The sequence below is a fragment of the Trachemys scripta genome, chromosome 12 (genome assembly GCF_013100865.1).
Source record: "Trachemys scripta elegans isolate TJP31775 chromosome 12, CAS_Tse_1.0, whole genome shotgun sequence".
NCBI classification, from domain to species: Eukaryota; Metazoa; Chordata; order Testudines; family Emydidae; genus Trachemys; species Trachemys scripta.
In genome coordinates, this window is record NC_048309.1 from 14684063 (window position 1) to 14756151 (window position 72089).

Genomic DNA, 72089 nt, shown 5'->3' on the forward strand with positions numbered 1-72089 from the left:
AAGTGACATACAATGGATCATGCTATTATCATGATTTATATCAGATGAACTGGCATAAATTCAACATTATAAATTGAGCCTATAAATGAAACTATTATTTTACAGGAATTACTGTAGTAGAAAGGCTAAGGACCCTCAAGTCAACCTTAGTCAAACCCACTCTTTAGAGTTTTATATTTTATGTCTGCAATAAATGCTTTTGTGAAAGCCCATAACCCACACAAAAAAAAAGTCATTCGAAGTCTATTAATTATAATAATACTATCCAAAAAGCTGTGAGGGCTTATTTTTGTGACATCACTCTGATTTCTTACTGCCTTAAATTATCCCTTTGTTGGCTTGCTGAGATTAACAGTCATACTTTTGTCATTAAATATAAGGAGTTTTAAAGCCTGATCCACCTTAGCTCTAATTGATATTGCTTTCATTTGGCAGATAGTGACCTGATTTATAATTTAAATATGCATCATTATATGCATCTCTTCTATATAATGAAAAAGCAAAGTTACTCTCATCTTTTTCTGCAATGTTAACATCAAGGAAAAGTATCTTTCTTTTTTCCCTTTTATACTCTGAGCCTAATTGAAAACTGTTCATTGAATTTCAACATGATAGAAAAGTCTTTTTATCTCTCAATTTGTCCATTAGCTATTATAATTGAAGTATCTGCTACACAGCTGAATTGATATTGTTCTTGTTTAAATTCTGGATTTCTCTAAATCTTCCATGAGGCATCAACTAAAAAAAAAATATATGGGTTAGGAGACATTAGCTAGCAATATTGCCTAAATGGGACATTAGACTAGCACTCCACATGTATAAAGCTTCAGAAAGTAGGAAGTCATCTAATTTTGCTGGAGAACGTGTTGCATAATAATCTTAACAGCATGACCATAAGGATTGCTAATTGCCACATCTGTTTAACATCTGTCAGATGTTTGCCATATGTTGCCATCAATATTCCAACGGAGTACATTACAGGGAGTTTGATTGTGTTCAACTGTTATTTATTTGCCACAGACATTACTACAGCCAGTGAGTCTATTTATGTTAGATCACGAATTATATTTTAAAAGCTTAATGCAATGTCCAGTTTTTCAGCTTCTCTAGACCCCACTTTTGGGGCTGTAACAATTAAGTTTGCTTTTCTGCAGCTTTCTGAACTGATTATGAAACTTTCAACTTTATGATAGTAAATATTTTTTTCTGCAAAATAGCTTATTCACGTTATTTTATACTTTAATAGTAAAGTTTTTAAGATTTGTTAAATATACCACTAATTTACAGAACCTTCTTAATAAAAAAAAAAATAATTAATAATACTACCTAGATCTTATGTAGTGCTGTTTAGCAGTAGATGTAAAAGGGCTTTACAAAAGAGGTCAGTATTACTATACTTTGCTGATTTATTACGTCCATAGCTCAGGGATGGAGATAGTTTCATTGTCAAAAAAGAGAATTTGGTGGTTGGACTCCTGAGTTCTATTCCCAGCCCTGAAACTGACTTGTTCTTCTGGAAAGTCTCACAATGACCTTGGATAAATCATGTAACCTCAATGTACCTATCTTTAGGCAAAGTTAATACCTACCAACTCCACAGATGTGACATCGGGACTAATTCATTAATGCTTGAACAGATCCTTGAGTAAAGGGTAAATCCATGTTTTTTACTGGACTGTGCTAAGCATCACAGTACTTTTTTGTTAAATGTAACTATTAACTAGAAAGCCGAGATTGACAAACTGCAGACGAGGCAAAATATGTATGATCTGATTTAATATGAGTTGATAGATGTCACTGATCTTCATTATAACTGGAGTGTGTAAATTCCATATGATGTATTATTTATCCATAGTAGCTGCCTTTTTGTTTCATTAATAAACCTGGAAATCAGAGGTATACAGTTCTGATGATGAGATTTTGAAAATATGAGACATTCTGGTATTTGTCTGCAATTGCTCAATTATTTGCTGATTTTTTTCTTTCTATATAAATTATTTAAAAATGGGATATTTGTTCAAGACTCTTCTGATTTTAGCTCATTTGTCCAGCAGAATTCTTTTTTCTTCTTTAATGAAAAAAGGTAGTGGAGTGTAAGGATTTCCACTTTGACCTAAACCATAGCTCTTTTCAAAATTTACATTATATTATACAACATGGGCTATGTTAAACTTGTTTGCATTAGGCTATGAAAGGTCTGATAACCTTAACCAAAGCTCACAGTAACAATGAGTCATCAGCTGAAAATAAATCCGCTTTAGATCAAAAGCACCCAGATGCTACTATACTATCCATAATTAGAAATAGGTAGTAGGATTCCACGAAGGCAGTGTTTACTGATAGGCACATTTTGTCCTTTCTGAGGATATTAAAAAAAGATACAGGTGTCAAACTCTAGATGGCACCAACAGTAGCAATTGGACATAGTGCACTATCTTAAATCTCATTTTGAAAACTAATCCTTAAACCTAATCTCTGAGCTTCACATTTTTAACCCAAATTAATCTGAGAGGAAAGTATGTCTAATATGTTAAAACTTTAAGGGAAATCTTAATTAAGTTGACATAATTGGAGTAACAAAAGCTTTTGATAAAGTCCCTGATTAGATAGATCACTTGATGATTACCTGTTCTGTTCATTCCCTCTGGGGCTCCTGACATTGTCCACTGTCGAAAGACAGGATACTGGGATAAACGGATCGTCGGTCTGGCCCGGTATGGCCATTCTTATGTACTAATCCTAGGGAACTTGCCACTTTCCAGGTGGATATTACCTGGGAGACAGTATATTTCTAAGCTTTTTAATGGGCATTGTGCTGGACTCTGGAAATCTGACAGCCATGCATTATTGGAATTTCCTTCCCTTGAAGGAAAACAATATTGTGGGGGGGTGGTTTACGATAAATAGCTCAGTAAAGTTGTCTGTCCAGTCACAATGTCTGTCAGCAAACCAGTAGTTGAAAAAGTTAATAGGATGCTTGCATGCATTAAAAAAAGGATAGGGTAAAATAACATTTTTAAAATGAATGCAGTGGCATTATATTGAAAAGAGGAGGCCTTCTTTTTGAGTTCTCTATCCATTTTGTGGCTGCCCCACTTAAGGAAGAAACAGTAGACACTGACCCAGAGAATGGCATTGAAGATGGTTAAAGATATATAGGGGTTTTCTTATAACAAGATATTTAAAATACTAGGGCCAAGATTTTCGTATTTAGCCTCCCAGTTCCCAAGTCAATGGGAGCTGTGGGTGCTCAACACCTCTGAAAATCCTGCCACTTTTAATGAGCTGTTGAAGAACCTGATTTTTAGAAGCAGTGACTACCAGCAGCTGCTGTTGAAGTTAATGGCAGTCGTGGGTCCTGAATACCTCTCAAAATCAGGCCTTACGTATGCTTAACTTTTGGCATCCAGGTGAGAAAATGTTGGCCTAAGTTTATTCATTTGACTGAGGTTTTCAAACTAAAAAGTGATCAGTACCTTCCATTTAGCCCTTCCCATAAAAGGTAAGCAAAGGAACACTTGAAGAAATTAAAGAGCAAAACATTTAGAAAAGGCAGGGATGCGGCTAGTCAAGGAGCCAGCTAGTCAGGCTATGTAATCCAGTGACCTGGGTGAGGTGGTCAAGACTTTGCTTATACCAGTGAATTCAGGCAGACCTTTAAAGGGAAAATTTCAAAGACTAAGGCTAGGTCTACACTGGGGGGGGGGGGGGGCGGGTCGATTTAAGATACGCAAATTCAGCTACGAAAATAGCGTAGCTGAATTCGACGTATCCGAGCCGACTTACCCCGCTGTGAGGACGGCGGCAAATTGACCGCCGCAGCTCCCCCATCGATGGCACTTACTCCTACCTGGGCTGGTGGAGTACGCGCGTCGATTTGAGGATCGATTGTCGTGTCCCAACGAGACGCAATAATTCGATCCCCGAGAGATCGATTTCTACCCACCGATCCAGGCAGGTAGTGAAGACAAGCCCACAGAGAAAAGTTAGGTGCCTACCTGCCACTGAAATCTTATGGGAACTGGGTACCAAGCTCTCCTGTGTGCCTTTGAAAATCTCCAATCTTAATAATCTAAAATGTATCCAGGTTCTCCAGTCAATCTCCTTATTTTCTTCTTACGTGCATTTCTAATGCTGTTTCTAGACAATTCGATTGTGATTTTTTTAATCTGTATACCACTGAGAATACCATACAAGACTTTATAAATAGCTAGTAAGTTTATCTGCCTGTCGCTTGGTTTTCATTATGCCAGATGACAAACTTTCTCAGATATTATGAAAAGATATCATGTGATTGTTTCAAAACAGGGAAAAAAAATACTTGTCGGCGTTGTACTTAGCCTTATAGTGTGTGTAACCTCAATAATGTCAGCACAATCTCCATCATTTTTCCTCACTGAGGTCCAGGAAGAATTATCTCTATAGTTTTTGTGTGCTTCTTGCTATCCATTCCATTGTAGACAGTAAAAAGAAGAACAGGAGTACTTGTGGCACCTTAGAGACTAACAAATTTATTAGAGCATAAGCTTTCGGAAGTGGGCTGTAGTCCACGAAAGCTTATGCTCTAATAAATTTGTTAGTCTCTAAGGTGCCACAAGTACTCTTGTTCTTCTTTTTGCGGATACAGACTAACACGGCTGCTACTCTGAAACCTGTCAATGTAGACAGTGTTGAGCTCTTTGTCTGGATTATGATTATGTGGCCATAGCTTTGCCTCATCTTCAGTTTGATCATTCCTAACCATTCCATGGAGCTCATACACTGAAAAGAGGGATGAGAGGCAATTGTCAACAGTTTGCTCTTTTAAATATGGATAGATATTACTCATGTAATTTGACAGTTCTTGACTCTCAGCTGTATAATGTCAGGGAAATGGTAGGAATTTCAGCAGCCTAACTTCTGTCTTACTTCAAGATAAGTTTATCAACTGTAGCCCGAATCCATGCAACGCGTGAGCAGATCAAAACTCATGTCATGTTGAACTGCTGTACTGATGCCTGCTTCTTACTGTTGCTTGACATGTCCGTATGGTCTTAGTTGTGTGGCGGTTTGTAAGTTCATAATTACATTGTGAAGCTTTTGTGGGCAGGGATTGGCTCTGATTATGCGTTTATACAATGCATTGTACAGTGAAGCCTGGATCCTGACTAGGGTCTCTGAGTGCTAATGTAATACAAATAGTGTGTAATAAACATGATGACAGGTGATGGTCAATCTTCATAGTCCTTCTACTTTCATCAGTTATGCACTTTGTCTACAATGTGGAGTCTCTTTCTAGCATTAAAAGGCTTGTCAAATAACATGAAAATGATAAGTGACATTTATATTATGCTTTTCATCCCAGAGATTCTCAAAGAGATATACAAGAATCACTTCACCTTGCACACATAGGCAACCACCTCTGGAGAGTGTTGTGGCAGCTGTTTTCAAGTGTATAGGAACACTACAAAACTGTTTAATGCAAGTTACCTGTAATTGACCACATTTTCATACATGTTAGTTGCTTGACTGCATGTCTAATTTGTGCATCTGATGTGATGATTGCTACTGCACATCCAATTTGAGGAATTTTATGCAAAAATTACTGATTAGGAAGTTTTCTGTCTAATCTTAAAAAATAACATTCTGAGGAAGAAAACACTTAATATTCTAAGCTAACACTCTTCTTGGAGTCTCCATATTCATTTTATCTGTCTCTATCTTGTATACTGTAAACTCCTCAAAGAGTTTTGTGTCTCTCCAGTGATAAGCACATTGTTGGCACTTAGCAAATAATAATAAATTATAGTTAATAAAATGTGTGTACATAAATCAGGTGTGCAATTGTGTCTTAATATGAAAATCTGGACCTATATTACTTTTCATCATGTATCATTTTCAATATAAATACAAATAATTGCAGAGTTCAAGAATATAAAATGTGCACATAAGCTTATATTATTACCCTGTGTAAATAATTTTTTTTTATGTAGGTATTTATCGAATTAAATAAATATAATTAGGGCCATATTCTCTTACTTGGCAGAGCTGTGCTTGGTACAGGACCAAGTGTGTGGGAGGCAACAGTAGCTTTCAACTACCCTTTTGCCACAAGCTTGGGGACAATCTGGGCCTTGCCTGGCTTCCAACATAAGTTTAACCTTGCACTAGGCTGCCCAAGACTCCAGGGGTTTGTTCTGAGAGCTGGGAATTGCTGGGGCTTAGGCAAGGAGTGTTGCACAATAAGGCTGAGAAGCAGCTTCTTATTTTTTAAAGTGCAATAACTATATATCCGAGAGCAGAGTTTGATCGAAAATGTATAATGTGTACTAGCAAAATCTTTTTTTGATTGTTTTGCCATCTTTACAGTTGGTCGGAAAATGGGCTTTTTCAATGGAAAACTTCAATGTTTCATCAAAAAAAAGAACACTTTTCAGTTTTCAACAACCACAAACAGTAAACATTCACAAGAAACCTGAAAGTGTTTGGCTGAAACCTGCCAAAAACTGAAAAAAAAATCTGCTGAAAACTAAACCTTTTTCAGTTTTTGGCCAAAAAAAAATGTAATGTGTGGATTTTCAGTTTTCCAACGAGAAAACAGACACTTTTCATGAACATTTTTCTTTTGTTGAAAATGCAGTTTTACAACAAAAACAAATTTCAGTGGAAAATTTTCAACCAGCCCTTACCACCATCGAATGCCAGGATTCAAATAGCAGTCTCTTACATTTGGCCTCCAAACTGCTAATGATACTTTTCAACAAGACAGTCACTGGCATCACAGAAATGGCAATTTTAATTCAAACTTTCTCATTCATATACAGTACTGCATTTCAGCAACATACCTGAGGAAACTAATACTTCTCAGCATATACAAAGAATTTCCTGGTGCATTCCAAGAGCTAGTCAGACATGATTTTCAAAGTGTGTCAGGTGGGAAAAAATCAAATTCATTTTTCCCCACAAGTAAAAGACCTCCAACTACTACCTTAAGTAGCCCAGGTACATGTGTTGCTGGGCTATGTTATTTCTCATATATCAGTGGTATGTACAATTAAATAAATAATCCACAGAGGTTACTGAAACTAATTCAGTAATAGCTAATTATAAACACAGGTCTGGAGACCGGGCTTTCCAATAATACTCATAAGGTGGGCAAGAGCCCACTCTTCCTAATCCTGCTCTAGATTTGGAGCTAAAATTTTTAAAGATGATGAAGGAATTTAAATGCCTAGCTCTTACGGAATTTTAATGGGATTTGAGCCTCTAACTCCCATAGGTTCTAGCCTAAATTATTTAGGAGATGTTTTTAAATTTAATTATAATTTTTTTGTTAAAAATTATTGTTTTCTTATTTTTAAAGCTGTCGTTACTACCTTTCTAATGCTATAAAAATAACTTGTATTTCAATAGCACCTTCCATCCAATGATCTTCAAGTTCCTTGCATATTAGTAACTAAGACTTGTGTGAAAAGATACATTATTATCCGCATTTTACAAATAGGGAAACTGAGGCACAAAAAGCTGAATATAAAATCTATACCTCTTAACTCCCACTCCTATCCCTAAGCCACAAGACCATCCCATCTGCCACTGATTATGGCCATCTACTGATTTCCCAACTGCTCTTTTTCTACTTCACCTCTCTATTGGATACTTAACCCTACATTTCCAAAGTGGTGCCTGTAGTCTTTCAACTCTCATTTATATCAATGGGTGTTAAGATGCTAACTTAGGGTACACTTCACCCTTGGACAGAGAGGGGCCAGCACAAGAAGTGGTGCTCTGTGTTGGCCTGCTACATGGGATGAAATTTCACCCTCAGTTCATGCCAATTTGAAAATGTAAGACATGGGCTGAGTCTGTCTGGATCTGTATGATCTGACTGGTTCAGAAGGGAACAAATGATGTACTGGCATCTTCCGCAGCAAAGAAATGCATGTGTCATGTTGAAAATGTGTTTCTTGTGGCAAATCTTTGGAAGACCCTAATCTGCTGTAGTCTTTGAGTCTCAAGACACTTCTTAGAATTATCTTTGAGTAATTATGAGAGAAGGCATGGCATTAGTGGCATGAGCAGAGAACTGGGAACCTGTTATTTATTTTGGAGGGGGTGCAGTCACAGAAACAGCCTCATGAGATGTACATCTCATTTTCATGAGAGCCCCCAGGGATAGCAGTTATATTACCCAAAAGTTACCATTATGTTGTAAAATACAGGTAGCAACCAGTCAAAAGACACAACGCGTCTCTGGAATTTAAGCTTGAGTGTTTTGCTTAATACAGCTGAGCAGGAATTTATGCTGTCAGTGAAGTTTTCAGAGTCAGGCTATGCTATTTAAAATGAAATTTCACACTAATGAGCCTAAAATAAAATAATGTCTGGAAGGGGATTTCAAAGTACACTCAATTGTATCAGTCATTGCATATAAACAGAGAAAATTGCATCCGTAACCAAACAGCGTCCTCTGCTGGACAATAACATTTATTCAAACGGATTTTACCGAAATGTTGAAATTGTGTTTTGAAGACAACGTTTGGAGTCATACTAGTCCTGAAGGAAAAGGAGAGAAAGTACGGTGCTATAGATTATACATTTGGCACAAAGAACTACTCTAAACATCAGTCTTTAAAATGGTGTTTCATGTTAAATCTCTAAATCTGGATAGAAAGTCAGACTCCATTTACTTCAAGAGTAGATCTGAGAATCACAGACTGGAAGGGACCTCGAGAAGTCTTCTAGTCCAGTCCACTGCACTCAAGGCAGGACTAAGTAGTGTCGATTCCATCCCTGACAGGTATTTGTCTAATCTGCTCTTAAAAAACTCTAATGACAGAGAATCCACAGCTGCCCTAGACAATTTATTCCAGGGCTTAACTACCCTGACAGTTAAGAAGTTTTTCCAATGTCCATCCTAAACCGCCCTTGCTGCAATTTAAGCCCATTGCTTCTTGTCCTATTCATTTTTAGCACATTTTGACTTTATCCTTTCATATTTTAACATTAATATAATTCCTTTGTGTGTGTGGGGGGGTGGTATTTATCAAACATGGGTTAATAATTTGTAACAAATAACATTCAATAAATGTGCTCTCTCTCTCTCTCTCTCTCTCTCGCTGAATAGACTGTAAACAATTTTCTCCACTGTATTTTTTTTATATAAAAATTTGGGGGAAGGAATTTCTGTAGCTAATTTTTAGTCCATGGCTCTTTTATGAGCAGTTTGTTGCCAGTATTCGATACTCAGTCTGTTCTGAGTAGATGCACTTGGTATGTTTCTGTTCCTTGGATAATCCTAATTCTCATGATCAGGTTTCCAGTGCAAATCTGAAATTAGCTTTCAATGACTATTCTACCATATTCCCTTAAAATTCACAGTTCTTGCCAATAAACTCATTTCCTATAAGGTTCACAGAAAGCAAACACCGAGGGGAGTGTGACCACAGTCAAAAAGAATTAGTTTTAAAATTCAAATGAATATTAGCTGCATTTTTGCATAGTATTTGCCTAGCTCTAATATTTAACCACAGAAATTGCTCTAAAGGAACATAAGACGTTACCCTGCCATATTTGCTATCCTTTAACAATTTCATGCTCCTTTCAACACCTGGACAAATAGACTACTTACAATTTCTTGTGACACGATGTAAACTGCGATAAACCTTTAGGAAGGATTATTAACTTCAGAGTGCTTGGGTGATGCAGAGTTCAAGAACATCCCTGGTGCAGTGCAAAAGCAAAGGAGACCTTAGGTCAGGACTGAATAAACCAGATGCCCCAGTAATTTAGAGGTTTGTGGTTGAAATTGGTCAGCATGAATGTCAGCTGGTGTTTTGTAAAACAATTACTATAAACAATGAAAAATATATTAGCAATAGGGCTCTTTGCAAACCAAACCTGGCAAAGAAAGATTTGTACATTGTAAGGCCAAAAGGGAGCATCACATCATCTGGTTTGAGCTCCTGTGTAACAGGCCCATGCAAAGGAGCCTTAGCCTAAGTGGTCAGTATGGGATCAAACCTTTGACCTCAGTGTTAGTAGCACTACAGTTCAGGGCCGATGGGGCGGGAGGGGGGAGTAAAGCCGGTACAAATTACTGGGGCCCGGTGGTCCGGAAAGGGGCGCAGGGCCTGGCTTCCCCGGCTTCGCTGGCCCTGTTTAGCCGGTCCGCCCTTGCTGCGGGGCCCAAACCACTCTTGGCGGCCCTGCTACAGTTTAGCCAAATAAGCTAGCCAGCCCACAACAAAAGGCTTTCTCAAAACCAGAGAAGAGATGAGAGGCCTTTATATAGTCAGTCTAATGCGCTCCCAGCTGACCTTTTTTTTTATCAGGTGAGGAGGGTCAGTCTATATTGGGAATTATTCCTTAAGGGTTATATTGAGTTTTTAAATTCAGTCCTGGAGGCTGGGGCAGTGCATAGCTGCACTGTTCCTTCCAACTCTGAGACACAATTCCTTCGCTGCTCCCCACTTGCTCCAAGGATGAAGTGTGCTACTGCCACCTTTAAAAGGGTCCTGCTTCCTTCACCCCTTGCAGTCAGTCAGCACCACTGGCTATCACACTGGGGAAATGGGAAGAACCATCATTGCACCATTTTTCCTGTGGGGGCAGATATTAGCTAGAATGCTGGTGCCAAAGGGAAACTAGAGCTGCGATTTAGGTAGCCCTAATTCAGGGGAATGAAAGAGCTTTATTCCCCACTATTCCCCTGTGTGATTTTGTTAGGCTGGCTAAAGCCTGCCCTAAAAATGAAGCATTATTCCACATAAATGTTCATTCTTGTCCGTCATATTAAACATCATAGGTACTAATAACATATAAAGGAGCCTTTACACACATGAATCATCCTATTGAACTCAGTGGGAGCATTCGTGTGATTAAGGAATATGGGCATGTGGTAAGGATTTGCAGGTCCAGGCGCTAAGAATGTAGTATACTCCCCACTAGTTTCATAAATGCTTCAAAATTATACAACACAAAATGCATTTTCCCCCAGTCTTATCCATCATCACGATGTCAAGTTGAAGACATCTTTTAATTAAAAAGGTGGGAAGGCTTGATCTCCTATGGCTAATATAGAAGCAGTGATCATTTTTACAGTCATCTGACAGTGAAACACTCTTCTTTCCTTTTATAGCCATTTGCACACATTGTGGTTGGAAGAGGGGCGGAGGAGCCAGAGAGAATTTTTATTTTATTTTATTTATTTTGTGGAGAGATCAGTAGGCATTACTAGTACTGAAATTATGTTGCCTTATCTATATGCTTGGACTTTATGAAAGATGATAAGATTTGTAGAGAAAAAACTCAAAGAAGAATATTATTCTTGGTAAGGTTTGGTGTGTATGAGTTAATAAATTATAGTTGTCCTGGCCCTTAGGAATTCTATTCTGTCTAAATTTCAGTTTTGTTTTCCACTTTCCCTCCCTGGTGGAGTTGAACCTGGGAATAGCATCACTCAATGGCTCGTTAGTTTGATAAACTGGCATAAGTGACTATAGCTACAATAGGTACCTCTAGAACAGAAGCATTTATAGGGCTCAGGGGAATTCTGAAAAACACCAGAAAGTCTTTAGGTACTGAATCACAGCCAAGTATTCTGAATCTTTAATTTTTTTATTTTTTTTCTGCAAGAATGTCAGCACTAAAATATGGAATATGCTTTTCCCACTTGGTTTCTATTACTTGTAAAGCATTCAAAAGCTTCTAGAATAGAATTATCTCTGTACCATGCTAGTGAGCAAGCAAAACTCCTCCGAGTATTAAAGGAGTCCCTCTGCTGGGGTTGCTTTCCATTTTCGACCCAATAATATCATAAAAATGACTAAATATTAGACTTGAGCTGTGCAATTTTGAATCCATCATATATCTGTTAGTTATCATGTTTATCCCAGCAGTGTTTCACCATGCTGCTTTATTTATACAACACATGGCTAAATAAATTTCACAAGATAACTAGTTTATTTTCAGAAATGACATATCCATCATCAAAATAACCTGTTAATTATGACAGCCAACCTTCAGTATAAATTGTTTGTTTTAAAGGTTGTTCAGGTTATGGTAGCAGCCAGCCAGTATCTAGGAAAAAAAGAGAATTTTAAAAAGAAGCACGAAGCAGTAAGAAGAGAAAGAAGGAGTGACAAGCACAACAGAGACGGGCTTGCGAAGATGAAAAGTAAGATGCAGGTGCCTTTTTTAAAAAATCCAGCCACTTTAGAATTCTTTGTTGTGGCTCTGATTCAGCAAAATGCTGAAGCACATACTTAGCTTAAGCATGAATGGGAGTTAGGTATGTATTTAAAGTTAAGCATGCAAGTATGTGTTTTGCTGAAGAGAGATATATTTAAGCACATGCTTAAAACTAAACATGTGCTTAAATGGTTGCTGAATCAGGACCTGACTGTCCCAAATAGCAAGAGGGAAATTAGCATTCAGTGCATCACTAGTGGGACTCTGGGGTTTCCCAAAGCTACAGGCAGTAAATCTAGGCTGCAGAACCTGTTGAAGAAAATATTGTGAGGATCAATTAATTTGAGGTTTTAGGACCCAGTTTAACTCCCTGAAGTCATTGACCACAAGATGCTGGGTACTCAGCACTTTGGAAAACAGGCCACTCATGGAGGTACCTAAATATGAATTTCAGCATTCCATTTTACAAAACTTGGCCTGTATCCTGTAAATGCAAAATATTTTTCCAAGTTAAGTGAAGGTATAAATGGTTTGATATTAGGCCTAGATCTCCAGAATTGTATGTTTGTGCACTTAAAACCTTAATCAGGTTGTGCATTTACCACAGCTCTGCATACAATTGGTGCATACACAAACAGAAAGCATATGTGCATGCAAATGATGCAGCTGGTCATTTGTTTGTTCAGGTTCACACACACTGTAATTTAACATGTAAATTCCAAAAAGCAAGGCTGACGAACATTAGTAATAAATCATGGATGTGTGGAAATGAATAAGTATAATCAGAAGCTTACTGGGAAACTGAGTTTAATCCAGGACACTTACCCCTAAAATTTCCTAATCACGGCCCTGCATTTTTTATTTTGTGACTGACAACAAAGCTTGGTTGCTGCACTAAACAGCACAAAACCCTGAAAATTTACCCAGCATAGTTTTTAAACCAACTTTCTGACAATGAATAATTAGATATATTACAAAGAAACAAATTATTTTGTTATATTATTCATTTGCAGTATATTCTCTGTTGTCAATGTGTTGTGTTAGCATGGTGAATAATATTCACACAGAATTATTTTAGGGTTCGTAGAGCAATAAGAGATATCTTCATTTAATCCGATCATTTAATCTGAGAAGCACACTTATATTGAAAATATTGTATAAATAGAGAATGTATTAAATGTCAAACTACCTACCTTGCATTATGAATTGAAATGACATTATTTTAAAACATTTGAAAAAGAATTATCGTAATTATACGTTATCATCATGGAGACAGATTACCTATTCTTTTAACATAATTAATTTGACGCACAATGAATTTATGTTGCTGCATATGTCATTATCCATCAATATAATGATGAATTACTAAGAATTATTTTCTAGAATCTGTTATTTTAATTGCCCTGTTTATATTTCTATAAATCCATCCTTCATTTGTCTTTCTCCTACCTCTGAAAATTTTAATTACGAATTACACTTCTTTTCGTCTTTCCACACCCACTGGGCCTGATTCTCATCTCACCTGAACTGGTTTTACCCCACTGTAAATACACTGGGAACAGGGGAATAAATCCTGATTTACATCAGTACCTGCAAGCCTAGAATCAGGCCTTATGCCTTTTTTAATTCCAATAATTTTTATCTTTGTACTTTTTCGTAATATTTCTCTTCTCCTACACCCATTCCTTTAACATTCCTTTAATCTGATTTTTTTTCTCATCCCTGTTAAACCTTTCCCACTCTATCTGGTTTGCAAGACAAATACAACAATAAAAGGTAAAATATTTTAGGGGTTTGTCTCACTTTTAGTGCTTTATCTATAGTTCATATAAATCAAAAGGTATCTTTCGTTTATTTCAGTGGGTTTTGGATCAGCTCCCTGGTTTTTCTAAGATGGAAAGCTAGGATAACACTGCCCCAGTGTGATCTCAAATGACGTAAGGATGTCTGGAATTTTTATATAAAGGTAATTGTCTATGCAGTTCTCGTTGTACATAAATCTCTTTCTTTGGGAAACCAGCTAGGCCAGAGGTGGGCAAACTACGACCGTGGGCCACCCGTGGTACCCTCCTGCCCGGCCCCTGAGCTCCTGCCCCGGAAGGCTAACCCCCGGCCCCTCCCCTGCTGATCCCCCCTCTCCCACAGCCTCAGCTCGCTCTGCTGCTGGCACAATGCTCTGGGCGGCGGATGGCGATCTCCTGGGGCAGCGCAGCCGCCGAGCCTGGCCTCACCCCGTGCTCTGTGCTGTGCGGTGTGTGGCTGGTTGCAGCCGGGCAGCGCCGCTGCCCGTCCTGGTGCAGCTGTGCTGCCAGCCACCGGTGCTCCAGGCAGTGCGGTAAGGGGGCAGGGAGTGGGGGGGTTGGATAGAGGGCAGGGGAGTTCGCGATTGTGGTGAGGGGGTGGGGGGATGGATGGGGTTGGGGCGGTCAGAGGGCAGGGAACAGGGGGGTTGGATGGGGCAGAGGTCCCGGGGGGTGGGGGGGCAGTCAGGAAGGAGAGGGGAGGTTGGATAGGGTGGCCAGAGGCAGTCAGGGCGGGGGTTTCAGGGGCGGTCAGGGGACAGGGAGCAGGGGGGGGTGTATGGGGCAGGGGTCCCGGGGAGGCTGTTAGGAATGAGAGGAGGGGTTGGATGGGGGGCCAAGGGGAAGCTGGGGTGGAGGTTCCGGGGGCGGTCAGGGGACAGGGAGAAGGGGTAGTTGGATGTGGCAGGGGCCTCGGGGGGCAGTCAGGAAGGAGGGGGGGTTGGATGGGGTGGCAGGGGGCAGTTAGGCGCGGGGAGTCTGGGAGCAGTCAGGGCACAGAGAGCGGGGGGTGGGTAGATGGGGCAGGGGTTCCGGGGGGGAATCAGGGAACAGGGGGGTTGGATGGGGCAGGAGTCCCGGGCGGGGGAGCGCAGATAAGGGGTAGCGGCCAGGCCACGTGTGGCTGTTTGGGGAGGCACAGCCTCCCCTAACCGACCCTCCATACAATTTTGGAAACCCGATGCAGCCCTCAGGCCCCTGAGCTAGGCCATGGTTGTCCAATGCAGTGCTCTGAAATGGCTGTTTAGAATTCCCTGGTTAGGGAACTCTTTACACCCATATGTTTTTTAAATTCGTCTTTCATGATTGACATTTGTCTTTTCTGAGCCTAGTTCACTTGCACAGCACTTGGAGAGGGCCTGCAGCAGTGTGGTATTTTCATTTCAGTCAGGTTAAGGGTGAAAAAGATTACACATGCATACTGATTTATGCCTTTTAGGCTGGAAATAGCATCAAGTGTGAGCTCCACAGAGTCTGCTCGGTGGTTCAAGCTCTCAGTATAGTATTATACTGTCAAAAGTCAATCCTCATACCGCAAGGTGTTTTATTTATTATTTATGTAGCATCAAATGTTTGCTAAGGCCTATAAAGACAGATATGAAAACCAGGTCTCTGTCCAAAACAGCTTTCAATTTAAATAAAGCCCTGACCCTACAAACATTATGCACTTGACAAAAGGTACTTCTGTGAGTCAAGTTATGCATATGCATTAGTGTTTATAGGAATATTTCCATGCAAACCTTTCATGCAACTGGGTGATTCTTTTGAAAGTTAAATGTTGTTTAGTGTAGTTAAATACGGAAGTTTGCTGAATCGATCTTCAGCGATGCTGTGACTCAGAACTGCTTTGTAACATTCTGTGTGAAGTTCCATAGATTAGTAAAAGAGTGCAGCTGCCCCCCTTTTTCATTTCAGGAGGTGCTGGCCAATGCCTTTCCTCAGATTACCCTCAGTCCTTTCCTTGCAAGCATAGGGAGCTAAGCAGCTCAGGCTGCTGTTGAGATGCTGGACTGGCCCCCAAATGCTTGTTAGTAGAGAAATGGCAGGAATAAGGGGAAATATATTCCTTTATGAGCTGCCAGCTGTAGGAGTGATGTTAGCCTGCATCTAACACTATGTCTGTATGTGTGTATATATATCTCCTCAATATATGTTCCATTCTATATGCATCCGAAGAAGTGGGCTGTAGTCCACGAAAGCTTATGCTCTAATAAATTTGTTAGTCTCTAAGGTGCCACAAGTACTCCTGTTCTTCTTTTTGCGGATACAGACTAACACGGCTGCTACTCTGACATATGTCTACACTATGAGCTAGGGCTGTAGCTCGCATACACAGAGTTGCACTAGTTCGATGAGAGCTAGTACGAGTATAAATATAGTAGCGTAGCCACAGTAGCACAAGCCGTGGCAGCACAGCTTAGTGGTGACAAGTATAAACCCGCCTAAACCCCATAAATAGATACTCGGCATGGCTTAGCTGTGCCGCTGCTGTGATAGCAGCACTATTGTATAATGTACTTCCTATGAGTGAATGTAAGTCTTCTTTTTAATCGTATTCAGCTGACTAAGTAATAGTGATTGTTGGGGAACTGGATGGTCCCAAAGATTGTTAATGGACTGGCTACTGTGCCTTTCACCTCTGTCCAGTGGCGTTGGAACAATTTTTATACTGGGGGTGCTGAAAGTCATTGAACAAAACTGTAAACCCCGTATATGATGGAAACCACTTCAAACCAGGGGGTGCTGCTGCATCCCCAGCACCCCTAGTTCCAGCGCCTCTGTCTCATTGGTTCAACTCCAGTCTTCACTGGTATCAATTAAAAGTTGTTACCCAAGTGTCTCCAGACACCCAGTTCAAAAGAGAAGGCACATTAGTGAGTACATTTTCAATTCTGTTGCCTATGCTGTAGCTGTTGTGTGGAAAAAGAAAGGACTTCAGTCTTCCTGGGTGTCATTCTAGCCCCTTCCATAGGTAATAAATTCAGTGAAAACAAACAAAAACCCAAAACAAATAATGTCTGAGATCTATACTATCTTTTTCTAATTGCGACAGGCTGATGTTTTGATGGAAGGCAATAACAGAGTGAAAACTGATTAAAACAAATTATTCTACACTCCAACATGGTGACAGGTTTCAGAGTGATAGCCATGTTAGTCTGTATCAGCAAAAAGAATGAGGAGTACTTGGAGCCTAACACATTTATTTTGGGCATAAGCTTTCATGGGCTAAAACCCACTTCATCAGATGCAATGAAGTGGGTTTTAGCCCACGAAAGCTTATGCCCAAATTAAATTTGTTAGTCTCTAAGGTGCCACAAGTACTCCTCGTTCTTTCTACACTCCAAGGTACAACTGCAGCTGAAATGAAGTATACTACTATTGCAGAAAAAAATAATTTGGTTATATCTACCTTGGATAAAAGTAAATATTAATTTACTATTGCAAAAAATAGTAAAAAGGATGAGAGGTGATGTTTCAACGATTAAGCCTTCTCTAAACTGTGGAAAAATAGATTAAGGCTGATTGTTGTAAATATCTTAACCATGATATATTTTGGACACACTCCAAAGAAAGCATCATTAGCACTTATCATATTTTCTACTTCTAGGTTATGTTTTCATAAACTCATTTTATAGGCAATAACTATATATTTATGCTGACACAATAGAAGGTGTGTTTCCAGAGTTTTAATGGAAATCCTGTAAGTCTAGTCTAGTGTGATTTAAGGATCCCAAATGCATTTCTAAAACCATATTGATGTTCAGGTTATCAAAGCCACTGTGGCTTAATTCAAATTTGGGGATTATTTTAAATAATTTTATGGTATTATTTAGATGTCATATGTAGAACTGGGATTAAAATTTACCTGTAAACTCAAAGAGGGATATATGTAGTGTTTTCAATCATCTTCTTCCTAAACCTACCATGTGTTATTCAACACATTTATTCAGCGGGCTCTGCTCTGGAGACCAGAACTAGGATTTTCCCCTCCTGCATCCTAGTCGGTCCTATGTCTGCAGCATATTGTTTTGACAAAATAAATCAAGAGAGAGATCATGTGGATGCCACTTTCCCAGGGTAGTAGCACTCCAATTGTAACATGAACTGTAATCTGGAACTATGTGCATGTGTTTAGAGTATACACGAAACTGCCAGCATTTATAATTGACTACACACAAAGGACTAGGCGAAAAGAATATTCCGGGTGCAAAGTCAAGCACTCAAAAGTGAGGCAATGTCAGAATTCAATTTGCCTGTTCAACCTTAATTCACCCCGTTTGTGGAGCTGCATTGGGATCTAGTCTTTAATTACATAATCACATAATACTTTTCCAATCTGCTCCCTCGGTGGCCTTCTCCCACTCCGACCCTGGTCCAGCTCTTTGTCCCCTCTGCATTTGAGGGAAGCTGCTTCTATTCCACCTCAGAACTAGCAGAGGAATCATTGAGAGCACAGCAGATAGACTATTCCACCTCTTACCGTTGATACCTAGTACATAGTAGCCTGGGAGTAGTGATTGTAGGGAAAGTCCTGCTCAGCTAGGTCTGTGTCCAGGAATCTACCTGTGGGGTGGCTACACAGGAATGCAAATGGAGAAGGAGTCCGGTGGCTCTTTAAAGACTAACAGATTCATTTGGGCATAAGCTTTCGTGGGTAAAAAACTCCATGCGTTTGAGGAAGTAGGTTTTTTACGCACGAAAGCTTATGCCACTAGACTCCTCGTTGTTTTTGTGGATACAGACTTACGGGGCTACCCCTCTGTCACTTGGAGGCACTTAATTTGCCTTGTTGGGCTTGTAGCTACCCACGCTGTACGAGCCGTGCGGGGTGCGCCCTGTGTGGGATGGGTAAACATGAGCACCCTCTTGTGCAGAGCTGGGGAGAGACAGGCTACAGCACCAGCCCAGCATGCTGCGTGGAGCTGCATGGAGAATAACCAGCAAGCCGCAGCCTGCAGAGACACACACAGCAGCAGGCAGCGCACTAGGTATAGATTATAAACGGCACTAGCAGCAGCCTGCACCGAGTGTCTATAGGCTCACCAGCCGGGCCGGGCTGCCTGGCGCTGTACAGAGACCTGGCGGCGGCCGGCCCAGTGGAGAGAGACTCTAAACAGGCACCTGCCTAGAGCTGCACAGGGAGGCGAGGCGAGGCGAGGCGCAGCAGCCGCCCCGTCCCCCCTGTGTCCCCACGTGCCGTCCCAGAACGAGCAGGTGGGTTCCGGGGCCCGGGAGGGCAGCGGCCTCCGCTGCTGTCACTGAGCATGCTCACAGCGCGCGGGCACGCTCGGCTTGGGCTTCTCCACGTCCGTCCCTGCCCGGGGCGGGGGGTCCCCGCCGCCAGTGAGCCCCTTGCCGCTGGCCGAGCTCCCGGGCCAGGCCGTGCAGCGCGCCATGAACCCGGGCGGCGGGAGGGCGCCGGGCTTCCCGGGCCCCGTGCCGTGTAAGTGCCGAGCGGGCTAGGCGCGCTCCGGGGCCCGGGCAGGCCCCGAAACCTGAGTAGCGCAAGAAGCGGGCGGGAGCCAAGCCCGGGAACGTGGCTCGGGGGAACCCGAGTGCGAGCAGCCAGGGGGCTGGGCGGCCTGCCCCGCGCCGGCGCGCAGCGAGGCTCCCCGGGCGGCCCCGCTTCGGAGTTCCCCAGGGGGCCCGGGGCCTGGGCGAGCAGCAGGTGCCGGGGCGCAGCGAGGGGTCGCTCCGCGGAGAGCGGCGGAGGCGGCCGGAGCCATCAGCCGCCCCGGTCCCGTCGCTCACCGGGGAGGGCGGACCGCAGCGGGTCCCGGGCTCCGACACCCCGCCTAGGAGAAGCCCCTTCATCCCGGCCGCAGGCGATAGGCGCTGCCCGGCGGAGATCGACTCTGGCCTGCCGCCTCCCCTCCCCAGCCCTCCTCCGGCGACGAGATCGGGGGTCAGGGAGAAAGAGGGATCCGGGGGTGAAGGGCGGGAACTGTTCTAGCCCCCCACTGAGGGGCATTGGGTGGGAGCAGGGGCGGCAGAAGTAGGGCAGAGGGATAGGTTAGAGGTGTGGGGGCAGTCAGGGCTGCCTGTTGAGGAGTAGTAACTGTAAGAAGGGGAGCTAGGAGGAGTTTGGGAGAAGGCAGATGGGACATGTCCGGGAGTTAGGGATAGGGGAGGCACTGAGGCAGGGGAAGAAGTTGAATGTTAAGCAGTCAGTGCAGGGGAGGAGGCAGGGCAGAAGGCCGTGGGAGGGAAGGACAGAGGGGAAAAGGCAGTCTTGCTGCTTGGGCTCCGCTGGGCAGCACAGGGGATGGGGAGCCAGGCAAGAGATACCCTGACACTTCACTCCATGCTGCCTCCAGGACTATCCATGTTCATTAAGAACCCGCTCCCCCCCCCCCACACACACACACTTCCCCCCGCCCCATACTTGGAGCACATTTTCTGGGAAAGCTCCCCGGGTGCATAGGGCAAGCTCCCTGGGCCTAATGCAAGGAGCAACGGTGTAGGTCCTTCGGTCCAGTGCACAATGGCATTGTGCAAGCCGCCTGGCTGTGAGAGTGTCACTGCGCAGCATGCAAAGATGCAAGTTACCAGACTGCAACTGTCGTGCAAGCCCCTGTGGCCTAGTGTGTAACATGGAAAAAGAATGTAGCCTTATCAGCAACCTACGGTTCAGCATTGCAGGCATGCAGGCTTCACGAATCACGTTTCCCAGGAACCTTAGTGTAACTTTTTTTTTAGGTTGGTGATGATCGAATGGCTTTGCACTTCAGGCTGCTCAGCACAATCAACTCCTGCTGAAGTCAGTGCCCAGAAGCTTCATATACCACTAAATATGTTTAGTTCTTCAGTGGTTGTAACACCCATGTGCTGTCATCTGTTGAATGCTATGCTAAGAAGAGGGACAGTATTTATAGAGTTCAGCATTTTGGTTTCACAGGTCCTATTATAGCTCTTCCAGTAGTAGTTGAAACGGATATGTTGCAGTTATTCAATGAGAAACTGAATGCATGATATACTAATCGAGGCCCTGATCCATATGACAATTGATAATCTTATTGGAGTCTCTCTTCGCTTTTGTGTAGGAATGTTTTGATTTCATCAGTGTAAATTATTTGATCTCCTTCCATTTTTGTAGTTCCAGGAGGCACCACTGTCCTAGTGGAGCTCACCCCAGATATTCACATTTGTGGCATTTGCAAGCAGCAGTTCAATAACCTAGATGCCTTCGTTGCTCACAAGCAAAGCGGCTGTCAGCTGATCAGTGCAAATGGAACCACTAGTACAGTCCAGTTTGTCTCAGAAGAAACTGTGCCATCAACACAGACTCAAACCACAACCAGAACAATCACTTCAGAGACTCAGACCATCACAGGTATTGCTTAGGAATTTGAAAGCAGACATCCTATAAGAAAATAGAAATGTAAATCCATGTACCCCATCACAGTAAGTTAAAATACCAGTTTGCACACAAGTATTCACATATGATTTGGTGAAGGAAGAAGAAGCAAACTGACTATTTGGTTAGCTTTGGTATAACGCTATGCACTTAATTTGACAATTAAAACTATTAATCCATTTATAATATCTTAAGCCTGATGTGACGTGCAGCCAGCACTTAATGAAAGGGAAACTAATCAGTGGCAGCATTTATGAAAAATATTCAAATGACAGGGCATTTTTAGTGGTGCCCTTGGGTAACAAACACAGGCTTAGAGTTTTTGTTGATCCTCAGTCCAGGTCCTCCTCATAAGAGAACACTGCATCTGGAACAACTGCTTCCACAATTAATTAGCTAGAAATATCGTGATACTCAGTATTCCTACCTCTGCAAAGGTTTAAATCGGGCTGAAGCATATGCAGACCTTTACTTGCATAAAGTTACATGCGTGCATGTTTTCAGGCTCAGGGCCTCATTTACTTTGAACTAATTTGAACAGACACATAAATTTTCAGAGAGATTTGCAGAAATGTTTTGGGATAAAGAATCTGATATACAAAAGCCTTAAAACGAGTGAAAAATTGGATAGTCAAGTGGACTGATTTCAGGGCTGGCTGCCAGGAATTTTTGAGTTCAAATCCCTGCCCATGATTCACTGGATTTTGGATGAATTGCTTAAATTATCTGCCTCTTATTTACTCACCTGTAAAATGAGGGCAATAATACCAACCTATTTGATATTAGGACATGGGTGAGATTTAATCAACTTAAAAGCCATTAATTAGTCCGCATTAAAATGTTTTTCTTACTATGTTTATAGTTGATAACTTAAAATTCCTGTAACTGAAAGAGATTAGATATTTAAAAAAAAAACAACTATTTTTTTCAGTTTGTTTACTTCATACTTTTGACAGCATTTTGTATAAAGCCAGTTTTGCTGTTTCCCCTGAATACTGATTTAGGGCTCTGATCCTGCTAACATTTAACAACATACATAACTGTACTCATATAAGTAACCCCCCTGCACAAACAGCAGAAGAAACTGACTTAGCCCTGAGTCCTGCAATTGGATCCACACCATCACATTCTTGTGCTTGTACAAAATCCCACGGGCTTCAGTGCAACTTTGTACTGGTGCAAAGGACTAGCCATGCATATCCAGTTTCAGGATAGGGGCCTTTGTCTTTTTTTTTTGCTTACTTGGGGCTTTCACTTGTAATAGATAGAGAAAAACATTTTATAAAAGAATAGGCAAATGTGATTGTAAAACTAGAACTAGATACGGGTGATGCTTAATGGAATTTGATACAGATTGAAGATGTTTATACTAAGAAAGTGGGCCATTTTATGTTTTTAGTTTCTGCTCCAGAGTTTGTTTTTGAGCATGGCTACCAAACATATCTGCCCAATGAGAGCCGTGAACCTCAGACTGCCACTGTTGTCGCCCCATCATCAAAAACGCGTTCCAGAAAATCCACTACTGCAGTTGTCCAAAAGAAATTGAACTGCTGCTATCCAGGTTAGGTATTGGCTATGTCTTCTTTTTTCTTTCATTTTGCAATTGGTGTGTTTAGTATAGTTATAAATATGCTAGGTTTGCCTAATTTCATGAAATTAATCTGCACAGAATCCAGAAGACAACATGATATGCTTCTTTAGGCCTGATCCTACACAATTAAAGTCAGTGGGAGTTTTGCCATTGACTTCAGTGAGAGTAGAATCAAGCCCTCAGACTCTGATCTTGCTTTAATGATGTGTGCTGGTTAGGATCAATGGGGCTCTACCTGGCTTCCAGGTGTGCTGACACACATCGCTGTAAAAGTAGGGCCTGATTTGTATCCTCCTAACTGTGTTCCCAATCCTTCAACTCATGTGAAGAATCCTGAAATTTATTTGCACTGTATCCACAGCTCTGATGAACCAAAGCGTTTGCAAGGATGGACTGGTTTTAAATATTGTCAATATTTAAATCATATTAATCGGCAAAGTTCCCATATAAATTCCTGCAAAACAGATGCTTAATTCTTTCATATAGGATTCAGTGCTGCAAGGCTTGGGAGTTAAACTTCCCTCACATGGGTAGTCTTGTTTATTTAAATAGAGTTTATAGTATTGTTTCAAATCTTTCCTTTACCTGAGAATCTTATTTCACATGCACAGTTTTAGTTTGCGCGCACACAAACTTTCAGGGCCCTATCCAGTATTCTTGACTCAGGCAAAACTCCTGAGAATGAAGGCCCAAATGTGTTAGCTAGGCACCCACTATCTCTAATCTGAGACTATATGTGAAATTAATTAGTCTCCCTGTGTCCCCTGTGTACTGTAGAGTGCATCTCAAAACCCAGGCAGAGATTCCACACAATTTGTTTTAGAGATTACCACGAGAAATTCCAGAATGAGTTAATGCAGAGAATGAATTATCTTCTAGGGAAGCACTAGAAGACTAAAGTTTATAGGTAAGTATAGCTACTTACTTATTGTAAGTAAGTATATGCAAACAAGATGTGGACTTCATTTTCCGGCAGTGTTGACTTCCTTCTCTTTATTTGTATACACACATACACACACAGAGCGTTGATAAATTTGACACAGAAATGTTACAGATATATGCCGAGAAAGGCAACATCCCGAATCTGTCAAAGTACATGTCCCCCGTCCCGTTGTCTTGTTTGTTTTTCTTAAATTTAAAAATCTAATTTTTTGTTTGTGGTATCTAATTTATTTTCAGGTTGCCAATTCAAGACATCATATGGTATGAAAGACGTGGAACGTCATTTAAGAACACACACAGGTAAAATCTAAAACCATCACCTTCTATTTTTCCTTCTTGTTATTGTCAATAGATGTTTTCCCACAAAATAAGCGTCGAGTTTTAGGTGGTACAACCTACATGTTCAAGAGGCACAATCCCTCTCCTAGCTTCTTGGAATGCAAGAACTGTCTCTTTCACATGCCAAGTCCCACATTATGGTACAAACTACTTTAGTATAGGCCAGTTTGTAACTTAGTCATCTGGCCCTCAGATTTCAGAACATCAAAAATGATGTATGCTTCACTCATCACTGACACACAGGAACCTACGTGGCATGAATGGGAAGCTACTTTTTCAGTGCATCACCGTATTGTACTATAGATTAGGACAAGAAGTTAAAAAAATTTTAGTTTGACACAATAATTTAAAAAAAAATGTAAATCATTTTCAAATGAACTTTCAAAAACTAGCATAAGGGGACAGTTTTTCAAAGGGTCTTCTGAATGTGCTTGATTCCTTACCATCTTTTCTGTGCTTATTAGGAAGAGTGGTTAATGTGGAGGTGTTTAAAGGCATAAACATTGGAGGTGAAGTTAAGGAGGCCTTTGGAAAATTCAGGCTATGGCGATTTGAAAATTCTATATAGTTTCTTTGTGTTTTGTTTAGTTCCAAGATTGTGTCATTACAAAAGTTCTTATTTAGATGCTTTTTTGTTGGTTTTCAGGAGATAAGCCCCATAAATGTGAGGTGTGTAGCAAGTGCTTCAGTCGCAAAGATAAGCTGAAGATGCACATGCGTTCCCATACTGGGGTGAAACCTTACAAGTGTAAACACTGTGACTATGCAGCTGCCGACAACAGCAGTCTCAACAAGCACCAGCGCATCCACTCAAATGAGCGTCCTTTTAAATGCCAGATCTGTCCTTATGCGAGCCGCAACTCTAGCCAGCTTACTGTCCATCTCAGATCCCATACTGGTAAGTCTAGACCAGAATTTCAGTCTGTAAGACTTCAAAACGCCTTGGGCCATATTTGAGGTATTTTGATGCTAAAGATATAGATAGGTGCCCAGTGGGATTTTCAGAAGTGCCGAGGTGTCTAACTCCCAATCTGGAGTCTATTATAGAAAAGTTGCAACAGTTTAACTAAATTGATTGCGATATTGAACTAGTTAAACCAGTGCAATCTCCAAATGTAGACACCCTTGAACTATTTTAATTTCTGCCTAATTCATCTTAGTTTACATCTGCAAATTACTAAATTCAGCTAAACTTTCATTGCTGGTGGGGTCCCCTCCAGGTCAAGGCTGAGGCATGTTAGCAGGACAATATGAGGAAACTGGCCTTGCTGCTGCCCATGCTATACTTGTGGATAGATGATTTCAGTCTCCAGAGCTGTCAGCCCACACACCTTTTGCAAACACTAAATCCATAACTTCTTATAGTTAAATTATTTTCCTAAATTCTCTTTTAATCAGATTTTCTCTTGTAGCTTGTAAAGATACAGAAGTTTTGTGTGACTGTACAGTTATCTCTGACATACAATGTTTTTCGCTTATTCTGTGGTATTAGATTGGTTTCCATGTTGTCCTTTACAGATTAATTCTGTGAATGTTAGCTGTAAAGTGATTACTATTCAGGGTTTACCATATTAGCTTTGAACCTGCTCTAGGTTCTGATTCAGAATTGAAGTACTACACTGTACATTAGTTCAGATGTAGGCAGTGTGGCATTTATTTCCAGCAGATAAAAAAAATAAATCACATGTGAAATGTGGAGGAGCAGAGGGTCAAAGCAATCTGTCCTTAGCAGAAGAGTCTTTTATGCTTCACAAATCTGCTGTGGTGCCACAGGCAGGACAACTAGGGAGCTGTTTTACAAGGTTCACCTGTTTCTGCTGCTACATAACAGGATGTGATGGCCAGTAGGAATTGTACATGGGTGAGTCAGATACAATCCAGAGAACACCTGATGTAGATTTACCTCCTCTAACGCAAGTGTGCACAGATTACACACAGGTATATATATGTAAACTGTAGCAGTTGTGCCCCTGGAAGGATTAATCCACGGGAGAAGGAAAACAGTAGTTTTGCTTTATTCTTCTCCGCTTTTCCACCAGAGTAAGGTAGCTTTTCACTGCCACCTGTGAAGACTGATGAATTGGCACTTACATACTTTCTGCCACTGGGAGGCCAAGTGGCCCTGATTCCGAAGGATTCAGCCAGTGAAGAACAAGGAGTGAATAAGCCCTTTGTGATATTTAGCAGGTAAATAGGGTGACATGGTCATGAGAACGCAGTCTTGCTTTGCCAGTTTAAAAGCACGCACAGCCTTTGTGTCAAGTTGTCCTTTCAGGGCCACATGCTCCCTCTCCAAATAAATAATTTGACTTCTTATACTAGAACTTGTGGAATTAAAATGGTCTCTTCCCTGCTGTTCCAGGATGGATGAGGGAAAGAGGCATGTGCCAGGAGCAGATTCTCTAGGGTCTGCTGAGAAGTCAGCATAGTCCCAATTTATCTACATAGAAAAGTTATCCTTTCACTTTAGGTTTCATGACTCTTCACTTCATTAGCAGCACAGCTCCCTTTGAAACCATGCTGCATCTGCCTTTGCCCTTCCAGGCTTGAATCTAAGATGAATTGCAAACAGAGGGGAGTTCTTCCAGTAAGTTTTGTATGAATTACCTCTGAGAACACCTCATTCTGTAGTGGGGTCAGATTTCATCCCTACCTCCTATCTATCTAGGAATGCCCACTCTTGCAGAAGTCCTGTGGTGGCTAGGAGGCAAGAGGGAATGTGTTGAAGTGGGAGCTGTGTTCCTGTTTCTACAGATTTGAGGTCTTTTCTGACCCTAACCCTGTTCTGTTTCTACTTCCCTTCATTGCTCAGTATGTGATGTCAGGTCTTTAGAGCAAGAAACTAAACTCTATCTTTCCCAAGTAAATCTTTTTAGATATGAAGAACTTGTGTCATTCGTTGCATATAAATACAAAGCTTTAAAAAATTATTACATCCCTATTGTTCACTAAGAAATTAAGTGGAGTGGATTAGTTTAAAAGAAAAATTCAGACATGTATCCAGGATGCAGGTCCTAATGGTACTGAATCAACCATTCTCTGTACTACCAGAAATCTGTTAGAAATTCATAGAGGTAAATGTCTTCGTGACCTACAGTAGAGCCTCAGGGCATGGCTGTACTTGCAGTTGTAGAGCGCTGGGAGTTAAACCAGCCTTCAGAGACTGCAGCAGGGAAAACGCTGCTGAGTGTTTACACACTCAGCTGGAAGCGCACTGGCGTAGACACATTAGCAGCTCTTGCAACGCCACAAAGAGCAGTGCATTGTGGTAGCTATCCCAGCATGCAAGTGGCTGCAATGTACTTTTCAAATGTGGGGGGTGGGGTGGAATGTGACAGGGAGTATGTTGAGTGTATGTGGAGGGAGAGAGTGGGTTTTTGGGGGGGCTGAGAGTGTGTCAGCATGCTGTCTTGTAAGTTCAGACAGCAGCAGACCTCTTCCCCCCCCCCACCTCTCTCTCTCACTCAAAGCAAGCAGCAGCCAGCTGTCAGAAACGGAGCTTTGAAAGGGCATATCCGCATTCCTACAGCATTCCTACAGTGAGTTCGAAACAATGACAAGAGTGGCCACGTAACTTAAGGGGATTATGGGATGTTTCCAGCGCTCAATCAGAGCGCAGTAATGCAACATCTCATTCACACTGGCGCCGTGGCGCTCTTGCGGGGGCGCAGCAAACGTTATTCTACTCGCCAAGGTGGAGTACCAGCAGCGCTGTAGCCACGAAGTCAGAGCGCTCGGTGTGCCTTGCCAGTGTGAATGGGTAGTGAGCTAGTGCGCCCGGGGCTCCTTTATTGCGCTGTAACTCGCAAGTGTAGCCAAGCCCTCAGAGTTACGAACATCTCAGGAATGAAGGTTATTCATAACTCTGAAATGTTCGTAACTGAACAAAACCTTTTATGGTTCTTTCAAAAGTTTACAACTGAAAATTGACTTAATACAGTTTTGAAACTTTACTATGCAGAAGAAAAATGCAGCTTTCCCTTTATTTTTTTAGAAGTTTACATTTAACACTACTGTACTGTATTTGCTTTATTATTATTTATTTTTTCTCTGCTGCTGCCTGATTGTATACTCCCGGTTCCAAATGAAGTGTGTGGTTGACTGGCCAGTTCGTAACTCTGAGGTTCTACTGTATATAATTTGGAGTCAGATTTTATACACCCTTGCTAATTTGATTAATCCTTTCATTCTCTTAATTTCAGTGGAACAATTCACATGAGTAATAGTTTTCAGGATCAGGGCCCTGACTTTCTTTTTTACCTCTGCCAGTGTCAAATTGTGCAAGGCCAGTAGTGTAAATATGTATAATAGATCAATCTGCAATTTAGAAAACATATGTATTGCAGAATTTGAGTACAAAAGTGAGTAACACTGTCAGTCCAATATATGAAAATTGAGCTATTGAAATATGTACTATGCCTTCATCAGTAAACTTGGTAAAAATTCAATAGTGGAATCTTACAATTCAACTAGAAGAGTATGCAATTGTGACTGTAAAATAAATAAGCTACACTGGTTGCTAGTGTATCTTCGTTAATAAAAATCTTTATCACAAACATAATACGCTATATATCTCAATTATTAAACAGATGTGAGATTTGCACAGTATGCCACAACTTGATTTGAAAAATAAGCAGCTAAATCAATGACATATGTAGCTGGATAAACAAATTATGCAAAATTATACAGATATCACAAAGATCTATAAAATATTAACATGTAAAATAAATTAGCCATATGCAGCTTGATTATTAATGAACAAAGCATTGACTGAACTTAGTACATTCCTGCATTTTGTTTGTCTTACATAGCACCCTATAGTTCTTTCACTTTTCTCCTTCCATGGCGTGACAGAGTAATACCAAAATGATGTCTTACTGTTCAAGTGGATCAGAGAAGAACTGTTAAGAATGAATAGTATTGTTTTGCTAATGCTAGTTACTACAGTCAGCTTCTTTTGTTTTTTAAATCATCATATTCTGAATGGAGTCATTGTCTTATAAGTCCAAGCCCTGGATTTGATCCAGTGATTATGAATTAAATATATGTGGTTATTTTGGCGGCACATATTGTGACAACCCTACGAACGCAAGGAAATGCAAAGAACAGAGGTTTAGGCCCTGAAGATGCAAATGCTTATACACATAACTAACTTTCCCCATGTGAGTAGTTCCCTTGAAGTGATTATTCATGAGGTTAAAGTTGAGCAAATACAAAAACATTTGCAAGATCTCGCATTTGAATCCTTTGACACAGATTTTCAGCTGCAGCTATTTCTAGTCTTCGTGTGTGTCCCCATAAAAAATTGTGCATGTACATGTACTGTGCAGGCACACACTCCTACGTGCATCCTAATTAACTTTTACTGTAGCTTGTGGAAAGTTGGTTGGTCACATAATGCAGAATCCTCCATTTCCAACTGTTGAATTGCAAGACAAAACTATATACTAAATAGTTCCCTAATGTTACATTTCTATATAAGTAAACTCATATGAATCCATACATCATTATTTATCTTTTGCATGTTTCACTCTTTTAATTTTTCTTTTCCAATTATGGTGCCTCACTACAATACAATTAAATTTTTCCCCAATACAAACTGTAGGAATATCCTGTAAATCTGGAGTAACCAGTGTATTTTCTGTGCATCCAAGTATATGCTACTAAGTGTTGTCCTTCCCTATCACCTTCCTTCTTTGCTTTTTCAACATTTGCTTCAAAAACTGAAAATCTAGCTGAACACTGCACCTTTAGTTACCAGATTCTACAAATATAAGAAATTTGAGCCAAATATTCTAGGGCAAATGTAGCATAGAAGAATAGGAACAGACGTGTAAATTATTTTGGAGGATGATTTTTAGTTTGGGTCTTCAGTGGTAAATATTTTATTATCAAAATATTTTAAAAAGATGATTAGCTAGTAATTTAATTCCACATAGTTTGGAACTGATTTAATACTCCATCATACTTAAGTTCTCAGCATGACTACAGTTATATGTATATGCTAACGTGTATATTTAGGAAAGGTTTATAATGCATCAAAATCTAGCAGAGACGCAACTTCTTCGGTTTTTAATGTTTATCTCAATTAGCTAAAAGCATTAGTTGAGATGCTCAATCTTATTAATGAGGGAGGATTGAGAATCTTCAGTAGTTTGTTTTGGAACAGTGTTCCACCATTCATACCCCTAAAATGAACTAGAAGTGGAGAACATCTGGAATACAAATACCAAGGAACTGCAGGGTCCTGCAAGCATGCCCAAATACTCTCTCTATCCAAAAGCACTCTGAGCCAGGAGTGGCTACTGTGTTTCCCACACAAAAGTGTGTCTGATCAGCTTCAGGTGAAACAAGAGAATGCAACATTTGAATTTCACCTTACTAAAGAATTTAGTGCATTGTGGAAATATGTTGGGAAATTTTAACTGGAACAAATTGGGTTCATGTACCAGTTTAAGTTTATGCAGTTAATTGAAGCTTTCAGTCTGTCCAGGAAGTCCTGTAGATTCGTGGCTTGACTCCTCTAATTTAAATGCGTGTTTTGTTGACAGGAGATGCTCCGTTTCAGTGTCGGATGTGTAGTGCTAAATTTAAAATCAACTCGGACTTGAAGAGGCACATGCGTGTGCACTCTGGAGAGAAGCCTTACAAGTGTGAGTTCTGTGACGTCCGCTGTGCCATGAAAGGGAACCTGAAATCGCACATCCGCATCAAACACAGCATGGAGAACACACTCAAGTGTCCAGAGTGCGAGTTCCAGTGCGGAAACAAAACAACCCTTCGGCATCACTTAAGAACCCATCAGCCTGAGCAGCCAGTGAAGTGCTCAAAATGCAACTACTCTTGCTCTAACAAGGCAGCTCTCAAGGTGCACGAGAGAATTCACTGCGAGGATCGCCCTTTCAAATGTGACTTCTGCAGCTTTGATACCAAGCAGCGGAGCAATCTGACCACGCACGTGAAGAAAGCCCATGGAGACAAAGTCAAGATTAAAAAGCAAACTACTGAGAAGAAAGAGGGAGATAAGTCAAAGCAGGGCAGCTCCAGGCAAGTAGCCAAATTGGATGCCAAGAAAGCATTTAAATGTGGCCTGTGTGAGGCTTCCTTTGTCCGAGAAGATTCTCTTAGGAGCCATAAGAAGCAGCACAGAGAGTATAATGGGACCAAAAGTACTGAATTGGCTGTTTTGCAGTTGCACATGGACCCCAGTAGACAGACCAGTGCCCCAATTACTGTAAGTCACCTTCAAGTTCCAATTCAAGCCACTCAGGTTTCTCCTTACAGTGAAGAAAGGGTCAAGATCGTTGCTGGCCATCAAGTGCCTCAAGCTAATGGAACAGTTCAGGCTGCTTCAGTGAATGTTATGCCTCCCACATTAGTTAGCCAGAATCAGGAAGACCTATCTGCAAGTAGCCAGTTGCAAATACTGCGACAAGTCAGTCTGCTGGCACCGCCGCATCCCCCTGTTTCTCAAAGCGAAGCTGTGTCAGTGGGGCAGCCAGCAGTTCTTCTCACTGCCCACGACCAAAGTGACAGCAGTACTCTCCACCAGACTTTGATTCCTGCTACTTCAGTCAGTAGTCACAGGGCTTCAGCAAGCCAGACTTTCATCAATGATTCTGGAATCAGCTGCTCTGACTTGGAAGGGCTCAATGCTTTGATTCAAGAAGGGGCAACAGACGTGGCTGTGGTTAGTGATGGAGGTCAGAGTATCTCTGTGTCAACTTCAGCTCCCCCTCCTCCCATCTTTTCCTCATCCTCTCACACACAAGCACCTAAGCAGACCTACTCCATCATTCAAAGTGGAGTCCATACAGCTTCGCTGTGTCCTGCAGACTCCATACCGGATTAGTTAAAAAATTAGCGCAAATTCCGCCCTGGATTGCCTTGTGACGCCTTGAAGTCAGTGGGATTTTCATGACAGTGAAGTGAGGACCAGATTTTCAGGTGTCCTGAGATTGGCCTCTAACATTCCATTTGCACCACTTTGCACATATAGTCATATGTTGCATTCTCACATGCACATGCAGTGACTTGCACCTGCACACAAGGCTGTGCACAATTACATGCATTGGAAACTAGAGGCTACAGTCTTTGAAAAATGTGATCCTGAATATCAAAGCAACTGTTTAAAATTTCACGTTTCAAAAAAACTTCCCAAAGCAGGATTTACTTTGCGCAGCAAATGTCTTATTTAAACAAAATAGCTTTTTTTTTTTTTTTTTAAATCAAATGCAAAGAACATCTCGCCTTAAGATACCATCATGACAAATTCCTATCCCCTGTGAAAAATCTGAGGGCAGGTCTACACTATGGGGGAAAGTCAACCTAAGCTACGCAATTTGAGTTACGTTAGTAGCATAACTCAAGTCAACATAGCTTAGATCTACTTACCGCAGGGTCCATACTATGCTATGTCAATGGAAGACGCTCTCCCGTCGACTCCTCCTAGTCTTCTCCATCCGGTGGAATACTGGAGTCAACATGAGAGCGATCTGTAGTCTATTTAGCGGGTCTTCACGAGACCCACTAAATCAACCCCTGGTGTATCGATCGCCGCAGCGTCGATCCACCGGTAAGTGGAGACAAGCCCTGAGTAAGGTGGCTTTGTGCAACGAACCAAAACAGTTATTCAGAGACCCATTAAAACCTAGCCAGCCCAAACCTCCTCTTGCAGGTTACTGTAGGACCTACCCTGTAGCTGTGCTCTACTGCATATAAGCCCTGATCAGGCAAAGTATTTAAACATATGAGTAGCCCCATTGTTTTAAGTGGAACTTTTCTCATGCTTAAAATTGAATATATGCTTAGGTGGTTTGTTGGATTGGGTCTGTAATGGGAGCACTCTCTGTGGTTAATCTGTCTGTTGCTAACATAGTACAACAGTGGTTCTACTTTTTGGACTTTGTACATGGTACCTATAATTTCCCCAAAACAAACATCTGTTCATTTTTTTCATTACTTGTTAGACCATTCAAACTGCTGGACATAATTCTAATAGAATTTCATGCTATCTAGGTGCTACTATTTAGATAAAAAATTAACAGTATATTAAACAACATTAAGAATTAAGGCCCCAGTCCTTCAAACACTTACACATTTGCTTAACTTCACTTGAATAGCCCCACTGAAGTGTTTTCAGGATTGGGGTCTGATTCAGAACCAGACTTATCAGGATGAATTGGAGCCAGATTTTCAAAAGTGCTCCGCACACAGCAGCTCCTAATGTGACAGTTATCACCAGATTTTTTCAAAGTGCTCAGAGCCCTTCTGGCTGAGTTTTTTGGGAAAAAAAATCTGGGCATTGATTTCAGTGCATAAATGGGAGCTGAGATCTTTTCAATATCTGGCCCCTAGAAGCTAAATGGAGCATTGACAGAGAGCCTGAGGTCTGATCTGGTGTCCATTGAAGTTGATGGAAAGAACTCCATTGACTTCTGTAGGAATTGGATCAGACCCTTGGCAGGCTGTTTAGCTAACAGGCTGTAATGCTCTCTGTATTCCCAGAACTGTGTGCATATCATAGTGGCATCACAACATGTACACTCAAAAAGGCGAAAGACGAACCATAAACCCCTTAAAGGTATACTAAAAATTGTATCTCTGATAGTTGTGCTAACTTGTCATGAGCCCATCAGCTGGTCCTGGCTGATTATCATTCCCCAAGGAATGCCCTGCACCACAAAAATGATTTTGGGATTCTGTCTAGAGATTTGTGGCAATTGCTAATTACATGAAAAGTGTATTGAACTCAATAGGGGTTGGGGGGCACTTAGCACCTTGCTTTAGACACTCATGCAGAATCAGGCCCCAAAGTACTTCTCTTAAAATAATAGAATGCTGTCTGTGTGTTGGTGATACTTTGTGTCATAACAGATCTTTTATGCAAATCATGTATACAGCACAATGCTTTGTATCAGAAGGGTCCTTTAAAAAAAAAAAAATACAATATATTTTTCCAAATACAGTGCTGCAATTTTATGTCATTTGTTTTGGTGCTGCATTATCATTTGTTTTTAATTGTGTGATTGAAAAGAAATGTATTTTGCATTTCCATTTCTGTTCTTTATGTGTAAGAATGCAGCTTAAAGAGAGGAAAAAGAAAACCTGTTGCAGTACAAAACCTACTCAAGATTCCGTTTTGGGGATCAAAAAGCTAATTAATTAAAAAAAATATAACTACATTAATATTAGTACAGAACAAGATAGAGGTGGCTATTTGTGTGCTTAACATCATCATGCAACGAATGTATATTTATATAAAGAATAAATATGTACATGGTAGTATTTGGCTTCAGTCATAAAAAAATCAGTGGATCTGATTAACAGTTTTGTTAGGTTTTTTAGAGAGAGGAGAGAATGTTTCTCCATGGGTATGAAAACATGTTTTGATAGGATACATAAGAAGAGCCATATTTGAAATTGGTTTTATAATATCTTTTTAAAAAAATCCATTTGCACATGCATTTTTTCTAGCCATACTCATGTTTGCGTTCACAAATCTGAGTCATTGTATCCTTGAAAATGATATGGGAAAATGCAAACACAAATTACAGGTACAGTTTTAGAACCCTTCACTTTTGTTGACACAGGAGTTGATTAGATATGTTCTGTACACTTGAATCCACCAGCAATGCCAACTTATTCCATGAAAGCCACTCAATCTAGTTTTTCTGAGGTTTGTTTTGTTTAGGCCATAAAATCATGTTCCTTTTAAGAAAGCAGTTCAGACTAATAATCTTGATTCCTGAATCCTGGCTTTGGTTTGATTAGAACCAGTTAGCAATATATACCCTCCAACATTCTGGATGGGAGAAAAGGCTGTTGTTTAGTTATAAAATAAATGTTGAGAATGTTAAACAGGGAACTAATTTATTAGTAAGGAAGATGGCTTCTTAGCTCCCATGCTGCACTGCAGTTTGAAGGAGAAATTTGTGGATATCTATATTAAAAAGATTATCAGCACTCCATATTCTAGTATAGTGGTTCTTGTTCTCAGCCTTCCATATGATGATTCCATTTGCAGCTGATTCTCTTCATAGCCGTCAGAGTCATCTGTGCCAGTTCCTAAAGTGCTATGGGTAGAGGTATGCTGATTTATGGCGAGCTCACATCTGAGGAGGACTAGTTGCAAGTCATTGAGCAAACCCACTGTAATGTAAGATCAGAAATGGAATGGGAAAGGAGGTTGCTGTACCCAAAGCTAAGGAGAGGGCAAGTATAGTCTGAGCAATTAATTGGGAGCCTGGAAATTTTGAGTTCTAATCCTGACACACTCGGGTTCCCCAACTGTAGAATGGACATAATACTTACCTCTCAAGCATGTTGAAAACTTAATGAGTTTGTAAAGCACTTTGAAGATGAAATAGCACTTAGTGGTCACTAAGTTTTTATTATTTGTGGTCACTGATCTTCAGGTTGTGAACTATTGCTTTAGCTGATAGCATAATGTTTTACCTATCTTTGAATTAAAGTGCACAGTAAAATATATGATAATGTAGTAAATCAAGACACGCTGGGACGTCTACTGCTTTCGAGCAGTATCGCATGTGACATTATTGTGGGGCAAGCTGGGGTGCTGTAGATCGGGGTTCTCTAACTGGGGGTCGGGATCCCTCAGGGGGTCGCCAGGTTATTACATGGGGGGTCGCGAGCTGTCAGCCTCCACCCCAGCATTTATAATGGTGTTAAATATATAAAAAATGTTTTTAATTTATAAGGGGGGGGGTCTCACTCAGAGGCTTGCTGTGTGAAAGAGGTCCCCAGTACAAAAGTTTGAGAACCACTGCTGTAGATTCACACCCTGGCTTGGCGAACAGTCAGTTATCAGGTAGACAAACCCTTCGTGTTCTCTGTTCCTCCCAGTCAAACCATCTATAGATGCTTCCGGGTATGTAGTCAGTGTTCACATTCTAATTTGTGAGATTGAGACTAGGGAAATGGTATGTAGTTGGAATATAGTTACAGTGGGCAGGCTGTAGTGAAGAGCAAGCAATAGCCAAAAGAAGACATTAAACAAAACAAGCAGACATTTTAAATCCTTTAACAGCAAACAACATTTCTCTCCTCTCAAGACAAAATTTCATTGAGCTTCACAAGCCCTAATTCAGTAAGGGAGGGTATTCGGTTTGATCCTTCATCAATGGAATGATATGGCAAAGCCCTTATTGACTTCTGTGTTAAAGGAGCCAGCCCCTTTGTAGTATGCAATGACAGGCAACTGGAGAACAACATTGAAAGCAAACCCAATAAACCAAGCCCCAAAGGCTTATGCCCAGTTTAGGCAAATATATTTTTTTCAAAATAAAGGGGAGAAAAAAGACAAAAGAACAAAAAAAGTAAAGGAAGGGAGAGGAAAGGAGAATGACATCTTGGTTTCCATCTGCTAGGGAATAATCAAAGGTTTCTAAAAAGTTAGACCCAATCTTTTCAAATTTGTCAGAGGTCTCTCTTCTCCAAAAGGTTACTTGCTATTTAGCTGCCAGGTCAGCCAACTTGCTATGCCAAGCTTCTGTTCCTGGAAGCAGTCTGTTCTTCCACCTAAGCAACATGAGTCATTTGGCTACAAGCACTGTTTTAGAGAACCAAACTTTCTATGAGTTGGAGAGGTTAAGATGATGGGAGGTATCTGTTATATTAATCCTACCTACTTCTAGCCAAAAGTATTATTGCATGGGATAGTCCCAAAACATGTGAGCCAGTGTGGCTCTGGGAGACCTACATCTCCAGCAGCAGTCTGTTTTGGCAAGGTCGCTGCACTGTAATCTATGTGGGGGTACCAGTGTCAACGAAAACAGCAGAAGATCATTGTTTATCCTGACGACATTCTTGTGTCTAAATCTGAAAATGCTGCTCCTAATCTGTATAAATAATGCATTTGGACACCTCTTGGAATATAAAATCAACTGGGAAAAGTCAAATTCTGAGCGTAAGCAAACTTGCTCATAGGGGAATCTATGATAATTGCAATTTTAGGTGGCAACCCAAATATATGAAATATTTAGGAATCTTCAGCCCCAATGAGCTGGAGAATCTGTTCAAAATTAATCTAGAGCCCATTTTAGTTCATTGAGATATTTGGGCAGAGGGAGAATCCTTACTCTGAGCCTTCGGGCCAAAATTTATATTATCAAAATGAATATGCTTCCCAAAATGTATACCCTATGAGTTCTCCCAGTTACTATTCCTCCATTTTATTTTAGGAAAATTAACAATTTTTTAAAAATACTTCTCTGTCGGTGGGTAGGAGGCCAAGACTGGCTTTATTTGACTATAACAGGGTTCAAAAAAGAACTAAAGTTCATGGAGGATAGGTCCATCAGTGGCTATTAGCCAGGGTAGACAAGGATGGTTCCTAGCCTGTTTGCCAGAAGCTGAGAATGGGTGACAGGGGATAGATTACTTGATGATGTACTGTTCATTCCTTGTGGGGCACCTGGCATTGGCCACTGTCGGAAGACAGGATACCAGGCTAGATGGACCTTTGGTCTGACCCAGTAGGGCCATTCTTATGTTCTTATGTAAATTAAAATTCCCAATCACAGCTGCAGGCGTCCATTTCCCCAACTTGCAGCATTATCATGCAGACTTTATCATCAGCTAGACAGCCTCTGGCTCCAGAGAATAATAGTGCTGCCTGGCTGCTAGTGGAACAAGAGCTGGGCCATCCCCTCCAGTTGGCAGGAATGCTGAGTTCAGTTTATTACGGTTTTGATTGTAGAATGTCCTCTATAGCATTGGCTACCAGAGAATCATGGGCTAGTTTGGCTAGAAAATTTAAATTCCATCCCATCTCACATGTTGATGCTGTACTTCGAGGCAACCATTTGTTGAAAATTGACAAGAAACCATTAATGTGGAAAGTAGAAGGATAAGAGGATAATTTGGTTTGTTTATTAGTTTTTCCAATATAAATGCACAAACCTTTAGCTGCTGGAAAGCAAGATTTGGTAGTTTTCATATCTCTGTTTGCAGCAAATTACTGTATATTGGATTTCAGATTGTTTTTAAAGTGATGATGAAATATTTTATATCATCTATAGGTGGTGCCAGAGATTCAAGTAACTGGCTAAGCTCAAATTTTATCTGAAGTACATATATTTCCTGTGAAACAGAAACTTAATGATTTTCTGTCATCAACTCTTTGCTAGTTATAAATGAAAAAACATCTCTATGCCTACTTCCATAAGAAGTTGCAGGACACTTAACAGTAAAAATTATTAAAATTGTCAGCATTTTAAGAGCAATTAAAAGAACAAACTATGCCAATCGGTAAAGATCTGTGTTGTCCCCCTCAAAGCAGATTTCTAGATAGAACCAATTTAATGTAAGTGAACAGAAAATTAATTTTAAAAACTCCCTTTCTGTTTAGTTTTAATCTCTAAACAGTTTGCAGCTGTAGCGGAGCAGCTGAGTAAGTAGCATAAAATAAGCAAATTCAGCACAAGTGTTATTGGTCAAAATTGTCTGAATTTACATTGGTGGAGCTCCTTTGTATGTGCACTATTGCATCAGAGTTCCCAGGAGCCTTATATTAACTCCAGTGTCATCATTAGACAGTTCTGTTATCTGCATTTTACTTTCTCAAAACAGAGTTGTTTACCTTTTAAAGTAGGAAACCAGTAGATTGATGTTGTATTATGAAGGCTAACCCTTTATGCTGGTCCTATGTATAGTTCTAAGATAAACAGGAAAGATAAAAAGGTGAGAATGAATAGACAATGGCATAGTATTGCTGTCTTCAACAGTTGAGCTGTTTGCATTACACTTGAGGAAATAATCTATAGAGTTAGGTTTTTCTCCCTCCATACTACAAAAATAGGGTACCTGAAATAGGATTGATTTTTTTTTTTCTTCCACGGAATACTAACACAAACATGCAGTGCTGACCACTGTGTATTAGAGCCAGTTGAGCACATAGCTTTAATATCTGATATTTGTTTAGTATGTTCATGCTGCTATCAACTGAATTATTGTTCCCTTGTTTCAGAGTGGTAGCCATGTTAGTCTGTATCAGCAAAAACAACAAGGAGTCCTTGTGGCACCTTAGAGACTAACACATTTATTTAGGCATAAGCTTTCGTGGGTGAGAACCCACTTCATCAGATGCATGAAGTGGAAACTACGGGAGCAGGTATAAATACATGAAAGGATGGGAGTTTCCTTACCAAGTGTGAGGTCAGTCTAACTAGACTACCCACCTGGTGAAGTGAAGAAACAGATTGACAGCGCCGGAAGGGTACCCAGAAGTCACCTACTATAAAACAGGCCCAACAAAGATAGTAACAGAACGCCACTAGCCGTCACCTACAGCCCCCAACTAGAACCTCTCCAGCGCATCATCAAGGATCTACAACGTATCCTGAAGGATGATCCCTCACTCTCACAGACCTTGGGAGACAGGCCAGTCCTTGCTTACAGACAGCCCCCAACCTGAAGTAAATACCAGCAACTACACACCACACAACAAAAACACCAACCAAGGAACCAAACCCTGGTGCCAGCTCAGTCCACATATCTATTCAAGGGACACCATCATAGGACCTAATCACATTAGCCACACCATCAGGGGTTCATTCACCTGCACATCTACCAATGTGATATATGCCATCATGTGCCAGCAATGCCCCTTTGCCAGGTACATTGGCCAAACCAGATAGTCTCTACGCAAAAGAGTAAATGGACACAAATCTGACATCAGGAATCATAACATTCAAAAACCAGTAGGAGAACACTTCAGTCTCTCTGGTCACTCAATAACAGACCTAAAAGTGGCAATTCTTCACCAAAAAAAATTCAAAAACAGACTCCAACGTGAAACTGCAGAACTGGAATTAATTTGCAAACTGGACACCATCAGATTAGGCCTGAATAAAGACTGGGAGTGGTTGGGCCATTACAAAACCTAAACCTATTTTCCCCAATACTAATTTCCCCCTGCTGTTACTCACACCTTCTTGTCAACTGTCTGAAATTGACCACTCCCATTACCACTTCAAAAGTTATCTTTCCTCCCTTAGTATCCTGCTGTTAAGTGAATTGTCTCGTTAGACTGACCTCACGCTTGGTAAGGCAACTCCCATCCTTCCGTGTATTTTCCACTTCATGCATCTGATGAAGTGGGTTCTAGACCATGAAAGCTTATGCCCAAATAAATTTGTTAGTCTCTAAGGCGCCACAAGGACTCCTCTTTGTTCCCTTGTTAGTTCATAACAAGTGTCTCTCTCTTATGGAGCTCATTTGTTTTGCTTGAGTGCCATGGAATTCAGAGCTCCTCCTGGAATTCCGCCACAATCATTAAGATCTTAAGCAATTTGTCTTTCCCAGTGAAAATAATATGTGCACATACATAGTGTCTGTCACCTGAGGATTTGAAATATGAGGATCCTCAAAGTTTGACTGCAGATATTTACATAAGCCTCACAACTTCCCTGTGGTAAGTATTTACAGCTATTTTACAGTTAGGTAAACTAAGGCATAGAGTTTGTGATCTGGCCAAAATGTCACATTATCAGTTAGTGGCAGAGTCCAGAACAGAATTCAGGAGTCCTGGTTACTACAGAGAAGCACCTTCCACTCTACACAAAATAGATCATGCTTAGTTTCCACTGCAGTACATTCTGCTCCCCTTCAGAGGAACATATCAAATATAAGGTCAATTTTTCAAAAATGCTTAAACAGTGTATGAGACTAACTTCCATTGACTTTCTTTGGGACTTAGGAGCATAAGTCACAGGCATTTATGAACATTTTACCCACTGAGCCCAAAGCTTACAGTTCTGACTTTTTAAAAATGGTGTTTTCATCCTGGACTATTTTCAGTAATAATAACAATAACTTACTAGCTATTAGCAACAACACTAAGAAATCATTGATCCTTAGTACACATATTTCAAATAAAATACTTTTCCCATACTTAAAGCTTGTGGTTACTATGTTACACTGGTCATAAAAATAGGCCTTAGTTCCACAGAGGATGAACTGTCATTTGTAAGAGCTACTATATTATTAGTCTTAATGTTTTATGTATTTTTTTCCTGTGTGTTCTTGTAATGTAACAGATGAAAGCAAACAAAACAAAAGGCATCAGAAGTTCAGAGGGAAATGTCTGTAACATGTTTCATTTTGTGTCAGTATTGCAGTTATCTATGTGATCTCAAGTGTCATGTGCTGCAATATCTATGGGAGCACAGTTGGGTGGATTATGGACTTAGTTTCAGGGCCATATGCTGTTTTCTTCAATCAGTGATACTACTCTCCCTGTCCCTGGGGGACTTAGTGTGTGACTTATACCAATACAGTTTACCTGTGCATAAAACCACCGTAAACACTAGTGCACATTGAAGCTTGATTTATCTACTGTGCCAGAGGTTGGCACTGGTGCACCTACACCAGTGGTCACTTACCAGTAGCTGAAATCAGAGCAAATCCCCACTGTAGATGAAACCTTAAGATGATGAGTATGATTTTGCCCAAAGTTAAGTCATGGCTGGTCTAGGCTTGGAAATCTGAGGTGAAATCCTAGCCCCAGTTGAAGTCAATGGGACTTTGACCCATGTGCTATTAGGTATTATTCACTGAGAGTGGAAGTATCACATTTTGGCCTTAATTCGACATACCGTCTCAGTGACTCTGGCAGAACCAATAGTAGTGTAAGGTACCATTCAGTGTGAATAAGAATATAACACTCTGAGCCTTATTGTTTTTTTTATTATTAATCTTTATGAGAAAAAGATGAAAATGTTAGAAAAATGCAGAGATACTTTCTCTGGGTTACAAGCAATTATAAAATGCCTTTTTGTGTTTTAAAAAAAGTGTTGCACAATATTTTTCTGTAGCTCTCTCTCATCTGACCTTGTTCTATGTTTTATGTTGGCAGCCAGCTTGCATTCAGTGTCTGTCCTTCTTGCAATGTGATGTTGTGCTATCAATACAATATTTGATATGTCCTCTGTGGAGAGGCCTGTATCCTGTAATTTCAGGGGTATTGATTGGATGATCTAATAGCCTTTTGCATCTCCAGTTAGAAAATCTTTAATCTTTTTTATTTAAATTTTAAGAAGAGAAACCAACTTTACAAGTAACTAACGTCCTTCATCAATTATCCAGCTAACCTTTCATAAGATAATGGTTTCTATAGTGACCTCTAGAAAATAATGTCTCCGATATCATTGTGAATTAGAAGTCTTTAACAGGGAAAGACTTCTTTTCTCTCCCAGATACCTAGTTCTGCCTTGGCGTTTATTCCAGTCACTAGACATTGAGAAGGACTCATAAAAACATACAATAATTGGTTACACGGCTATCTTTCATATCTAAGAAATTTCACAGACACAATGTTGTGAGGAACTGAAAGTTCATGGAAAGCTGATTTGTTTAATTATATATTTTATTAGACTAATAAATACTGCTTTATGTAGGGCCAAATTCTCTGCTGGAGTAATTCCTTTCAATTGTGAGCAAATACATCAGTAAAATTGGCCCATAAACTTTAAGCTTCCAAACTCTGGTATTTGTGAGAAACAGGGATTATAGCTTAGGTTTAGATTTGTGTTATAAAATCCTACTTGTCTTTAATGTCACAGGAAAAAATCCATTATAAATCCTTATTTTCAGACCCTTCCATACTTTTTTTAAAAGTGTGGTTTGGCTGAAATTTTTCTTGGTTAATGGCCAAAAAAAGGTGAATTTTATGGAAAAAAAGAATTAAAATACTGTTTTATCCTATTCACTTAAGTTTTACAAAAGAAATTAGAAGATTTTCTTTCAATATATTCTTGCATCTGTTTGCCCACCTAACTGAAAGGCTCTGTTCTTAAACATCTTTCATTCTGCCAGGACCCCAGAAGGATAGAGAGATGAGGGACACAAAACCATTTTCTTCACTGCAGAGAACTCTTTCTGCAACCTCAGATGCAAGATTCTGTTTCTGATGTAAATTTTCAACAGTGAAAGAGAGGGATCTTTGTGACTAAAACGAGTGATATTGTTCAGAATGAGGGACATTTTAGCTCCACTAAGATAAGCAGCATTGCAGTCATAGGCCACGTCTCCGCTACAATCTTTTGCCATCATAGCTGGCCCCCTACTATAAATGTGAAGTATTAATATAGGCCAAGATTTAAAAAAAAAAAAAGACTAAAGTTTTGCTACTAAAATCCTATTCAAGCACCTAGATCAGTGGCTTGATTTTCAGAAGTGCTGTTGACCATGTAACACTTCTGGAAATCAACCCACTGATGTAAGTTTCTAATTTCATAATTAAGACACCTAATATTAGGCTCCTGTTTTCTTTTAAGAAATCTTAGCCTTAATACATATACTCCCTCATCATACAAGTGCTACTGGAAACCCACTTTAAGTGGGTCACAAAAAGTATACTTGCTGCTGGATGAGATACCACAGTGATGAGCAAGGTATAAATACTTAGATAGATACTCTAGATAATCACATTTGAGGGCCGCATAATGGCCTGAAGGAGAATTTGAAAGAACAGGAATGTATAAACCTTAAACTGTATAATGCATAGCGGCAAATAATTAAAGTTCTCTGGGAAATGCCTTTCCTTAACATTCATGGAGAGGTTTTTGTCTGTCCTTTTGCTAAAACTGTGCAGCAACATGAGATGCCTCTGCAGAGAGATGTAAAATGAAATGGGTAAATAGAGGGGTTTTAAAATTTTATAAGCCTGATTCAAAGCCTGTTAATGTCAATAGAAAACTTTCCACTGACCTCCCAGGACTTTGGATCAGACTCTGCATATGGTGTGGCTAGGGGAAAACGAACAAGTTGCAAACTTTTGCTTTTTTCCCTTCCTTTAAAAGTGTTCAAAATTTATCATACAAAAATCCATGTTTAAACAAATGCTGCCTGCTTTGTAAATCCATGTAGATCAGCAGACAGTATTACTTTTAATAGTGATATTCATGGCGGGGGGGGGAGAAAGGGTGTTTCCAGCAAAATTGCTTTTTGGTTGACTCTGCTTGAGAAGTGCTCTGCAGGGACCCATTCCCAATTGATTATCTTTCACTGCTAATAGCTTCAAAGACTGTGTGGTGGACAGTCCACTTTTACATTTAAATGTAAATCATGATAGCCTAGACAGACTGATGATCAAGGGAAAAAAGGGAAGAAAAAACATTAAAATAGATCAGGAGCACTTGTGGCACCTTAGAGACTAACAAATTTATTAGAGCATCAGCTTTCGTGGACTACAGCCCACTTCTTCGGATGCATATAGAGTGGAATAAATATTGAGGAGATATATATACACACATACAGAGAGCATAAACAGGTGGGAGTTGTCTTACCAACTCTGAGAGGCCAATAAGACAACTCCCACCTGTTTATGCTCTCTGTATGTGTGTATATATATCTCCTCAATATATGTTCCATTCTATATGCATCCGAAGAAGTGGGCTGTAGTCCACGAAAGCTTATGCTCTAATAAATTTGTTAGTCTCTAAGGTGCCACAAGTACTCCTGTTCTTTTTGCGGATACAGACTAACACGGCTGCTACTCTGAAACCTGTCATAAATGACAGGTTTCAGAGTAGCAGCCGTGTTAGTCTGTATCAGCAAAAAGAACAGGAGTACTTGTGGCACCTTAGAGACTAACAAATTTATTAGAGCATAAGCTTTCGTGGACTACAGCCCACTTCTTCGGATGCATATAGAGTGGAATAAATATTGAGGAGATATATATACACACATACAGAGAGCATAAACAGGTGGGAGTTGTCTTACCAACTCTGAGAGGCCAATAAGACAACTCCCACCTGTTTATGCTCTCTGTATGTGTGTATATATATCTCCTCAATATTTATTCCACTCTATATGCATCCGAAGAAGTGGGCTGTAGTCCACGAAAGCTTATGCTCTAATAAATTTGTTAGTCTCTAAGGTGCCACAAGTGCTCCTGTTTTTTTTGCGGATACAGACTAACACGGCTCCTACTCTGAAACCTGTCATTAAAATAGATGTACAGCTGATATAACTTTCACCACCTCCTGCAGGGGCAGTTGTAATAAAACTAAGATGTTTACAGTTTGATAAAGCTCTTTATAATGGATTGTGATTGAAGGTTCTCCCCAAAAGATCTAGAATTGATGGTCTCCAAATAGCATGTCAGCATTAAAAGTTCAGTACGGTGTCCATGACTCCCATTTACACCTTGTTTGGAATTGAGAATAAAGTTCTAAGCCCTGAAACAACTAATGTGGGCTGGCCTCAGCTAAGTGTATATAATTCAGTACTTTGATGAAACTACAGCAAAAGAGATATCTGGTAAATCAGTTTATTGTTTGCAGTGGAATCATACTAATAAACCGAAGCTATTAATATTCTCTTTGATGTGGTATCATCTATAAAACACGTGTTGAGAAATATGTAGCTGCATGTATAGCACACAAGATCCTCATACGGGGCCTGATCTAAAGTGCCTTGAAGTCAATAGGATTCTTGCCAGTAGCTTCAATGGGCTCTGGATCAGGCCCCTAGTCAGAATGCACCCAGTGCTATTCCTCGATACAAAAATTTGCATAACTTTTCCATAGGTTGAACTTAATTAGGAAAAGACCAAATAAAGCAAATCAGTTTGTGCTACTTGCCCATTTATCTTTCTGACATGTCGATACTCTATTAATATTCTGCGCCAGATTTTTAACTATTTTACATTGCCTAGTTGCTTACGTATATTGCTGCATTTGCATGTTTAAATCCAATAATTGCATGCAAAAAATTCATAATTTAGCCATTTAGCTACATAATTATACAAGTTCTGTGTGACATCCAAGTATTTACATGCATAATTAGCCTGTTCTTTAAGAAAACTATAAGAGTTTTACATGACATAGTGAAGACTGACTAGGAAACAATAAAACCTAAAGAAAAATGATTACCAGGCAAACACACTTCACTAACCAGTGAGGCAGCATCAATATGAAAAGTCCAGTACATCGAACAAAAAGTTAATTCCTTCTGATCACAGGAGATCAGAGCTATGTTTTTAAAGTTAAAATATTTAATATCATTATACAAATGTAAGTAGAGAAAAAACTTTGAACAAACCCAAAGCATATTTCTGGAGGGAACCCTCACATCTGAGCCCCCTGTCGTCTTAATTTAAATCTATGCTGCTTTAAAACAGTTACTAACAGCAGACATATTTTGCTGTGGACCCTTCTTCCTGGTGAAGTAGGGAATTCAGCAGTGGAAAACTTTCAGTGAAACCTGTCATGCTTACCCTTCCAGCTGACTTATCTGATGTAAGTAGGTATCGCTTTCATAATACAAAATAGTTTGGCAGCAAGGAGGTAGTTAGAATGGCTGATGAGCTGAGCCATCGGTAGCAAATGGATTTCTGTTAGATAAATGCAACCCTGAGGCATAATGAAGCACAAGTTATGGCCAAGTGTCAGTGATCATATTATAGTAATAATACCCTTGGAGTTGCTTTTTCCACGATCATGAAGCATTTATTGCTGTTTAAGAAAGAGGGCAAAGTTAGAAATGCAGAACAATTATATCAGCTAAATTCTGCAATCCAGGAATTGAACTAATATTTTAGAAAGCTGGTTAATAGCAGTTAAATGAGTCCAAGGAATTTTAAAATAAATTGTTTGGTAGAGAAGCAAATAAAGTATTGCTGCAATTGCTGAAACAGAGGTCAAAGCCCCTGCATGAACATATTCGCTTTATACCTACAACCTGTTGATAATGATATCAATGCAAAGTTGCCTGTTAAAGCTGCATTTAAAAGCAAGTCTCCTTTCTACTCCATGGAAATCTATAGCTATAAAATCTGCTATAAATACCCACTTTATAACAATGGCCCAATATATAAGTTACTTAGTTCAAAAGAAGAGCTTTTGGTGGGAGGGGGAGGAGTAGAGTAACAGTAATGTGTTGTAAAAGCTAAGTGGTTTTATTGGCACTTTAAAATACCCTTTTATGCTGAACACTATTGGCTCTGCATATAAACAACAGTAGTTATGTATTAAAAATGTGTGTCAATAGTTCCATTGGCATTGGGTCCTTTGGGTGCCAGAGGTCCCAGAAAGCTTGATTCACCACCTTTTAGCCCAGGCTGGATTTTACCAAGTACTGGGGAATCCTGGTTATCCTCAGTTAAAGCACTTCATCTATCAACCACAAAAACATTTTACAAATTGTGCACGGTCATACACCCAATGCAACTGTTTGGGAATGTCCAGATGTACAAGGGTACAGAAATATAGCAAATGTTGCTCCACATCACAACAGTGGAATATCTAGTCTGGAAACCTCAGGTGGTTCAGAACAAGTTCTAAAGATACCATAATGGATAATTATGGAGTAAGCTACCCATTGAGTAGGTCTCTCCCTAGCCCTTGTCAGCTAGCAGATGGCACGGAGTGTGACATAATATCTAAGATACCAAATATGTAAGCCTTAAAGGGGGAGGGGAGAGGCCTGGCAGTTGAAGGGGGGGATCAGGGCTTGGGGGGAGGAAGATGAAACGCCGGCTGGGGCCTCAGGTGGAAGGGGTGGGCCAGGCCAGGGGCTAGCCTCCCCGAGCCAGTGGTTCACTCACCGCCCATGTACAGAGGTAAAAATCATCTTCCTCCACCTACTCACCTGTTGATACATCCAAGGATTGCACTAGCCCTTTTTGCCACAGCATCACACTGGGAGCTCATGTTGAGTTGCTTGTCAGTGGTTACTTCTGAATCTTTCTCAGGGTTGCTATTTTCGAGGATGCAGTTCCCCATTCTACAGGCATGGCCTGCATTCCTTGTTTCTAAATCTATAACTTTGCATTTGGTTGTATAAAATGCATTTTATTTGAATGGGACCAGTTTACCAAATTACCAGCTCGCTCTGTAGGACTCCTGTTCTCCTCATTATTTACTACTTAGTCTTTCTTTCATCCACAAATTTTATCAGCGGTGACTTTTTATTTACTTCCAGATCATTGATAATGTTGAATAGCATCTGGCCTACTACTGATCCCTGCAGAACCCTACTAGAAACACCCTCATTTAATGATGATTCTCAACTGACAATTTTTTTGAGATCTATCAGTTGGTGAGTTATTTAATTTAATGTGCACTTTGATATTGTAAAAGGTTAATTTTTTCATCAGAAGTCTTGCAGCATAAGACAAATGCTTTGCAAAAGTCTATTACATCTATTCAATTACCTTATCTACCAAGTTTGCAATATCATAAAAGAATGAAATCATGTTTGTCTGATGCCCATTTTCTGTAAATCCATATTATGTTCTCTTTTGATTCTTAATTGAGTGAATTCTGTATTAGTTTTCCCACTGTTCTACTCTGATGTCAAGCTAACCTGCTTAGCTACCCAAGTCATCCCAGCTGAACTATACGAACATTGGCACAATTAGTACTCTTCCACTCTCCTGGAATTTCCCTGATATTCCAAGTTTTAATAAAAGCTAACTGTGGACAAGAGATTTCCTCAGCCAATTCTTCATGGACTTTTGGGTCCAAGTTATACAGACAGGCCTGGTGATTTTAAAATGTTTATCCATAGTAGAGGATTTTTAACATCTTCCTTCGTTACTGGAAAGTACTCAATTAAAGGGTTGGAAAACATTTCTTGTAGTGATCTACTCAAGGAACTCAGTTCAGTTAAAAGAGAAGGTAAAGGAATGACTTCATCACAGTAATTGCCTACATGGGCAACAAAATCTTGATAATAAAGGGCTCTTTGATCTAGAAGACAAAGGTATAACAAGATACAGTGACTGAAGCTTGACAAATTCAGACAAGAAATAAGACCTATATTATTATGCTCTTGAAGCAATTTACCAAGGGTTTTAGTGGCTTCTCTATCACTGGACATTTTTCAATCAAGATATGATGTTTTTCTAAAAGTTATGCTCTAGTTCATAAAGGATTTAATTCAGGGAACTCCTGTGTTATGAAGGAGCTCAGGCCAGATGATCATAATGGTACCTTCTTTCTGGGTTTATAATTATACTCTATCAGTCATCCTCCTGTGATACAAGTACATCATCTTGCTTCTTTCCAAATACAGAATAGAAATATGTACTGAATACTTCCACCTTTTCTGCATTATTATTAACAATTTTACCACCTCTGTCTAGTAATGGGCCCTTAGCCTGTCAGCTATCGATTTTCCCCTGATGTCTTTAGCTTCCCTTATCATTTTTACACTTCATAGTTTCTAATTTATATTGATTGCTATCTAGTTCCTCTTTTTTCCATTTTTTAATTTCTAATTGCTGCCTTCACTTTGCCACTAAATGAGAATAGGCTTTTAGCCAATTTTGTCCTCTGATTGTGGAATCATAGCTCTTTTGGCCATTTAAAAAACTCCTCTCAAAGAACTCCTAATTTTTCATTCATATTTTTCTAAGTTTTTCCTCCCAATCAGTTTTGTTCATAATTTTCCTCAGCTTTGGGAAATTGGCCCTTCTGAAGCACCAAGTGTGTGTTATACATATAAAAACTGGTTGGGACTGTCCTCTGTTTGCTCCAATTTAATATAATCAGGTCATGATCACTGGTCCCTAGGCAATCACCAGTGATTAATTCGTCTAAGGAAATTGATAAATATAAGAAAATGAGTCATAGAAAATAAATAAATGAAGTACAGTACGAATCCTTAGTGCCATCTTGTATTCTGGTGGGGTACAGCTTTTCCAAACAGAACTGCAGCCTAGGTGCATTTGCCTCTTCTTGTGTATCATTGTCCAGATAGATCATGAAGATTCCATCATGTTGTTTAACAGTAAAAAAAACATAGATTCATAGATTATAGGACTGGAAGGGACCTCGAGAGGTCATCGAGTCCAGTCCCCTGCCTGCATGGCAGGACCAAATACTGTCTAGACCATCCCTGATAGACATTTATCTAACCTACTCTTAAATATCTCCAGAGATGGAGATTCCACAACCTCCCTAGGCAATTTGTTCCAGTGTTTAACCACCCTGACAGTTAGGAACTTTTTCCTAATGTCCAACCTAGACCTCCCTTGCTGCAGTTTAAACCCATTGTTTCTGGTTCTATCCTTAGAGGCTGAGGTGAACAAGTTCTCTCCCTCCTCCTTATGACACCCTTTTAGATACCTGAAAACTGCTATCATGTCCCCTCTCAGTCTTCTCTTTTCCAAACTAAACAAACCCAGTTCTTTCAGCCTTCCTTCATAGGTCAAGTTCTCAAGACCTTTAATCATTCTTGTTGCTCTTCTTTGGACCCTTTCCAATTTCTCCACATCTTTTTTAAAATGCGGCGCCCAGAACCGGACACAATACTCCAGCTGAGGCCTAACCAGAGCAGAGTAGAGCGGAAGAATGACTTCTCGTGTCTTGCTCACAACACACCTGTTAATGCATCCCAGAATCATGTTTGCTTTTTTTGCAACAGCATCACACTGTTGACTCATATTTAGCTTGTGGTCCACTATAACCCCTAGATCCCTTTCTGCCGTACTCCTTCCTAGACAGTCTTTTCCCATTCTGTATGTGTGAAATTGATTTTTCCTTCCTAAGTGGAGCACTTTGCATTTGTCTTTGTTAAACTTCATCCTGTTTACCTCAGCCCATTTCTCCAATTTGTCCAGATCATTTTGAATTATGACCCTGTCCTCCAAAGTAGTTGCAATCCCTCCCAGTTTGGTATCATCCGCAAACTTAATAAGCGTACTTTCTATGCCAATATCTAAGTCGTTGATGAAGATATTGAACAGAGCCGGTCCCAAAACAGACCCCTGCGGAACCCCACTCGTTACGCCTTTCCAGCAGGATTGGGAACCATTAATAACAACTCTCTGAGTACGGTTATCCAGCCAGTTATGCACCCACCTTATAGTAGCCCCATCTAATTTGTATTTGCCTAGTTTATCGATAAGAATATCATGCGAGACCGTATCAAATGCCTTACTAAAGTCTAGGTATACCACATCCACCGCTTCACCCTTATCCACAAGGCTTGTTATCCTATCAAAGAAAGCTATCAGATTGGTTTGACATGATTTGTTCTTCACAAATCCATGCTGGCTGTTCCCTATCACCTTACCACCTTCCAAGTGTTTGCAGATGATTTCCTTAATTACTTGCTCCATTATCTTCCCTGGCACAGAAGTTAAACTAACTGGTCTGTAGTTACCTGGGTTGTTTTTATTTCCCTTTTTATAGATGGGCACTATATTTGCCCTTTTCCAGTCTTCTGGAATCTCTCCCGTCTCCCATGACTTTCCAAAGATAATAGCTAGAGGCTCAGATACCTCCTCTATTAGCTCCTTGAGTATTCTAGGATGCATTTCATCAGGCCCGGGTGACTTGCAGGCATCTAACTTTTCTAAGTGATTTTTAACTTGTTCTTTTTTTATTTTATCTGCTAAACCTACCCCCTTCCCATTAGCATTCACTATGTTAGGCATTCCTTCAGACTTCTCGGTGAAGACCGAAACAAAGAAGTCATTAAGCATCTCTGCCATTTCCAAGTTTCCTGTTACTGTTTCTCCCTCTTCACTAAGCAGTGGGCCTACCCTGTCTTTGGTCTTCCTCTTGCTTCTAATGTATTGATAAAAAGTCTTCTTGTTTCCTTTTATTCCCGTAGCTAGTTTGAGCTCATTTTGTGCCTTTGCCTTTCTAATCTTGCCCCTGCATTCCTGTGTTGTTTGCCTATATTCATCCTTTGTAATCTGTCCTAGTTTCCATTTTTTATATGACTCCTTTTTATTTTTTAGATCGTGCAAGATCTCGTGGTTAAGCCAAGGTGGTCTTTTGCCACATTTTCTATCTTTCCTAACCAGCGGAATAGCTTGCTTTTGGGCCCTTAATAGTGTCCCTTTGAAAAACTGCCAACTCTCCTCAGTTGTTTTTCCCCTCAGTCTTGATTCCCATGGGACCTTACCTATCAGCTCTCTGAGCTTCCCAAAATCTGCCTTCCTGAAATCCATTGTCTCTATTTTGCTGTTCTCCCTTCTACCCTTCCTTAGAATTGCAAACTCTATGATTTCATGATCACTTTCACCCAGGCTGCCTTCTACTTTCATATTCTCAACGAGTTCCTCCCTATTTGTTAAAATCAAGTCTAGAACAGCTTCCCCCCTAGTAGCTTTTTCAACCTTCTGAAATAAAAAGTGGTCTCCAATGCAGTCCAAGAATTTGTTGGATAGTCTGTGCCCCGCTGTGTTATTTTCCCAACATATATCCGGATAGTTGAAGTCCCCCATCACCACCAAATCTTGGGCTTTGGATGATTTTGTTAGTTGCTTGAAAAAAGCCTCATCCACCTCTTCCACCTGGTTAGGTGGCCTGTAGTAGACTCCTAGCATGACATCTCCCTTGTTTTTTGCTCCTTTAAGCCTAACCCAGAGACTCTCAACACTTCCGTCTCCTATGTCCATCTCTACCTCAGTCCAAGTGTGTACATTTTTAATATATAAGGCAACACCTCCTCCCTTTTTCCCCTGTCTATCCTTCCTGAGCAAGCTGTACCCATCCACACCAACATTCCAATCATGTGTATTATCCCACCAAGTTTCAGTTTCAAAAACAAAAAATGTGGAAGTCCAGGATTCCTCTAAATTCAGTAAAACCCCTGCTACGGAATAAGTTTGTCCATACTTATGCTGAATGTTTTTCCATCATCTGTAATCAGTGATTTAGTTCATGCTGCAATGGTTTTAAACCCAGACTTCTACCCCCAGTTGGGGCTTACAGTTCTCAGCTTCTTCCACTTGGTCTGCGGAATCCAGGCCCACTCTGTTCTCTGCATTCCAGCCCAAGGATCCAGTTTTAGGCAGATACGGACTGTTTATTCAGTTTCCCCACCCCGCCCCCTATCACTTCCCTGAGATGCCCCATCTTCAGACTGCTTCTTAAGATCTTCTCCAGGTCTCTGCTCTCCCTGCCCGGATGTGTAGCTCCTCCCAGCTTCTCCTTAGTCATCTATGGAGGTGATTTCTCAAAGACCACTCAGAGCCTTTCTCTGTAGATCTGGGCTGTATTGAGAACAGTCTGTTACCTTTATAGCAATCAATATCTCTCTTCTCCAGACAGGTGTTCCCTCTCTCTGGAATTGACAGTTGTAGCTCAGGTTTCTTCCCTTAGGATAGTCAGTCTTTCCTCTCCTTGAAGAAGTTCTCTCCCAGACCTCTTCCTGGAGCTAGGTTTGTGTCTCAGGTCTCTTGCCTCAGAATAATCAGCTGTAAGGGTTTTGCCAGTTTCCTTCAGCTGACCACCTTCTCCAATTAACCTTCCAATCTGGCGGAGACAGCTTTTCTGCTGGTCCCCTTCTCCCAACTCATTCCCAGTTGATTGGGTGAGAGGGGAGCCTTCCCCTACCCTCTCTGCAAGGCTTTGGAGCCTTAAAGGTACAGTGTCAGGATTCTTTCCCCCAAGTACCATTCATTGCCGGGACCCTTGGGTCTCTATATGTGTTCAACTCTTCCAGACCCTTAAAGGGCCATGCTAGATGGTAATGTACGCTGACCACTCGATGCTACTGTCTTCCATGCACACTACCCCATCACAGTATGTTCAAACCATTACTGCACATGAAGTTATGGAATAAAGTTTCATTGTATTTGTCAAAAATTCAGCCATCCTCATGCAGCACGTAGACAGGCCGTTTTGTTGCCAGAGAGCTTTTTTCATTGTGGATGTGTAACCAGGCTGTGAAATAAAATACTCTCAGAGCAGCACTCTTTGAATACTCTACCTCTGCTACACTGTATGTGAATCATTGTCTAAAGATGGAAGAGACAGCTTACTGCTGGGGGGAGGGGGGTCAACAGTTTTCTTTTATGGAGACCTCCTCTGACAAGTACAGCAATGACTTTACATTGAAATTAATATTAGGAAAGTATTTCTAGCTGTCTCTTAGTGAGTTTTGCCAGCTAAAAACCAGGAGTAGCCAACCCCGAAGAACCAGCCAGCTCTTTACACCACCATCAAATGCTTTGTGGACAGTGGACCACAGTTGGACCGTGTCTCTGGTTTAGTAGTCTATAAGTATCTGAAATAGCTTTGTGGAGCCACGTTTTCAAGTTGTAGCCAGGTCTACTCATGTAGCTTAAGTTGGAAGGATGAAGAGCTAAGTTAAGTAGCAAGTAGTTTACTGTGTGTAGGTCAATGAGTGTTTAACAGCTACAGTCTGGATATTACAGGCAATTGACATTAATGGGACTACCTGTGTGAATAAGGAATACTTGAGTGAGTAAAGTTTGCAGGATTAGGCCTTTAATATTGTAAACTCCTTGGAGTAGAGGGGACCTTGTTCTCTTATTTGTTTGTGAAAAACCTAACATGCTTTTGGTGGCATATAAGTCATTAATAAAAGATAAAATGATTTCAAAATATTTTGTTTTAAAATTGTATTTGTAACTTTTAAACTTCCCCTATCTTATCTAATAATTACTTGAGATCATAAACAGTGGTTCCCTTCCTCCATCCATAATTATTTTAAAGCATTTCTGTTCACTTTTACAATGAGAAGCATTTTAACTAAAATGTCAATTTTAATTTATTTTTAAAAAGCTGAATTCTCTTTTTACAAGCTGCATGCATCAATTATCAGCTCAGTGGAGCCTATGTATTATTCAAATGATGTTCAGATCCATCAGATTGGAAATACTCTCTTCCAGTATTTTAATATACTTAGCTCTGCTACTGTGTACAGTGTGTCAAAAAAATTATCCTGCCAGTTCTGTTATTAGCCTTAAGATGTCACTAACTGACTTGGCCTTGGCTTTCTCTGCTCCTCTGTAGTACAGCTGGGAGGTTGGGACTGGGAAAGCGGAAATGGCCTGTTATTCTTAACACATCTCCTACTTCCTACAGTGACTGACAGACAAGGTGCTGATGTCAATTGACTGGCCTTACAGGCATTCATTAAACCTACTTATTTCACTGTCCTCTTAGTTTCTTTTTCTTCCTTCGGGTGCAGCTAAACTAAAGAAATGTGAAGTATGTTACTAACTAACTGCTTTTTCCTCATCCTTGCTTGCCCCAACCCACCTCAACTTTCTGGCACTCACTCATTTTATCATGTCTAAACTAGGGCCTCGTCTACACAGTTTTGGTATTGGTATAATTATTTTGATTAGAGGGGTTAGGTTTTTTTTTTTTTTTTTTTAACTGAAATATTTATATTGGTACAACTCCTAGGCCTTGTCTACACTGGCAAGTTTCTGTGCAGTAAAGCAGCTTTCTGCGTTGTAACTCCTGAGGTGTACACACTGTCAAACCACTTAATGCACAGAAACTGCACAGTTGTAGCGCTATAAAAAAAACCACCCCGACAAGAAGCGTACAGCTTTCTGCGCTGCAGGTACAGCGCTGCGGTGCCAGTGTAGACACCCTGATCGATTACAGCACTGCGATTGGCCTCCAGGAGGTGTCCCACAATGCCTGGTCTTGCCTCTCTGGTCATCGGTTTGAACTCTACTGCCCTGCCCTCAGGTGACCAACCGTCATCCCTACCCCGTACATTCCTTTGGAATTTTGAAAGTCCGCTTCCTGTTTGCTCGGTGACATGTACAGTGGTCTCAGCACATCTTTCCAAGTGGCTGGGCCTGCTCCATGCACCAGGCGATCCTCCGCTTGGAGCAATGCCAAGCTGCAGGACCTCATCAGCATTTGGGGAGAGGAGGCTGTCCAGTCCCAGCTGCGCTCCAGCCGTAGGAATTATACCTATGGACAGATTTCACGATGCATGACAGAAACGGGCCGTGACCAGGACACACTGCAGTGCAGGGTCAAAGTGAAGGAGCTGTGGAATGCCTACCACAAGGCGCGGGAGGCAAATCGCCGCTCCAATGCTGCATCCATGAGATGCCAGTTCTACAAAGAGCTGGACGCGATACTCAACAGCAACTCCACCTCCCTCTCCCTGCAAAGGCCACAATGGATATTTCGGTGGCTCGCATGCCAGTCGAGAGTGGACTGAGCCAGGAGGAAGAAATCTTGGATGAGGATGTGGAGGGGGAGAGGGACCCGGAGGAAGCTAGCCTGTCACAGCTGTTGAATCTTGGCAAAGCGCAATCAGGAGACGAGGCCACTGGTAGGTGGCTTTGATTTTGGAAATTGCTGAAGCGAGTTGTTGGGGGCAGGCGGGTTGCAGAAAGCAGGCTTGTGTCTACAGTGCTGACTGTCCCCAAGAGCCACGTGCCCAGTGTACAGTAGGATCCGGGAATACTGTTTTACCCTGCCCCTGCAGCTACTCACCATTTTGGGGGTCTTGTGGCTCATGTGTGCTTGCCTGGGGTCAGCCAGTTAGTGACAGGTATGTGAATAGTGGCTGTGTTCTGGGTGTTGCAAACAATACTGCTTCTGTAAAATGTTGCGTTTTGGTTTCACTGAGATGACCTTGGGAGCCCGGCCTCCCTCTTTGTTATCGCCAGCTGAACGGCTGCGCGGAATTAGAAAACGGCCATGAAGAACTAAGGAGGACTTTCTGCGTGAGGTTATGATGCACTCCACTACCGAAAAACAGGAATTGAAGGAGTGACAGGACAGTGAGAAGAGGGACCAAAAGGAGAATGCAGCGCGCCAGAATGAAGCAAAGGGAGCAGCTCTTAAACGTTATGGAGCGCCAAGCAGACACACTCCAGGCAATACTAGCTTTTCAAACCGAACAGCTCTGTGCCCGCCCTCTCCTGCAGCCGCTGTCGCAAAACTATTTCCCATGCACCACCCCCAGACACCGCCAATACACTCTTATCAACCTCCTGGCTCCAGTCTGTACCCGCGGCATTCCACTCCTCCCCCATCACAGTCCAGCACTGAGAACTCCCAGTACCACTGCACTCAATACCTGTCCCTCTGCAATTTAGTCCTGCTGAAGTACAGTACCTACTGTACTGCACTCCAAAGGAGAAGGTTGGATATGATCCCTGGACATACACAAATCTTTAACTGTCCCGGGACCCCACCTCCTCCTGGGTCTCTCCCTTTCCCCCAACTCCCCAGTGCTGATATGGTTTTTTTTGTTTGTCTCTCTCCTCCATTTGTTGTTTTTTAATAAAACAATTGTGTTGGTTTGAAAGCCATCTTTATTCTATTAATTGAAAGCAAACAGAGCTCTGCAAAGCAACAGACAATTATCTTAAATCTTCATAGCGCATCATCTGCAGCAATCACAATCACCTCCTAGCATTACAAGCACTGCACTCTCAAGCATAGCAACAAATATTAGTGGCTTTCAGCTTCAAATTGCTGCCTTAAGGCATCCCTGATCCTTATGGCCCCACGCTGCGTCCCTCTAATAGCCATGGTCTCTGGCTGTTCAAATTCAGCCTCCAGGCGCTGAGCTTCAGCGGTCCAGTCCTGAGTGAAGCTTTCACCCATCCCTTCACAAATATTATGGAGCATACAGCATGCGGCTATAAGCATAGGAATATTGTCATCGGCCAGGTCCAGCTTCCCATATAGGCAGCGCCAGTGGGCCTTTAAATAGCCAAAAGCACACTCAACAGTCATTCTGCACTTGCTCAGCCTGTTGTTGAACCGCTCCTTGCTGCTGTCAAGATGCCCCGTGTATGGCTTCATAAGCCGGGGTAGGAAGGGTCTCCCAGGATCACAATGGGCATTTCGACTTCCCCTATGGTGATCTTCTGGTCCAGGAAGAAAGTCCCTACTTGCAGTTGCTTGAACAGGCCAGTGTTCCAAAAGATTTGTGCGTCATGAACCTTTCTAGACCAGCCTGCATTAATGTCCATGAAATGCCACGGTGATCCATAAGCACCTGGAGAACCAAAGAGAAATACTCCTTCTGATTAATGTAGTTGGTGGCTAGGTGGGCTGGTGCGAGAATTGGAATATAGGTGCCATCTATCGCCCCGTCACGGTTAGTGAAGCCCATTTGTGCAAAGCCATCCACAATGTCAGGCATGTTGCCCAGAGTCATGGTCTTTCTGAGCAGGATGTGATTAATGGCCCTGCACACTTCCGTCAACTCGAGTCCAACAGACGATTTTCCCAATCCAAACTGGTTAGTGACCAATCAGTAGCAGTTTGGAGTAGCCAGCTTCCACAGTGCAATCGCCATGTGCTTCTCCAACGGCAGGGCAGCTCTCATTCTCGTGTCCTTGCGCCGCGGGGCTGTGGCGAGCTCATCTCACAGTCCCATGAATGTGGCTTTCGTCATTCGAAAGTTCTGCAGCCACTGCTTGTCATCCCAGATGTGCATGACAATGTGATCCCACCACTCAGTGCTTGTTTCCCGAGCCCAAAAGCGGTGTTCCACTGTGGTCAGCACCTCCGTGAATGCCACAAACAATCTCGTGTCATAGCTACTATGCATGGAGAGATCAATGTCTCACTCCTCTTGTCTTTATAGTTTAAGGAATAACTTCCACTGCCACTCATGACGTGTTAGTCAGAGAGAGCAGCATACTGGTCAACAGTTTGGGATCCATTCCTGCAGACCGAAGGGGCAGAGCGCGCCGTACACAAACCATTGAAAGATGGTGCCAAATGAGGATGAAAGCACAGGGATTGCTGGGATGCGAAGCAATGCATCATGGGGCATGGTGACAGGACCCTGCATGCACCGCGACCCCCTCTGCCTTCCTACAACTCTTAGCAGCAGAAGAGGAAGAGATGCTCTGTGGGATAGCTGCCCAGAGTGCACCGCTCCGAATACTGCTGCAAGTGCCGCAAGTGTGAACACGCTATTGCGCAGGCAATTGACAGTGTGAACACACAACAGCAGTTTCCCTTCAGCGCTCTCTAAGCGGCACTGTAACTGCCAGTGCTATAACTCTGCCAGTGTAGACATACCCATAGTGTGGGCACATTCATACCAGTATTATAGTATCGTATATTGGTACAGTTTATTCTCCTCCCCGTGCAAGAATAAGCTATATCAGTTTAGGACCATTATACTGGTATAACTACATCCACAATGGGGGGAGATAATACAACTTTTGAGTGTAGGCAAGACCCAGATTATACTTTCTTTGATGTTATCCTGTTCAATTTAGGTTTGTATAGAGTTTGATCCAAAGCTCATTATAGTCAAAGATTCCTGTTGAATTCACTGGACTTTAAAGCAGACCTCTACAACACCCATCACCTTGGTATCTGTACACCTGGGATCCGGATCAGTGACCATGTCTTTCTTGTCTTCTGTGAAGCATATCTTTGGGCACTACAAAATAACGACAATAGCAAGGGGCCCCTTAGCCCTGTGTTGAAACAAGACTGCAATATTTACAATAGATAACTAGTGTGGATTCCAAACAATTTAGTGTGACATCACATTTACAGATTCAGTCACCTTACAAAGACCTGTATAGCACCTTTTCTCCGCATTTTGGCCAAGATCAAGGATCAGACTGGCAAAAATGTTGTGTGCATAAAAGAGACTGTCACATCAGCCATTTTAACCATATTTACATTCTCTAAACAGATCCAATATCACAGTTTTTATATGAATACTGGTTTTTACTTAGGCCTAAAATATAGCATCAGAGTTTTATTCATAGATCTTTATTGCTTGAGCAACCACTACAACACAATTTCACTAATTGTATATCTATCTTTGTTTCACACCTATAAATCAAATTGCAAGCACTGTCCTAGATTATAGGGCATATTTTTTTTCTTATTTCATTTGTTTCTCTGTTTTGTCTCTCAGAAATATATTCCTGATCTTATTTTCAATTCACACTCTAGATGTTTTCCTAGCTCTGGCCAGATCTACAAACAGGTTTTTTACTGATATAATTATAGTACAAAAATTACTATAGTGGATTGTCCACTAAAACTGTTATAGCAGTCACTACTGGTACCTTACCAGTATAGCTTATTCCCCTTCCCCTATGGAAATAAGCTATGCCTATATAACTGTGTCCACACTAAGCGTGTTGTACCATTTTAACTATACCCATATAAAGTGATACAACTTGTGTGTGTAGACAAGGCCTTGGTTTTAGACCACAAGCCTTGCCTGCCCTGTTATTCACTGAAGATTGCACAGCTGTGCTTGTGTACATATGTCAACACGGGAAAATATTAGTCTTTAAAAGCATATTGACAGTCAGCAGTGAAATCAGTATCCTGTAAATCGGGAAAGACTGGGTTTCTTTGTAATATCACTTATTAATTTAAGGGAATAATTAACTACAATGAGAATCATCTGGTTGCCAACATGGCATTATAGTTAACTGATGTGAAATGTTTAGTTTCTATGGGGAATAACATATTTTCAGCCTTCTATGGTTCATGGATGTCAAAAATAAAAGAAGCAATAAATTGTAAGCAGTAGACTATACTGAGATATGCCATAAGAGAGCATAATCTAGTGCTTAGATCATGGGTCTGTTTGCCACTGCTCTACCCTGCATTCAAACTCTCTTTGTGACCTTGGGCAACTCCATCTCTCTGTTCCTCAATTTCCTCTTCTGTAAAATGAGGATAATACTTAAGCAGCTGCACAAGAGTGTTGTGTGGGACTAAATGAATGTTTGTAAAGTTCTTATGGAGATTCTTAACTGGAAGGTACACAATAGTAAACAAACTGATTCAGGTTCTTCTGACTGTTTAGTCTAATGTTAACATAGGAGGTATTGTTTTTTACAGTCTTTTACATTGGATGCCCCTTCCAATTGTACAAAATGCAACAGTTTTAGTTCTTATGAGTTTTGGCAATTCATTTTTTTTTTTTTTAGTTCTCATTGAATTTTGCTTTGATTTCAAATGACCTAAAATATTCAAAATGAAATCATAGAAAGCCATTGACGTGAGTCAGCTTGATTCAACTCTGTCTCTGACAGCTGTGACAAGTAAAACCTGGCATATGTGCAATCAAAAGCTTTGTCAGTATCTCAGTTTAGTCAATATCTGGCTTGAGTTTTGGAATCATAGTAAAACCTGATCTTACACTTTGTTCTGAATGGTTAGCAGAGCTCTGCAGTTCCCCTACTGAGGGATTCCTATTCCTGTCACTAGGGCTGATTGGTAGATTTCAAAACATTAGAAATATCAACGTCAGCAAATTTTTTTGCTGAAAATTTGCCATTGTTTTCAAGCTCTAGCTGTCACTTTCCACAAGATGGCTGCTGCCAGCAATAACATTAGGAGAATGATAGACCCTGACATTGCCCCCTTTTCCTGGCCAAAAGAAAATAAATAAGCTTTAAATAAATAAAAACCAGGAGAGGTTTTTTTTTTTTTTTTTTTTAATCCTGGTTTAGTTTAAACCATCAGGATCTGGTTTTCAAATAATTAGGCTTGGAAATGCATGTGCAAAATGTGAATTCAATTTCCATGAACAATCAATAGGTCTGTGTGTGAAAACTTTGCAACTGTGAGTGCAAACTGGGCAATTGCAAGTGCAAAGATCGTTAATTGGCCATTTTGTGCATTCTGGCCTCAATCCAGCACTGCACTCAAAACCACTGGGAGTATTCATGTGGTTAAAGTTATGTACATACCAAAATGTGCTGAATCAGGCCTCAGTGACTTGAGTTGCATGCCCAGCCACAGCACTTGTCCTCAAGAGTTTGGGAGTCGCATTTTAAAATTACTGCTACACTCCCATAAACAAAAAATAGTCATTCTCCATCATTGTAATAAAAACCTTGATAAATGTTCATAGAAAAGGGGATCTTTCAGTAAATAAAAGCAGAATAGAAATAACTTCAAAAAGTTCTCTGAAATCTTCGGCAATAGAGAAAGCTCCAAGAAGATCTCCAAAAGCTAAGCACTTTAAATGTTTTTATTTTCTTCTGGATTCATATTCACCTTCCTGCCAGATCAAAGAACTTGAATCTTCAAATATAAATATTGGCCATTTTCAGACTTGCACTTAATTCTTCTCCTAATGCATGACTTGCAGTGAGTTTTTATGAGGAAGTTTTATAGGCCAGGTCTTATATTCACCATAGTTTGTATCACTGTTGAATAATAGCTGACTGCGTCTCCAAATATAATACGTATGTAGGCAATGAGTCAGATTTAATAGTCTTTATTGGATTCTGATATTTATTGCAAAATTGAACTAAGTGCTTTGACGAAGCAGTTTTTACAAGCACTAGCATGAATTGAAGCTAGCAGTTACATTAATTTAATCTCTGTTCCGTGGATATGATGAAAAGCTTGGGAAGAATTTAGACAGTACCCATGGCAAATGTTACAGAACACCATTGTGGGTAAGGAATTATATAGCTACTGCCAGTGGCTGTAAACAAAAGAAATGATGTTTTAACAGTTAGCCAGTGAGAAACCATAGTATTTCCAGTATTATGCAAACAGGTCTTAAAGTCATTGCCTTTCTTCCTGATGCGTAAAAAGCAATTACATTGGTTAATAAAATTCAAAGACAAGTTTTGTTTTTCCTATTCACAAAGTGTAAAGGACAGATCCTCTTTAGAATGCTGGGTGATATAGTCTTGCCATTATCTCTCCAGCTATTTTTCTAAGTAAAATAAGTTACATATTTAACCCTGTCTGAAACAGAGAGACAGATTAACATGAATAGATAATATAGGCTTTAAAAACAGAACTATAAATGGAGAAAATGAGGCAAAAATAGAAAGGAAATTTAGAGAAGAGGATTTTGCTAGGGGAACAACAGCTATTATTTAGAACATACAGACAGGCAACTGGCAAATATTTCATTTTCTCCTACTTAGGCTTGGGCTATACTTAAAAGTTAGAGCAACGTAGCTGCAGTGCATGCCAGCCTAACCCCTGATTAGACATGGTTAGTTCGACGGAAGAAGGCCTTACTTTGATTCTGTCACCTCCCATTTACTCCCAAGCAAAATCTCCATCTCCTGCTCATGATATCAACTGCAGAAGAAATAGATTACCAATCGGAGTCAGTGTGATGACATGGGAGCAGTGCTGAAAGTGGTGGGATTTATGGGTAGTCAACACAGGCAGAGATATATTACACACATTGAGGAGGTCTGCTGTTTCTGTACCAATCATAGGCTGGGAACATGGATGACTATAATGCAATTATGGTCTCAAAACAATTAGGGAAAGATTCTCACAGTCATTTTTGTTCTTACTCCTTGGGTTTCTTAAGTTATAGAAATTGCAGAAATTATCACTTACTGTCATATGTCCCTGCAATATGAATATGTGTGTGTGTGAGAAAACAGTCCTCATACAGTTCAACAAAGAGCCTATTTTTAGAGCTGCGCAAAATGTTCTCCATGAAACCCAAACCATGCCAAATTTTTCTGGGTTTGGATTCCAAATTACAAGCTCAGACCCAGTTCTGAGAGGTTTGCTAAAGTTCACAAACCTTCTGGCTGAACCTGGGTCCAGTTTCAAATGAACTGGGCCTATTTTCTGTTTTCGCATCAGCACTACAAGATGTTTTGTTTAGCAACGCAGCACCACGTGAAACTGTATAGTATCCACTGAATTTCTGTTTGAGATTTTGGCTTCATTCATATGTGTAATTGAGGCTGTTCATGTCCCATACATGTTGAAACTAAAGAAAATATTCATAAGATCTCTATGAATCAAAGTTGCAAAGTTTCATGCAGCATTTGATATAACAACCTGCTTCTTTCAATTTATTTATGATTTCAGACTATCCTGAGCTCTGGATGCATGCAAGAGCCTGAAAGGGATTGTTATCTGTTCTTTCATTCACCTATAACAGTCAGTAAAATTAGCTGACATATTAGATGTGGCTGCTCGTTTGAAAAGTCCAATTCAAAACTTAGGGCCTGATCTTCAGATCCAGCTTCTGTCACAATTTTGCCCGGTCAGGTGCTAGAGCCTAACCCCTGCTCATGTTGATATTGGAATCTGCATTCTCATAACCTACATTCTAATACCTACTTGCTTTTGTGTTGGACCTTTCAGCAATATGTACATATGTATTCATGCAAAAATGGTGCCAATTTGGGGCTGCAGTGAAAAATCAGGTTCTCTAGATTTGCTAATCTTATTTCACTTACACAAAGATGCATTTTACAGTTGTTTACACTTGAATTGAGTTCAGAGTTGTTCAGAACTGCTACAAACTGAAGTTACATTTTTACAATCCTTATTCATAATTATATGTAAATTGGGAACGTGTTTTTCAAAGGTAGGTGCATTGACTGTGTTGCCCAGTGTTTGTAACTCCATTTTGGCACTTTCATTCAGTTTTTTTCAGATGTGTTAAATGTATTTGCATTTTTGCAGATCCACTACCTGGGCCAACATTTTGAAACTTGATCTTTAATAACAGAGGTCCTGTGGCACCTTTAAGACTAACAGAAGTACTAGGAGCATAAGCTTTCGTGGGTAAGAACCTCACTTGCATCTGAAGAAGTGAGGTTCTTACCCACGAAAGCTTATGCTCCCAATTCTTCTGTTAGTCTTAAAGGTGCCACAGGACCTCTGTTGCTTTTTACAGATTCAGACTAACACGGTTACCCCTCTGATACTTGATCTTTAATGTGTGCTTTTAGTTGTTCACATTAAATATTTGTACAGTCTTTCCCCATTACCTATTGTGTTCCCAGTAACTTTTCTTCGGTGGAGGGAGGTGGGTGACAGGCAAAATGCTCTCTTTGCCCCTCAAGGGTTCCTTCTTGGTTAATTGGAATATTTGGCTCTTTACCCTGATGATTAAATGCACAGCTGACTGAAATTCAGAATGAAATTACATACCTGACCCACCCAATTCATGATATTTTGCAGATAGCCAGCTGAGCTAGACAGCGCTTTTAAACCCCCATTTATGGTTTTAAAGTTTTTCTGCAAAATAATAGTTTGTGTTGGAGTATATAGATTGTATGAAATGAAAAAATATAATTTAAGGAAGCTGGCTTTGTATTAGGATAAGAGAAAAACATCAGTTACTGCTTACATGCTTCAATCCAGGTAAGCTTATTTGTCTAAAGTATTACTACAACTTGAATTTCAAACACTTCAGGATTGTTTGCCATTTTTCCATGTATCAGCTAGCCTGCGGCATTTCCTTTATCAAAACTTTGGAAAATCTTTAACCCAATCAGAGAATCTTGCCTAATTTATGCAACTATCTATTTTTTTCCAATGGCTCTCTCAATAATATGTTTGCCTCTTAGGTCTGTGAAGACCTAAAATTAAAACTGAAGAATTTATTTTATGCCTATACTTGCTGGAGAGGAAAAAAGATGGTTTTAATGAATAAAAACTATTATCTGTTTAGTGAGCTTTAAACAGATTATCCTGCAAATTATACCAGTTTTAACCAATAGAAATTTGCATGCAACGAAGATATATTGACATTTTGTTTTATTGTTTATTTTTAGAAGCTACTTTTAATGGTTCCCCACACACACCCAGGGAAATGAAATACAGTAATTACAATTGAACCAACCAACACCTCAGTTATTTGAATTGATACCATGTTGGGGACACTGTCCCTACTTCAAAACCAGACTGAAGAGATCAACCATTGATAATTTAAATCTTCACTACTTTATCTCTTTGTTTGCTGCTTGGAATGCTATTGATATCTTCTTTGTCTCTGTAATTGTTTTAATTAGCCACCCAGCATGGGCCCCTGACAGTACTTGTGATAGAGTATTATGGTCAACACAGCAGGATAGTGCAGCCTGTTAACATGAAACACAGACTTTATGGCAGGCTTAATTTCTTTTATTTGTGGCAATTTTATTTTTTCTGTGTTTTCCTTTTTGTGTGTGTGCATTATTCCTTGAGGGATGAAAATAACTTCCCAAGCAGCTTTGTTTTTAAAGACTGAAAAGTGTGAAAGCCTTTATCACAAATATATATTTATCAGGGAAACTCTAAGTCAGTGCTCTGAATAGCATGCCACAGCTCAAGAAGCAAATTAAAAATATAGGCTGGCTGAATTATTCACATACCAAACATCATGTCTTCAGCCATTAGGCTGAAATTTCTGTCAGTAACTGTACTTTTTTTTGTTGGCGCTTCTTTGTTTGGCCCTATGTGTTGTTTGTTCTTATTGAGCACATCCTTCTTTTGTAAATGGAAATCTGGATGTTCAATTATGATGCAGAGCTGCAACTCATTAGCAGTAAATTTTCGTACTGTTGCCATTTCCAGACAATTCTGTCACTTAACAATGTGGGGGCTTTGGGGAATGCCTGTATTCTTTTGATTTTTTTTTTTTTTTTGTGTGTGTGTCTGTGTTTTTGCTAATATGAAAAATAAACCTGATGGCAGATACAGTATTTCTGTATTTAGGAGCGGAGGTGCGTGGAGAGGTCTTCATAAAAGTAAAGGTTTCCTTTGAGTCTGGATTGTTCAAATTAGCCCAAGGTCAGTCCCTGCCAATTATTACCTCACTTCAGCTGTTCTCTGGACATTAATAAAAGCATATGCTTTATTAATGTGGAATCCAGTTAACTGTTTAGCACTTACAACGCAAAGTATGTTGTTTTTCACTGTGCTGAACTTTTAGCTTTTGAGCATATTTGCTTCATTTTCTTGGACTTTTAGAAGATGGCTTATGATATAAATATTAGTTTCATAACTTGATAATGGATTGAAATTGCCCTTTCATAGTTCAATACAAACTCATAAACTCTATTTTTACATTTCCAATCCATCAGTAGTTAAAAATAACTAATGCTTAAATGTTCCGTGTTGCCAATTCTGTTGACTTTTATAACAACTTTCATGATATTTGGTATATGCAATGTAGTTGTAGCCATATCAGTGCCAGGATATTAGAGAGATAAGGTGGGTGGGGTAGTATCTTTTATTGGACCAACATCTGTTGGTGAGAGAGACAAACTTTTGAGCCACACAGAGCTCTTCTTCAGGTCTGGGGAAAGTACTATCTGGTGTCTTTCTTAAAGTTCTAGCTCCAGGAGTCAAGTGATAATGTGAGAATCTCAGTTTTCATTTATTTAAAATGTATCTTTAGAATCCTTATGATTGTGGAGGAAAACTTGATTGTTCAAAGGCTTAAAGGACAATAAAAGACTAGGGTTTTTTTTTAAAAGAAATTTATTTTTAAGCCATTCTCATGATGGGGGGGGGAGGGCTGTGCCTAAATCATGATTTTGAATGGTTGGGTTTGGCAGCGCTGTTACTTTGAGCATAGAATTAATTGATAAATGCATCCATGCAGAAATGACTATAACCCATATTATAAAAAGAATAAAGAAGAAATAGAAAAGATATAATTTTCAATGATTGTTAGAGAGAAAAACCAAGTCATACCTTACTAAATTTAAAACTGATTTCTTCCCATCAGTAGAAAACAGAAACTATTCTTATTGATAGAATATTTAAGGGGGGAAAGTATGCTCTGCATTGGACAAAACAAACACAGTGTTTGGGGAAATGAATTTCTAGTATTTTGACACATTTCAGTGTTTCAGGTGGATCAAATTTTGGCTCTGAAGAACTTGCCAGTGCCTCCTTAAATCTATTTTAAAATCTAATTCTTTTATTTATGTATTTATTTATATAGTGCCCATGTTGCATAAGCAGCTTAACAGTCATGAAAGGGCAGGGATCAAAATTTTCATTAGCACAAAGGGAGTGGAAATGTATTCCACTGTCATACTAGTATCTCCCAGCAGGCAAAGGGCTGGCATAGCTACACTCTCGTGCCAGCCCCTTCACTAGGGTGACCAGATAGCAAGTGTAAAAAATCAGGACAGGGGGTAATAGGTGCTATATAAGAAAAAGCCCCCCAAATCAGGACTATCCCGATAAAATTGGGACATCTGGTCACCCCACCCCTCACATCCCCATGGTAGAGGGTCCATTGGTGGTAGCAAAGGGGCACAGCAGAAATACAGTTCTCAGCTGGTGAACAGTCCTGGGGCCCAGCTAGTGGAGTGAAGAGCAGCCCTCAGGTGCAGAACCAGCCACAGAATTAGGGAGTTAAAACTAGCTACCTGAAAGCTCCCCCCGGTGCTGAACTGGATGTATCTTGGCCATTGCAGAGAATCTGGCCCATAATCCCTTCTCCAAGTGTCTGACTTTAGGCCCACTGAAGTAGGGTAGGATTCAGTCTTATGTAATGGTGGCTGCATCCTGCAAGGTGCTCCAGACTAGCTCTGCAATGGGGAATTAGACTGAGTGTTGCAACTCCTAAGGTTTAGGCGGCCTGCTACAGCCCCAAGTTAGGTGCCCAGGCTCGCTATACAATGCATGGGGAGAGTTAGGTGCCACAGAAGGGGATTCACAAAAATAAGTAAACTGAGCAGGGAACTGCCTAAGCTAGCCAATAGGAAATGTTGAGGAGAAGGGTGAGACCTAAGCCCTACCCTTCAACCGGTGCCTCCCTCTGCTCAGGATTCATAGCTGTGAACCCTTTCATGGAGTTTGGCACCTAAGCCCTTCCTTTACCCCAATGATTAGAGCACTCACCCACAGTTGTGGGAGACCCAGTTTCAAATCCCCTCCTCTGCTTGCTGTGGAGCAGGGATTTGAACTCCCAGGTGTGCCCTTGCCTCTGTGCAATGGGGGTGGGTCTCACCCAATCTCTCCTTTTGAAGCTGTTCCACTTTGTATAAATAATCTAATAGTCATTGGGCCATAGGGAATACAAGTGATTCTATAACTCCAGAGTCAGGCAGCTCACTGGGGATGTGGGAGGTTCAAATCCCTGTCCCTGATCCAATGACTATTTAATTATTCACATGCTAATGGTATTTATATATAGTTTGAGTACATATATGTTTACATATGCAAATGACATAATTTGCATGGGCAGATTAGTGTGTCCAAATATTAGTGCACCTAACATACACATGCAGAAAAATATAGCCTCTAGTTGTAATTTTGGTGCATAGTTCGTAGCATTACAAGTATTTAATATATATATATATCTAATAAAACTGCAAAAAGTTATTCTTTCTACCAGAGGTTGCACTTTCAGTGAGCAATGACAACAAGGAGCATACAGGAAAATAATGTTAGGAAAAAAACAAACCATGGCTAAATCCTGAAGACCTTACTCAGTTTTTATTCAGGAAAATCTCAGTGGCAATTTTAGTGAGTAAGAGCTGAATGTATAAAATCTAACATGACCAGGGCCGGCTCCAGGCACCAGCCTGGCAAGCAGGTGCTTGGGGCGGTCGCTCCGGAGGGGGGCGGCACGTCCAGCAATTCCGCGAACGGTCCCTCACTCCCACTCGGAGCGAAGGACCTTCCACCGAATTTCCACCGCAGATCACGATGGCGTCTTTTTTTTTTTTTTTTTTTTTTTGGCTGCTTGAGGCAGCCAAAACCCTGGAGCCGGCCCTGAACATGACAATAAACACAAGGAATTAATTTGTAATTCTTGAAGGAGATTTTTAAATGTTATGAATGGCTGATGTCTTCATCTTGAAGAATCCCAAAATACTTTGCAAATTACAGGCAAAAACTTAATTGGGCACATCCAAAACTCCACGGATGCTTTCCTATGTGCACATATAGGCAGGGTGAATACATCAGTAACTAAACACATTTGCAAAAAGAACAGGAGTACTTGTGGCACCTTAGAGACTAACAATGCATCCGAAGAAGTGGGCTGTAGTCCACGAAAGCTTATGCTCTAATACATTTGTTAGTCTCTAAGGTGCCACAAGTACTCCTGTTCTTTTTGCGGATACAGACTAACACGGCTGCTACTCTGAAACCTAAACACATTTGGATTCCTAAGTCAGATGCATGAAGAAATCTTTGGGCACTTTTCTACATGTCCATGTCCCTGTATATGTTGTTAATCATATATGTAATAACATAAATGTATTTCGCACTACGCAGTCATAGTTCAGTGGCATACAATTGAGAGGTCAGAATAACCGCAGATGTTTTAGGAGTTAAAGCCTTGATCCAGAGCCCGCTGACGTCAATGGGAATCTTTTAATTGAGCCTTGGATCAGACACTAAAGGTGAAAGTAAAATCAGGATAAGAACATGCGGAGAGCACTGAGGGTTGAAGATGTTAACCTACCTCTTTCATAACAACTTGTTGAAGGCAGTTTGACATATTAATATATAATAATATAAAGTGTTCAATAATCTCTTTGTAGTTAAGGTTTCATCTCTTGCAACTCTTGAAATTCAAATCTCTACATTCCCAAAATTTGACTCTCAGGATGAACAAACTTTTTTCACTAAGTTGAAAGGAAATTCATGAAAAATATTTTATATTACAAACTGTGAAAACTTCCCAAAGAAGTGATTTTAACTATGTGTATCCTCTATCTGGCTCGTGCTGTTATTTGTATAATGGTTATGCCTAAGGGACAATTGAGACTGGAACCCTATTGTGCTAGGCACAAACCAGGGCCGGCTCCAGCATTTCTGCCGCCCCAAGCAAAAAAAAAAAAAAACCGCAATCGCGACTGGCGGCTAGGGCTGGCTCCAGGCACCAGCCCACCAAGCTTGTGCTTGGGGCGGCACCTGGAGGGGGGAAGTGCGGTGCTCTGGCTCCGGCCGCTGGGGAGAGCGGAGCAGCGGCGTGCTTGCCGCCCTCCCCCCGGCGCTCTGGCTGCCGGGGAGAGCAGAGCCCCGGCCGGGGCTCGCTGCCCTCCCCCTGGCGCTCTGGCCGCCGGGGAGAGCGGAGCCCCGGCCGTGGCTCGCTGCCCTACCCCCAGAGCTCCGACCGCCCTCCCCTGCCGCGCTGGGGGGGGCGGCGGCTGGAGGCTTTTTTGCCTGGGGCGGCAAAAAAGCCAGAGCCGGCCCTGCCAGCGGCGGCAATTGGGGGGGGGGAAAGCCGCGATCGGCGGTGGCAGTTCAGCGGCAGGTCCTTCTCTCCTAGAGGGAGTGAGGGACCTGCCGCCCCCGAATTGCTGCACGTTCCGCCCCTCTCCCTTGGCAGCCCCAAGCACCTGCTTGTTAAGCTGGTGCCTGGATCCAGCCCTGGCACAAACACAGAGTAATAAACACTCCCTGCCCTGAACAGCTTGATTAATATTTACCCAGTATTTGGTGGACAAATCTCAGACACCAAATGGTCCAATCCAACACCAGTTGAAGCCAATGGGAGTCTCCAATGGATGCTGGATCAGGCTTCAAAAACTAAACAAGTTAGTTTTGGACAAGGAGAACTTTGCACCTCGAAAGACTGGAGCAGGAAACCTGTCTAAGTGATCTGTGTTCTGCATAAGTCAGTGTAGTAAAAATAAGGGCTGAATCATCATCTCTGCCACTCTTTTTACCAGACAAAACCAAGTCTTTTATAACTTGAAAAGTGCAGTACTATATTTGTTGCTTAGTAGCTACCATGGGTCAAGTTAAAGTTCTGACTGAAATGTCTAATATGAAAGGGATACTAGAATCTTTTCTTCACCTTAACTGATCAGCTCCATATTTAACGCTTTACCATTCTTCACATTTCTCTAAGTTGTGGCCCAACATGCAGCCATTCCCAAGTTGTGGGAGTGCAGATGCAACCTTTGTACACGCATGTGTACACGCACCAAGCTGTGCTGGGAACTCCTCATCTGAGTAAGAGGTGGGGGGGAAGGTGCACACACATGTACTGTGATGTGTATGTGGAAAAAAGGCAGTGCGTGTCTTCTCCCCACTTCTTAAAAGAAATGATCGACTTCAATTTATCGCAACACAATACCTAGACAGTAAGTAACACAAGCAACAAACAAGAATGTGGCATAACGGAGGGGATAATTTAATTCACGGCTATAGTTACAAATTATTTATTTCCATTCTGGCTGTGAGAATGGGTTAGTTTCTGAAATGGAAGAATGCATGATGTGGCTTGAAAAACTATTAATTTGTTGCTCAAGAATTCCTTTACCAAAAGCCATCTGAGTGTAAATAACTAATTGTAAAGGTTGGGTGATTATTTTCTAGTTTTCATTTTGAACTAGATGGTGAAACGTTTACATTTCCTATAGATATGATTGATGCCGATAGCAAACAAGAAAAAAATCTTTTACTGGGTCAATAGGTTACTCACAAATGTGTGGGCAGGTTAATCCCAAAGCTCCTGTCCTTCTTAA

At 40.7% G+C, this 72089-nt stretch overlaps 1 protein-coding gene and 1 long non-coding RNA gene across 3 annotated transcripts; one reads left to right on the forward strand and one right to left on the reverse strand.

The window, feature by feature from the left end:
• Nucleotides 1–8150: 8150 nt before the first annotated feature.
• LOC117885607 lies at nucleotides 8151–12058 on the reverse strand. Its single transcript, XR_004647799.1, has 3 exons — nucleotides 11998–12058; nucleotides 9608–9699; nucleotides 8151–8532 (listed from the first exon to the last, which is right to left on the reverse strand). It is a non-coding gene; the product is annotated as an uncharacterized LOC117885607 (long non-coding RNA).
• A 7189-nt stretch (nucleotides 12059–19247) lies between these two features.
• ZFP64 (ZFP64 zinc finger protein) lies at nucleotides 19248–34166 on the forward strand. 2 transcript variants are annotated; one of them, XM_034787476.1, is made up of 6 exons: nucleotides 19248–19413; nucleotides 21067–21303; nucleotides 22727–22888; nucleotides 24098–24160; nucleotides 24846–25097; nucleotides 30751–34166. In XM_034787476.1, the coding sequence occupies exons 1-6, from the start codon at nucleotides 19365–19367 to the stop codon at nucleotides 32049–32051; spliced, it is 2064 nt and encodes a 687-aa protein (XP_034643367.1). In that variant the 5' UTR covers nucleotides 19248–19364; the 3' UTR covers nucleotides 32052–34166. The 2 variants fall into 2 exon arrangements, with proteins under 2 accessions (XP_034643367.1, XP_034643368.1); XM_034787477.1 differs by lacking the exon at nucleotides 19248–19413 and adding an exon at nucleotides 19547–19638.
• Nucleotides 34167–72089: the final 37923 nt, after the last annotated feature.

Coding starts and splice junctions, on each gene's coding strand:
- ZFP64 (XM_034787476.1), top strand. CDS start 19,365: ATGAACCCGGGCGGCGGGAGGGCGCCGGGCTTCCCGGGCCCCGTGCCG. Junction 21,304..22,726: donor AGAGACTCAGACCATCACAG/GTATTGCTTAGG, acceptor TTATGTTTTTAG/TTTCTGCTCCAGAGTTTGTT. Junction 22,889..24,097: donor ATTGAACTGCTGCTATCCAG/GTTAGGTATTGG, acceptor ATTTATTTTCAG/GTTGCCAATTCAAGACATCA.